The sequence below is a fragment of the Spea bombifrons genome, chromosome 4, assembly GCF_027358695.1.
Source record: "Spea bombifrons isolate aSpeBom1 chromosome 4, aSpeBom1.2.pri, whole genome shotgun sequence".
NCBI classification, from domain to species: Eukaryota; Metazoa; Chordata; class Amphibia; order Anura; family Pelobatidae; genus Spea; species Spea bombifrons.
In genome coordinates, this window is record NC_071090.1 from 74,752,237 (window position 1) to 74,824,325 (window position 72,089).

Sequence of the window (72,089 nt, forward strand, 5' to 3'; positions counted from 1 at the left end):
CCACAGTTGTGATGGATCGGCGCCTGACACAACATAACCAACTAAGAGGGCGGTGCGTAATACAAAAAAAATATACCTGCTTTTTATATTAAAGCTAAATATATACAGTACAGCAAATCAAACACTTTTAACATGGATTTAAAAAACACCTGTTCATTCAAACCTCGGGGAGCCAACGTATTTAATGTAGCAATCCCAGAAGTTTCTCTACTTTAGCGCGATTCCCACCTCTATTTAAAGGAGGTATGTGATCAAGAGAAATAAAATTAAACACTGGCAACTGATGTGCAGCTAAAACATGTTTCTGCCCGTGTGTGGAAGGCACCATATGTGAAGAAGTCACACATCCCAGACACCTCCAACAGCCTTTTTGTGCATTTGTAACTCATTCCTTCTCAGGACTATAACAATGTATCGGATGTGAAAACATTATCTGTCACATTAATTAGCACCTCTCCAATAACAAAACAACAGTTGTTCACAAAAAATAGAAGGAAGAGTCTTATCATTTGAAATAAACTTAATCTATGACATCATCTGGACTTTGACTTTTGGTGTGAACGTTGTCTTCTCTTCTGGATCATCCCTTGGTACTGTACTACAGACCAAGGCCGATTGAATCAGCGGACAAAGTGGGCATTTGCCCAGGGCCCACTAACCTTCGGGGGCCCACTGGCAGTCATACTGCCGGTTTGGGGCTAGGGTGACCACATGTCCCGGATTGCCCGGGGCAGTCCTGCAATGGGACTTTAAGTCCCAGGCAGCCTCAATCCGGGACAATGCCTTGAGTGAAGTGAATGCCTTGAGTGAAGGAGGTCTCAGCCAATCAGGAGAGACTTCTCAACTCTCCTTCTTGCCTGAGAGTTCAGAAGCCTCTCATGATTTTGTCACTGTGTCACTGTTTGTTTGTCACTGTGTTTGTTTGTGTGACTGTCTGTGTGACTGTGTTTGTCACTGTGTTTGTTTATCACTGTGTTTCTCTGTTTGTGTGACTGTGTGTGTAATGTCTGGTAATAGAGGAGTTAATTCTCTGAATCTACTGCCTGGTATTAGAGGGGTTAACATTCTATATCTACTCATGTCTGTGATGAGTGTATGTATATTGTTAAATCTGAAATCAAGGCTTCTTAATAATTAATATATAATAGTATATGTGAATCAGGGTGTATCTGAGTTATATACATATATATAATATGTAAAATGTATTTTATGGGTATGTGACGGTGTGTATCAGTGTATAAATATATATACCTGTTTGTGTAATGTCATCTGCTTCATAGTGTGTCCCTAAATGGCATAAAAAGTGTGGTCACCCTGTTTGGTGCCCCCTCTGCGCTTTTAATCACCCTTTATCCCCCCCATACAGCACCTATCCCCTCCACTACACTACCTATCCCTCTCCTACAGCACCTGTCCCCCCACAGTGGAGGGGAGGTGGCTGTAGTGGGGGGAATAGAGACTAGTAGTGGGGGGGGCAGTGCTAGTGGGCCCTCCTCTACAAGCCCCCTGCCCCCCCACTACAAGCCCCTGTCTGTCCTGTCCCCCCACCTACAGCCCCTGTACTCCCCACTACAGCACCTGCCCCCCCACTACAGGACAGGAGGGGGGCCCACTATTACATTGTTTGCCCAGGGCCCACCAGCGCCTTGAATCGGCCCTGCTACAGACCCTTTTGCTATCTGCATGTACCCACCTGCTCTACAGAACCTGCTGCTACGAGCCTATTCTTAAACGCTTGTTGTTTTCCTGTTGTGTCTGCAGATGGCGCTAAAGGGAAACCCAAAGGCTAAAGCAGACAGCTGTCTACAACTCGACACAGTAACACCCATTTGCCTCCAGCCGTGTTTTTATGTAACTTAGGTAAAGTATATAGAACTGGACGTTTTAGATTCTGTTTGAATAAAACCTTTTTTGTGCCTTCCGTAATGTAATCCTTCATGACTCCGAGCTCTAATAAGTCAACAATTGTAAATAAATGACCTTAAAGAGTGATTACATTTAAACTGATTGACTTCCCATTGAAAAGAGTTGGGATAAGTATTAGGTACAAATGGCAAAGCTTGTGATAAAACATTCCGATTCATTGAAAATTGGTACTAAGTCCGGTGGTCCAATGGTTTCGCTTTCTGTCCTTGTCTCCAGCTTGATTTTTTTTCGCCTTTGGTGAACACTCCCAAACTGATTTGATGTTCCAGGGCCCGTTGCCTGTATCTGTATGGTTTCTTAATAGGAAAATATTTTCTGCAGTGCCAATTTTCAGATTCTGTAGTACCGTTTATACACCTGATGTTGATTAACATTATTCAAAGCCTTTATAGGTGAAAGGTGTAAGATGTATGCCTTCTGTTTGATCATATGATGCACTTTATGAATAATCGTTGACTTTTATCACCGGACTACCTTCTTCATTTGATGAGTGAGTGGTCCATTTTTAGCCTTGTCTGCTGCTGTCAGAGCAGTGAGTAGGATCATATGTGGTTGTGGTTCTTCCACAACCAGAATCATTATTTATTATTATTTATTATCTTTTATTTATATATCGCCATAACTTTATGCAGCGCTTAATACAATACATATATTCAAGGGGTATGACAGGACGAGAACTGACAGACTATGACAAACCAATATATTAGGTGGAGAGATCATTGATTGAGAACTGAAATCCTCTTTTTACAAAACTCTGGATTATTTTGTCCAAAGAAAGGAATTGAAGGAATTTTTTTTTTTGATGCCTCGCGGTATCCTTTTTGCTCTATAATAATCCTCTATGGAGAGACCGTACAAATCCACACATATGTACTGTATGTGTGTACGTGTTATTCTACCTAATCATTGTTAATATATGCTGTATCAGTACCCATGAATGTCCACCAGAGGGAATGCGGGTTACATTACAGTGAATAAATATAATTAGGCAGTTTTAACATAAAAGTGTATGGTGACAGTGCTGCCGGGATATGGTTCATATATATATATATATATATATATATATATATATATATATATATATATATATATATATATATATATATATATATATATATATATATATATATATACCTCCATGATGACTCCTTTGTGCTGTTCTTCTTTCCCTTTTTATTTTACTCTAAAGTTATTTTTTTTTTAAAAAGATTGCTTTTTAAGAAGTTATCAGGGTATCCAAAGGCATCTGATCATGTGATCTATACATGTATCATTAATATGAAGATGTTTATTATATATATCATTTATTTCTAAATGACCATTTGCAATGGAATCGTATTGCCTGTGAGCATGATGATGCCTTAATTCTGGCAACTCTTGTTTATGCAGTACACACACATCAAGTTTCTTTTGAAATAATAAAACTATCTTAGACCCCTGTCTTTGTCCCCCCCTTGTCCCTGTTTGCCTATTATTGATGGAGCAGGGGGGCCAGGTTAGTACTGTGTTTCCCACGAAAAGTTATTTTATGCTCTGTGCTGAGAATTGTACCCTTTGTAATTCTAAGATCATATGTGTGTAACCTTTAATAAAATTGCAAATTCAAACAAAACCATGAACTCAATAACTAATGTTTTTGATATGTAAACAAATGTTTGCTGGAATGTGGCTTAAAGACCTGAAGACACATTACAGAAAGTCTCCAAGTCTGTACAATTTCTAAGACCCTATGAACTCAAAACTGCTAAAAGAAATCCATAATCACATTAGAGTCTAATCATATTTAATTCTAAACACATGCCTGAGTATTACAGTGTCGAGTATAATTCCGTCTTTTATGGAGGAGGCAATTGACATGAAATTCTCCATTCGGTTTTATTATTATAATTATTCATAATGCAGTGACATGCTATGGGAAGATAAAGCAGGTACTGATTGATCTTAAACTTTTTTCCTGTGACCCAAAGCAGTAATATCACATTCAGTGCCAACCCCGTCACTGTGTTTACAGGGGAGGGTTGGTAACTTTAGGCCCATGGGGCAATCTCAGCCTTGTGGCCGAGCACTTAAAACACTTTTAAATGGCAATCAAATGAATCCGATCCTTACTTGTCTTACACTGATATAAAGGGACATTTGTAGGTGCTCAGGTGTATGTGTTTACATTTGGCAGTTTATATTACTATCATGTTTATTGAAAGTATGAATTTGCAGGTTTGGTTCTTTGTTCTTTGTTTTTACATTTGTCTGAATTACAAATTACCATGTCTTGCAGCCTCACAATAATTTGGGGTGAGAGCAGACTGTATCCCCTTTCCAAATTTTTTGGACATTCTTTTGAAATCATAGTAATATATAAAATACCATAATTATAAGTAATAATATGCAAAACAATCTAAACGTAAAAAACCTCCCCCTCCATTTTTTTTCTTCTTCAGGGTAGGTTCTGCTGCTGAACAGTAGAACAGCTACATTCCCTGATTACAGGAATAGCCCACACACATAGTTTTATTTGAGTTTTAAAGGGCCACTATATCCCTCAAATATTACCCCATACGGCATTTTTAACTTTTGACTTAAGGGTTTTTATTCTAAGATTTTTTTTACATGTAATGATAGGGCTAAAGGTTAATGTAGAAAAATATTTTTTCCTTTTTTTATTTTTTGCAGTATTCCCAGTTTTCTCTCTCTCTCTCTCTCTCTCTCTCTCTCTCATGGGTTGGCAAATCTTTTTTATATGTACAGTATCTTATAATTCACCTTAAAAACTGCAAAAACATATGTTCAAACATTTTTTGTTATCAATGTTTTCACTTATGAATCTATCTATATTCCATTTTTAACTTATTTGTGCTGTCATAGTCAAAGTATGTGACACATAAACAGACTTGGTAGATTTACCTCATGGGTGGTAAAAATGAAAAACACCCAAACCTGATAAAATAGGAGTTAAACAGCCCCCACCCACATTTACAATACTACATACTGTGTTTAAATTCCCTGTGTTTAAATTCCCCCTATTGCCACATTTTGTAAACAAATGTCCCGGTGCTGCTTGCCTGCCATTAGGAGCTCCAGTGATTTCTAGTCTCACATGATCAGCCTGCACAAACATCAAAGTAATGGCCTTTCAAATCCAGACTATATAACAGCAAGACCTGGAAAAGTCACCAAGGAAGCTTACTAATGACTGAAAAGAGGATATACTCTGTATAAAGAAAAAGCCCCCCCCCCCGTCTGATGTTCTGCATTGTTGCATATTTTAGGTCTCCCTTCTATTATCTCCCATCTATTGATTCAAAGCATGGTTCCTTCAATGATGGCAAGTTGTCCGTGTCATGACGCAGCAAAGCATCTCCAAACCATGATACTTCCACTGGCATGATGTTCTTAACATGGAGTACAGTGTTTTGTTTTTGCCAGAGATAACTGAGCCCAAGAAGTTCCACTTTTAACTCATCATGAATGTTTCTCCATGACTAGACAACAGGGTTACCGGGTTCAAGATTACTTTGCTGCTCCCAATTGTATACACTGACGTGCAAAACTTACAGTCACTGAAACACCGTATGCCAACACCCATGCGCACAGTTAGTCAAGCACCATACACTAATACACACACTCTCCAACAACATACACTAATACACGTGCACACTAGCACAATACGCTAACACACACACTTACCTTGTGCTGACTTCAGAGCAGCTGCACACAGTATGTTACAAGGGCACCTGGGTGTGGTGCACCAGCAGCACCCACTTCAGGCCATGCCTGCTAGATGACCATTGGTGCATTTCTTAGGAAGCAGTGGTTCCTTGCTTCCTATTCTGCCACATGACCCACATGTGTCCAGTCTATGGCAGGATTCCCACAATCTGGGGAGATTCAATACTATCCCAAAATGTCTCCATGTAGTCAGTGTGGCTCAGTGGATTTTGTGTAACCCTTTCCAGACTCATGTAAATGAATGGTTTCCCACAGATATTCTAGAATGATTTTTGAATGTGGCGTGATATGGCTTTGGTGCTGCTGAAAATGTCAGTGTGATAGCAAGGGCCAGAACTCGTCGGATTTATACTGGGCAGCACTGACTCATAAGAGGCCAGATTGTCTTAAAAAACATTTTCACATGATATTATATGTTTGATTACCTAACATTAAATATATTATGTTCTGTTCAACTCCCCCCTATATTTTACCACAAGCCAAATCAGACAAGGCAGTGGTACTATTTCACTCACCTGAATGCTGTGGAAATGCCACTTGAGATTAAACATTTAGCTAGCTTGTTCTAAATTAGCCAAAGCGCGACCACATTATCCATCAGCATTTGCTGCCAGACACAATCACTGGCTTCTCACCACTACTAGGAAGATAGTACATCGTTTTTGTAGGTATTTTCTACTGGCCCAAATATAAGACTAACTTCAAAATATATTTATGATAAAACTTTCAAGGACTGACCCATATGGCTATCCCAAGTGAAGCAAATCTTTAAATTACATTTCATAGTACTTAGTCCTCACTTTATTAAGTCTAGTATGTATTAGTATGTATTTATCTACACAATGGTGATGGCCTTTATTTGTGCATTGCGCTGGGTCAACAGACATGGATTTTGCCTTTAAAGTATGCTTATTTAATCTAATTGAATCCACAGGAATAGATGCCAACCTTTATAGAGTCAGTAAAAAATCATACCTTGTTATAAAATATCACACACTCACAAATCAGATCCTGATTAAATTTATTGCAGAATAATTTACAGATTGATTGTATTTAGAGGAGAATACCCTGGCCTCAGTGTCTGATACAGATACCCGCACGCCAGGTGCGTATTATATATTTATATATATAAACCAAAACAAACAGACCCATAAACGTGGGATCTTATTTTTTTGTTCACAAAATATATATATATATACGGTAAGCTAGCACCACACAAAGAGAAACACAAAGGGTTAACAGGCTAAATGAAACCTGAAACAGATTACAATATATATAGTTAAAAAGTCATTTTAACAGCATAAAGTGATATTTAATACCCTTTTCACTGCCAGAGGCCTTGTAATACATTTTCTTGCAGACCTCGTTCATACAGAGGTGGATCTAAAGAATTTCTATATATTCTGAGTAGTAACATATCTTTTATAGGTAAACATAACCTGTATGCAGCAGGAAAGACTGAATAACTAACCCATAGGTTCCTTCTTCAAGCAAAAAAAAAAAAGGTATATTGTGATGCTTTAATATATATATATTTTGATCTTATGTTCAGATAATCTATAGAAAATGATACTTTTATTATTCTGCTCCATGTAGGAGCGGTATGAATTGCGGAATTTGATTGTATTGCTTCATTGTGGAATGGACCTAAACAGACTCGAAAACATTAAGAGGTAACTTTGGGTCTAAATAGCAGTCTGTCAACCTATTAATTATAGCTATTAACGTGGGACTGACACTAACCTACCAAACAAAGAAAATAACACCTAAGATATATTTATGATATATATTATTACAAGTTTTGCATACGGTGCACCAGCAATCACGGTATGTCTTACATCCATACATTTATCCCACTCCAATTCACTTGGTAACTTTGTCACCAGGACTATTCTGCTCTCCTGCATCAAGCAGCAGCTCTTATATAGATTGTGGTCTATATGATTTATATATATATATGCCGTTGCCATGCAATGTATTAAGAGCAGCTATTTCCTACCAAATTTTCCAGTTTTTAGCAGAACGTAGTAACACTAGATAGACTTAAATATGCATATTTTCCATTTAAACCCTTTAAATGGTGTTGACCCTTTCTTCCTGCTCTGTTACGCTGGTACTGTTACGGTGACAGAGGTTTGACAAAACCACTCAATGTGCACTTGTGTGTCGCTGACCTTTTAAACATTTTTTAGGACTCTTATATTGCCATTTACTCATAAGCGCCCTATGCTAGTTAACGTCCCATATTGTGGAGTTCCATCAAATACCAATGAGCAGTGCCTATTAGTGAAATCTACGTTAATTTCCATCGCTCTGAAGCAAGAGAGACTTCTTAAATCATTGCAAAGTTCAACAGGGACAACATGTTTGAAGTGGAGTATACATTTTAAAAAGATACATAGTGCCACTAAAAAGGTAGACAAAACACTGAAAAAACACATTATAGATAAAACGCAAGACAAAAGTTAAATAAAACAACAAAGCTGATTTGAACATGCAGATGTATTTTCAATAGTTAAAAGACAGTGGAAATTTATTGCTTCAACATTCAGGTATCTATGGCTGGATAACCGTAATTATTATTTCTTATATGTATATATATGGTTTTTTTTATCATTAAGATACAAAATGTTTTGAGATGCAGGGGGAACATGGAACCAAAAGCAAGAAAATACCTGGGGCTACAGTCAGCTCGCAGGCCTTGAGGGGGGGTCTGATACCCGTCGCTCAGCATTAAATACACTGCAGTTAAAGAAGGCTGCAGCCCACTGTCCATCTGGTGCAAGAGGCCTCATCAATGTGAAATACCGTAACACAATGTGAAGTATAAGCATGTAAAGGTGCACACAGCACCAAGGTATCAGTATAAAAGTATAAGGAACAAGGGAGCAGATGGAGAATTATTAGTTATAATATTGTGGTAAGAATTATTTATAGAATTAACTAATATGTTTGTTACAGGAGGGAACTGGAAAGAATGGGTTATGTGTTCATGTTAAAGAGGTTGAATCCTAGCAAGTGAGCATCAGAAAGTAAGACAAGTGAGCTAAGTGTTAGCATTAAGGAATGGGTCAGTGATAACCGGGCGATGGTGTACTTGGAAAATGGTTTGAAGTAGACCTTGTCATCTACAGAATGTATATTTTCATTAAATTAATTTAACTGATGTAGCAACAATTTACAATCTGTACTGTGTTGCTCTTTTAACAAGTTTGAACATTATGAAAGGGCATACGAGGTTGGCATAGTTTACCTCTCAATGCTTCAAATGGCCAAAAGGGACACTTTTGTGGGGGAAGCCCTACTGAGCCAATGGTAATTGGGTCCCAGGGGGGTACTGTCAATCCTAAACAGGGACACTCGGGAGGTTTGATATAAGACAAACTGTTTATAATCGCATGAAAGAAACAAATTATGCAAATACTGAATTAAACAGATACGGCCACTCTCGTAAGTCATACAGACATGGGGGATTTGTAATTACACGTATTAGATATTTTAATCTTTAGACACCATTCATTAGGTTTAGTGCGTGGGCTGAACTCTCCAGATTAAAAGTAAACCATGAAGGCCCTTTTTACCATCGATAAAGGTTTGTGGAAACCCCATGTTTTGTGTAAAGCAGTTTCTAAATTGTAGGTGCTATATAAAAAAAATAATAAAATGTAGGGCGTGAGAAGGTGAAAGGTCCTAAAAGAATTATATAGAAGCATTTTTCTTCTGTTCTTCCAAGATGATGTTTAACATGTATGGGCCGGTGTTATGTTCCAGTTCCTCCACTATAGGTCAGGGGTCCCTCATGCAACAAACACAGAGGACAGTACTCACTGCAGAGGCAGCCATATAATCCCAAATTTCCAAATAATTTAGTTAAATAAACTATGTACTATTATCATGACTGTACTGGAGAAATACCTATTTAATATCAGTGAACAACGTCTTTCATCTTGTAGCATGCTGGGAGTCATAGCCTATGGTGGCTGAAAGTGCTACCTCCATGATCACTCTCTGGGTAAATATTTCTGCCAGGAAGAAACTTTTCAATGGTTTTTTTAACCATCTTATATTATGATTTACTTCCTTGGGGAAGAAAAAAAAAAGCGATGACCAAGTTATTGGATTATTTGGCTGCCCCTTCTAAACCGCCTTACGAGATGGATGTGTAATTCCCTGAGGGAGCAAGGTATATTTATATATTTAACACATTCTATTTACATATTGCACATTAGAAAGGGTATGGGGGAGTGCAAACCATAATGAGAATTAATAAACCGTTACAGAAAGCGTCTCGGAATGTTCTAATGCAATTACAGCCAGTTTACAAAATGACCAAGAATGCAAAATAAACATGCTGCAATCCCCAGGACTACAGAGTACACAACGTACTACACTTTTAGTGCCACTAGTGCATGTAGCATGCAGCGCTAGCTGGGGGTGTGAATACTTTTAGCATCATGTGAAAATATCTTTTTTTTGTTTATTTTTTTCATTGGCTCTTGGGTACAGGTGTAATGGATGTACTCTGTAACACTATATACTGCAGCATATTGATTAAGGCATCCTAACCTCAGACAATACATTATCACTAGTTCAGAACACAACAAAATGACATTTCTGCTATGGCACAAATAAGAAAATTAAACACTTATATTATTTGTTGTTTTTTTTTGGAGTTTTTCTTTTTTTACCAGAGACAAATTTCAGCAAAATACAAAGGTTTCCTTTGAATGTTTTTTTTTTCTCTTTAGAAAATGTTTACAATAGTCATTTAGATCGTATTTTTTTTTTTTCACATTACAAAAATCTTTTTATCATTACTTCCGCTAAACAAATCACATTTTTTTTATTGCAGGAATATTTCAAGTGCTGTTAAATATTTATACAAGGGTTAAAAAAATAGACTTTTTTCATTATTTTATTTTCTAAAGTGGTCCAGGCTTTGTATTAAATATTGTCATTTTCTCCCTTCCCCACTTTAATTATATGCAGCTTAACACTTAAAGCACTCAGAAACATACACACACGCAATGTCTATTTGGATGTAGACCATGCAAAGGAACAACCGTGAGTTCTGGGTCACGAAGACCCCACTCAATGTCATTGTGCCACCAAGTCCTACACAAAAGTTTATGACTACTGAATACTGTTATAATACCTCATGTGGGAGACATCTCTTGTGCTAAGAAATTACGTGATGGTGAGGTTATACACTGGGCACATTCATTGTATTACCTTACACAATCTGGCAAAAAGGAGAGAAAAGGGAGCCGCCATTTTGTTTAATTTGGCGTACCAATACAGAGGCAGTGTAGCATTTATGATGATATCGTAAATGACAGGAAGGTCTAACGTTTTTTTTATGATTATTAAAACCATTATATACTATTTAGTAGGGTGTTTCAATGCCATGGTAATTTCATTAATTTTCAATTGTCTATATATTGTGGGGTCAATGGGGTGCCCACAGGAGTAAAAAGTACAATGGCTGATTGCACCATGTAGACTATGTAAAGCATAATCAATGACTTGAATACATATTCACAATAGCAGATTTACTTAGAGGCTAATGAAGGAAATATAATGAAGTTAATAGTGGCATACTGGAAGGTAAGTAGTGAGACCCGTGCATGTACAGGAGAAATTCACTTTGGCAGAAACTGCAAAACATGGGCAGAACTAGCCAAGGTGGACACAGGGCTGTTCAGTTTGGCACTCATAGTGCTTCTGGCTACTGTACAGTTGGTTTATCTATTTATGTTTAAGGATATAGTTTTAAAGTAATCTGCCGATTAGTTTCACCATTGTTAGAAGCACTTTTTGAGGTTGGACAGTAAAGTCTTGGACAGACAGAGGTAGAACATAATTCTGGTCGCTACCTTGGGCACCGTCGTGGATGGCACCGAACTGGCATAGACAACCAATGTGATTCTTACAGACATTTCCATTTTTAGTTAATAGAAATGCAGTTAGCACACAGTAAGATACATTCAATACTTTTTTATAATTGATAAGAACATCTTTTTTTTCTTCTGTTTTGTTTTTGCTTAAGTGTGGATCAGAAAAAGGGAGGTATGTATAATGATCTATAATGGAATGTGGTTTTCTTGCAATTTGAGTTTTGATAGGGCCAATTTTTGTTCCGTTTGAAATGTTGGTAAGATTGATATGGAACACAATGTATCTTGTGAAGGAAACCGGCTGTAAGTACGCAACTATACTTTGATTGGAAAAATCTTAATAAAAAGATTTAGGAAAAACTAAAAATTGTAGTAGGTAGTGACTTAACACGGGGATATTGAAATTAATTTAGCTAATGGTTAATAGACTGTTTTTATTTGATGCATAAGGCTAATATGGTGCCTTAGATCAGAAGTCTCAAGCAGTTATTTTGGTCCACAAAATGTGGTTTAATAAATTGTATTATCCCCTTTCCTCTTCCTTTAAAACTGGTTTCCCTTACTGAGTATATTTTCTGTGAAGAAAAGCAGGCATTATGCAATTCTAAAATACTGAACTTAGAGCCAAAACTATGCATAAATGTAGGGTCTGTAGGAGACCCCAAATGTTCTGAAAGGATATCAAATATCTGGCAATATATCCAATGCATGAGAGTTGACTGTTGAAAAAAAATAGATGCACTTTTAAAAATATATAAATTTTGTTTCCTGAAGTGGTTCAAGATTAATTTTCATGAAACATTATCACCTTGTTCCCTCCCCACTCAACTAGCTCAACAAAAAAAAGCCCAAGTCCACACAAAACACGCCTGGGCAGAGACTGTTGCAGCTAGGAATGGAATCATTGGGTGGAGGCAGGTACCCCTTTTTTCCCCTTCAATGTATATATATATGTTACGTGTGTAATCCCGACTATTATGTCTGTGTGCCTGCACAGCTTGTATATCCAGAGTGAGCGCTTATACGAATATGAGATTCACTACATTCTGTGATGTCTCCCTCAAATGTAGTGTGGGTATTTTGTCTATTTCGGGTTTAATATTACTATTTCACTTTTTACTGGGACGCTTCATGAAAATCCATAAGCAGGGCTACAAAAGTCATTCCTACTCATACTTTACAGAGAAGGTATTAACTAAATGGATCAACCTTCCATTAAATGCGGTAGAGGGAAGTGAGGCAATTTAAACATGCATTGGATAGGCATAAGGGTATCCTGAATCTACGACAAGACCAAGGACTGAGTAAGGTCTGATCCCCTGTATCAGGAAGAATTGGCAGACTACATGGGCCCGAATGGCTCTTATCGGCAGTTCTTTATTTCGGTTGTGAAGTATACCATGTATGCTGGTGGTACTTGTGTATAAACCTGAAAACTATATACTAAATTTCTAATCTTTATCTCCCAACACAAAGAAGCAGTAAAACAAACACAATAAGGACATGACAACTGACATAGACCGGTTGTTCCTTTGAGCATCCAAACATCTAGCTGGTCATGAAGCCCAAGACTGTGGTTAAGGGGCGAGTCTAAACCCCCCTTCAGCACACACACACAGAGGGATAGTAAACAATTCACCAGAACCAGCCATACCTGCTTCCCCAACAAACAAACAAAACACTCATGAAACAGCAGCAATTACCCCTCCAACACCTTTGTTGAAATATCTATTGCTTTTGCACTATATCTCAATGCGTGATGTGCGCACAAGAACTACGAATAAAAAAACAAAAACCACAAACCACTAAACAAAGAGAAAACAGCGGCAGGGAAAAAAAGGTGCAAAATGAAACAAAAAAGTGCCATATTGAATCAGACCGACGAAATCTACATCCGGTCCCTACACTTTATATGCTATCTCTTTAGCCACATAAATGTTCATGCCCATGTACCCTGTAATACATATATTTATATATAAATAATATTTTGCTTGTATTGCTAGAGACTTCTGTAGTCTCACGGTTAAAAATGCAGGTGTGGTTCTACCTTACCAGCCTGCCCATCGATTGGTCCATAAGCTCTCTCCTTAACCTCTTGTAAACAATAACCCTGGGGAGTGAGAGGTTAAGGACAAAAGTCTGATCATGTCACCCCTCGCCCTCTCCTCTGGCATCCAGGTTTGCGTAAAGTGTCTTGGTTCCTCTTCTCTATGTTCACACTTATGTGTGCAGTAGATTCTGAATATTCTCTCCTGAAGCAGTGGGTGTTCCAGCCGTCATCAGAAGTTTCTCCTATCCCTCGAGTTGCATGGCTGGCTCATATTCAGAGGTAAAAAGTTCCTTATAGAGGGGTGGAAAGTGATGTCTGACAATGTCCGGATATATTGCTTTGAACGCCATGAGTTTCTCTGCGTGACGTCCACACAACGCACGCAGGGTTGAGACTTTGCATATTAACTGAAAAAAAAAGATTTTTTTTTTTAATTATCATTAGAAAAATGGCATTCTCTTGTGAAAAAAACACCATATTCTACCATTACAAAAGTTGCAGTGTGTTTTAAAGTTGTGTAATATGCACATCCCTTTTGGCACATGACCTTCTTGTGTATTACCTCCTTTAACAGCTAATGACTCAAGTATGAGGCAACTCCTGTTACATTTGGGGCAAATACTTTTAAAACTTTCTTATACTGACCTTAAAACAATTAACTGAAGGAAATATAATTTTACAACTTGTCTACAGGGATGCAAACATTTGCACGTTAGAGTGTATGTGCACAATCCTTGACTACTACGGGATAGATATGCATATGAATGGCACATGACTATAATAAACATATGGTTTAAACATGCTGAGCATCTATACATACACAAACATTTACATTCTATAACTGGATGAGCTTCAGTTGAACAATTAGTTTGACCTGGTGCTTCAAGAGTAGAATAAGAACCAGAGCAAAGCAGGGTCAAACATCCCCTCTTGCTTTGTATTTTGGACCTCTTGGGTGTCCATACAGACACTTATGTGGAGAGGAGTGCAGCTCAACATGCTGAGCTCAGGGTCATGCTAGCCCAGCAGGCCACCTCACTTACTACAAGTACATTCTGACATATAAGATGTAATTCTTCTGTAAATTTGTACCCTGATAGTCAAAAGAAAGAATATACTGTTTTGTTACTAGTAAAATGTTCAATAACATCCCAAAGGAAAAACTGGTGATTGCCCTTCCAAATGGTTTAATTGTGGAAAATGTTTCTTCCAGAAAAGATAAACAGTTTGAGGAGTAAATCAAATACAGCCTCTGCTAACCTTATAGCTGATAAGGGTGAAATATCCCTATATGTTGCTGCTCTTGGTGAAAAGTGACTCCAGCTACATTGTTGTCTAGTGTGGTTTAGCCTGGTATACAGTTTGTTCTTCCTCATTTTAGGACAGACTTAGACCTAATAGATATATTTCACTGCACCATTTTACCTTGGTTAGGATCCCATCCTCACGGTGGTTTTTCTGAAGAACATGTTGGAGCGTGAGTTGGATCCTCTGTTGGAGCTTCTCAATCTTCAGCTTTTCCTGAAGCCAAGATCGATCTGAAAATAAGTAATGCCTTTTAATAAAAAGTGGTAATTGTTTTTACCTACTAAACAGTAGCAATAGCAGTAGTAGCACTAGGAACTGAGTCTATTCAATAATTAGTGACAAATTCATCAGAATAATGTGCAGAATTATATGACATGCATGAACTCACTAATTGCCAGCTGATATAACAAATCAACCCGCATATGATTTTGATTAACATAATGCTGAATATTGCAAAACGTAATTTGTGTTCAGTATGTTGGAGGACACTGGGTTTTTATCTGCAGGCAAACAGCATATTAGCAATGGAATCTGTGGAGCTATATAGCTGTAATTCGGAATTCTCCAATCTTGCATGATGGAATGAGGCTCTTCCTTACCTCCTGACATTAACACAAAGGCAGAGAACAGCGCAATCTCATCCTCTGTCAGGTGCAGGGAGCACAAACTCTTCCCAAACTCAAATACAAAGCTTATGAAGTCTTCACACCCTACAGATGAAAGGCAAATGTGATACTGTGAAATGCGACATCAATGGAAGGTATAACAAGAATGAACAGGTGAACATAATGAGCAAGTGTGTGTTTTTAGCTATTCCTAGAAGACAAAGTGGTTGCACACTATCATCATGTAGCAGTTCCAATTAATTGGAATTCAAACTTATTGCTTAATTGATTACCAGGTCCAAATTAACATAAATGTGATAGATATCTATCACACAAACATAGATTTTGACTACAGTCCAAAACATATTACCTGATTTAGTCAGGACTTTTAACAGAATGTTAATGGTATAGCAGCAATAAAGAACAATTGGTTATATGTTAAAATAGACACAATAACTTGTAATTTGGTGTGTCAGAGCAATCACAAGGAAAACAAAGTGTTCTCTATTTATTTTGGGCAATTCACAATGGTACCTGGCCATTCCAGATAAATTCTACAGGCAAATTCCTGATTGTTGCAAATATTGCCCTACTGTGATCCTGCTACAGGTTTATGTTGTGTCTCTATCACAGCTTAGTAAATCTGAACAACACTGAAATCTAGAACAAACTATTCGTATATGGAGTTTTACTAGTGTTGTGTTAATCTGTTTTATTATATGTGAACTATACAAAGTGGTTGGGGGTAGTACGAGAATTAACACTAACACTTACCTAGGGATTTAAACACTTCTATGCCAGCATATTTGCCATCAAAATAGACTGTGTTGTTCTGTGAATCGAAGGCACGACACATTCGGATAAATACGACTTCTAAAGAGCCTGCAAAAACACAAAAGATGACAGTTCACATAGTGTGGCCTTTTGTTGTGTAGCCAACCTGAGGAGCCATCAGATCACTGGCTTTCTGTATAGATGTGACTGTTTACTGCCCATCCTACATCACCATCTCTGGGTCCATACATACAGTCACACATTACTATGCTGCTACATACAGATCAACATTTTCCAGAGCCATAAACAGAATATTCTACATGGGCCATACATCAGTAAGTGTAAGGGAGTTCTCATGACTGTTGTCAAAATGCTTGACAGGAACAGAGCTGTTTTTTCTAACACGGATATGGATGCAGGCAAATATACATGAAAATGACACGTTTAATTGTCTTTTTACTGCTCTGTGGGAAGCACAATAAAACCTGCTAGGCACTTTCAATGTGTTAATGCTTGGATTCTTTCTGTAAAGAGCCTTTGTCAGTGGTACAAACAAGGCAACTTTGGGTTTATTTCTGAGAGTTGGTCCATGGACAAAATCACTTGAAAGCGTGTACAGAACCCACACTGTGTAAATGATAATGTGAAATGCACATTAGCTGATACTAATGAACAAGCAGATTCTTGTACTAATGATGTCCCAATTTACTAATGACCAAGCAGCATTTTGTATTAAAAAGCCGCTCTACTCAAAAACGTTTCCGAATTAAAAGAAAAAGTTATGACTGTCCTTTAACCCCTTAATGACAAAGCCCGTACATGTACGGGCTCAAAATGCATTGTTTTCAATGGGTTTAGGGACCGCCCATTGTCCTTAACGGTTAATATGGTAAGCAAGAATCCCGCCATTTACATATATTTCCTAAACCATCACAGCTCCCATATTTCATCACTCACAACAAGTATTTTTGTTTGCGTACCTGCTTTCAGCAGCACTATCTGGTCATTCTGACAGAGCTCCATAAATCCATCAATGCGTTTGGCAAACTCCACCACGTACTGTATGGCCTCTGTGATCTTTACTGCACATAGCTGCCACATCACCTCTCGTTGCTGTATAGAAGAAAGCAGGCATGATTAAGGATATATCTGTACACACATCACATGATCGGTTTACGAATCTTATCTATGCATATACTCTATATGTGCATCTCAACAGCACTGGTTAAAAACAAGGTACTGTTGCATTACTGCAATCAAACAGCCATTTCAATTCACCATCCACAACAACCCACATACAATTATTATAAGTTATATAACCCATGGCTATGGTAAAAAATCTCCCTAATATATCATAACTGCATTTAAAGGACTATTTAAAATGATTCCATATACCCTGATAGGGGCACAATGAAACCTAATAATAATAGATCTATGTTTAACAGAGCCTTGAGAGAATGTTAAGATTTCTTGTGCATGTGAAGCATCTTCAGGCTATTTGCAATCCCCCTCTCATCCACTGCTTCCTCTCCTAATAGGACCATTGTTTTCAGAGCAGGCTCTTGGTCACTAGTAAATCACTCTAAAAGGGCCACAAGTGGATGTTGCCGACATTACGTAATATCACATAAACCCAATGTAAACTCCTAACATGTCATCCTATCAAAACACTGCCTCTAAAAATTTGATGTCATTTCCAGGTGCTTATTAGAAAAAAAAATGGTGACCAAAGAGGTAGGTACTAGGGTGCTGTCCTGGTCAAGCCAACATAAATACATAAGAGTAGACTCCTATGATACCTTGCTCTGATAGCTTTCAATCTCTTCCTGGAGGAAAGTTTGCCATGTTATCTGCTGCAGCTCCTCCCGTAAATACTGGCAGGTTTCCATGTGGGACTTGGAGATGTTCTGAGCAAGATGTTCTGCGAACAAGTAGAAAAGTTCAAAGTGAAAAAAGGGGTTGCATCTTCATTTGTAAAATAATAAACAGACCACCCACCTCCTCAGTCTAGGGTCCATCCCACAACTATTCTGGTCATACACACCAGCAGACATATGAAATATCTCCACCTGGTCATCTCTACTAATACTCCATTTCCACTGCCCACCAGCCAATGGCTGTTGACATAACCCATAGCAATCTGTGTCCTTATAGAACCCAAACATATTTTCCCCTCTGAGTCTTTGTTCAATCCCGTAACTGATTTTAACCTTCCCTCACCACTTCTCGTATCCCGTTAGAAACACAAATCTCTTACTTTGTTATTATGAATTATGTATGTAATTTGATAAACAGAATACTAGAGCTGTAAGCAAAATGTCTTGAACTGATGCTACAATGAAATTACTGCTAAAAAAAATTGGTGCTCTGGGAGCCAACATATCAAAGATTACTGTTAATCCATGAAGTTATATGAATGGTAAAGTCTAGGAGCAGCCAACGTAACTCACCAAGTTCTGCCATTGAAACTGTTGGAGAGGTCTCTCCATTGGTGAATGAGCAGTATGGGAAGAAGGAAGAGGCTGGTGTGTAGTCGCATAGCGGCTCAGGTTTGATGCCGTTGACGTCCAAACCAGACTGGTCAGGAGATGGCTGAATGTCAAGGTAGAAGCTGCTCACAGCAGATTCCGTTTTTCCCTCCTCTGGTGTGTGCCCTTCTATGTAACTACCCATGTCATCACGCAGCTCTGTGAGCCCATTGGGAGTTAGACTGTACCCTGAAGGAGTTAGTGGTTCTGCCTCTCCTGGCTGCTGCTGGTGGTCTCTCTGTTGCTGCATGCGATGTTTCTGTACCTCGGCATACAGACTGTCCCTCTGTTTCTTGGACATGCGGCCAAATTTTACAGCTGGAAAGGTATAGAGAAGGGTTCAACCAGTGGTGACCACTGAATTTTAGGAGAATACATTTTCCCAATTATGATGGATATAACATGGCCAGCAACACTCACCGTCACGTGACATGCCCACTGCAAGGCATTTCTGCAATCGGCAGTGCTGGCATCGGTTTCGACTTGTCCTGTCTATCAAACAGTTCTTCTGGCGTGGACATGAATATGTGGCGTTACTCTGCTGGCTCCGTCGGAAGAATCCCTAAGAAGAAGGAAAAAAAGACTCCTGTTACCAAAAAAAGTATATGGACCAAAGTTGAGGCGGTATTTAATCCACTATATTGGCATCCACTCAAAGGCTGCAGTATTCATCTACATATTTTTTTGTTAAATACTATTCATCTTATGTCTAGTTAAAATGTCTTTCTATCCACCTTTGACATCATTTTTTTTTGCTTTTGCCACCTCTCTCCAAAGCAAAGAACACAGACTGAAAATAGTCTACAAGTCTGTTTCCAGTAGTAACTACTCGTCCCTTATTAATATATTTATAATATATAAAAGGTCCATTTACATATTATTTAATAATAAACAATGAGAAATATTATCCAGCCCAGTATCAGAAAGTCTTCTTTCTCTTTCTCCATTACCGTTACTGTACTCTGTGTTTGAAGCCTTTACTTACCCTGTATCTACAACTACCTGAGCAGCCCAATCTACATGAAATTACAAGACACAGGTAGTGGCTAAAGCTACTCTCTCCACTATCTTTTGACAATTCCCACCTTATAAATGGATTCCTACAGTTCATTACCACTTCCACTCCTGTATACACATATGTCTTAATTAGCTGCTCATTGGCTGTTTAATTACAAGGAAGCAGCTGCCAGCTGCCAGGCCTCTCTGTACCGGCGGCCACGCTGAGAAGTCTCCGCTCCAGCAGGTGACAAGGAGACTCTCTGAAAGCTATGTGATTTATGGCTGGCTGCGGCAGGATCCTCTGGCTCATTAATCTCTCAAATAAGGCCTGCAATTAAAATGTAGGTTTGTTTTTGACATGTTTCTTTACCTCTTACAGCTATGAAGACGAAACCTATATATTCTGTATGGTTACAGATGCAGATATAGATCCGTATGAGGGACTCTTGCTTATATATTAACCCCGTCAGTGTATGTGTTATGTAATATGTACATCTCTCTGGGCAAGGGGTAGTGTAAGAGTCAGGGGGTTTACATATGTTTTGGGAGACGGGCGCATAGGAGATGGAAGTCTTTCCCTCATAGAACTGGGAGACATGCAAATTAATCAATTACGTGAAAAGAATTATACATTGCAAATACATGCTATCCAGTAACTGAAACATACTGAAAAATATTATATATTACATGCCGTTTACATTTTAATTGTATTACGCTGTGCACAATAAAATCTTTTTAATCGGTACAAAATCAACCAAGGGTATGTTTTGATTTTCTATTTATCTGTCTTTTTACAGCTATTCCAAAAATGATAGATAATCTTCAAATTTTAATCATTACTATAAGATTTGATCTTATCGTTTGTTACTGGAAACATAAACTACTTCTTTAAGTCTTTAAGTGTCTAAAACAGACTCTATCTGTACCTGTATGTCTTTTGTTTAATGTATCATTAATTCTGTATATTGTCAAGTTATTGTTCATTTTAACATGAATGTAATCTACTGGTGCGCCATAAAAAATGTAATAATAATGTAATTATCTCTGAACAGCAAAATGAAATATGATCACTCCGTAAAGGCGATAGCTAACAAGCAGCTGTTGTCAAACTATACATCCCATGATACATTAACTGGCTGTTCATCAATAGTGTATTATGGAAGCTGTGGGTCTGTGACAGCTGGAAAACTACCACTTTTTTATTCAAACATGTCAGACGGCCATAGTGGACACCAGGTCCCCTTTTTCTTTGGGGGACGTACTCCCCAAAGGAAAAAGGAGGAGAGCCGGGTGTTTGTGCTCCTTCCCCGCAAAGAGAAGGACCACTGACGTCTTCGATGGAGGGCTACCTAGTTCCTCCCTCACCAAGAAAACTGTGTCAAAATGCAAAAATCTATACGCTGTGCTGTGTCTAGATTCCTTTTTCAGTAGATAAAAAAAGCATAAAAAACAAATAAGCATGTGCACAGTGCAAAAACTATGTACAAAGGTGCTCCATAATGAAGCCCCAGCCATTTAGGCTGGTGTGACAAAAAGACATGCACTGAATACCAGCCTAAAAGCCAGGAAAGGGTTAAAGCACTGTCCTGCTAGGTTCCCTGTGGCAAAGGCAATCTTTTGGCAATTATTTGATAGGGAACCGGTTAGTCCCTGCTCTACTTGTTATAGAAAGCCTTGGATGGGGTGTAGGGTGGAGTAATGATAATAGTTATTACGAGGAACAGTAAAGTTGGGGGGGGTGAAAGAAAATTCCATATGTAGGCGCGTTTCTCACAGGTAATAATTTAATTACTGCTCAGCAATCCTATTTGCCAAATTAAATATCAGGTAAGATGGGAAGAAAATTCCATTTGGCGTCATTTAAATAAAACAAGGTCCTTATAATCTAGTCTACTGGATTGTGTACTACTCAAAAGTAGCGAAACAGAAGAATCTCCCTAAGTGTGTTTCTAATGAGGTCACGGTCTTCAAGGAACACTACTACTATGAAAACCTTTTTGATTTAATAATTGGGTAAAATATTTAAAATCATATTTTAAAACCGAGATGCGAGACATGAAAAGAGATGGGTGGTTTTCAAATGCGATCCACTCATTAACACAAATTCATGAAACTGAAAATACAAGATAACTAAAGGAAATTTATTTTTTTTATTGATTTTTTTTTTGTTTTTTAAAAAGGTTATAGGTCTGCGGAGATGAGATCCCTTTTGAAGGCTGCTCTCTGACTGTCCTGTGTTTGAGATTCTAGAAACCATCACACCATTATTGCATAGAAGGTTTAGATGAGTGGAATGCAGTTGTGGTAGTCTGTTACATAAAATGTCCAACATGAACCCATACATGAAGCACAGAAATAGTCTCTGAGCCCCCTTCTTGTTCTACACATCTAGCTGCTCTGGCTTACTCCCATTCGAGATGGGCTGTACAATTACGTTCTACATCTTACAGATCTGTTTGTCTGTGGAAACAAATACACAAGAAACTTGTGTCGATGGGGGGGGGTGTTTTTGTTTTATGAATTCCAATAGATGTGATTAACCAGCCTTTTTGGCTCACAAAGAAGCGATAAAAAAACCTGGGCACTGTGTCAAACATGATATGGTTCCGGGGGGCACTTTCCTGCAATGCTATGCCCTAGCACATGGTGTTTTTCCAAACTACTCATAAGAAGAAGCTAGGTGATTTGTGACCAGGCAGCTAAAAAGACAAGAGGACTGAACATTAAGTTTGAAAACAGATTGTATACTTATAGGAGGAGGAATTAAATGCCCCATACATCTGCATTAAAGAACAATGTATATATATCTATCCCTTAACATTCTTTACTTACAAGGGGTGAAACAAATACAAGACTTACCATCTCCCTCTGTGCTTAGCTACTTAAAGCAGCCAATCACTATCACTACATTCCTACTGAAATCAATATGAGCGCCTTTTTTATAAATGTGTCCAGGGAGTCTTGTTAGACCACCTGTGCAACTGCAAAGAGTGGATTCTAACACGGAACATGTCTGTCTCGAAGAACCTCAGATGACATTAAAAAGTAACAAGCTAGGTTAATTTCATTAATAAAAGGGCTAAAATCCAACTGCTTTTCTGCTTTCTCTAGCTACAGTTGCAAGCAGTTTTTTTGTGATCTTTTGAATGTATTTAGCAGTTATTAGCTCTGAATCATCCACCAAGGCAAAATGATTAATTATGTATCTAATTGCAATCATATACAAATACGTTTTCCCTGTGTTTCGCTACAAAAATACATTATTTGTCGTAAAGTGAAAAGGATAATCCTCAAATAATACATTTTATATAACTACAGTACAAATAAGTTTTTATAAACAGTCAAACAGTGATGTTGGAACTGGAACTGAAATCAACCCATGGTCAAATAGCGGCATTGGAACTGAATCTGGAATCAATTGGGGTTCAGTTATAATGTGTGGATCCCAATCTGCTGGTTTGGCCTCATTTATAGGTGACAAATATTTAGCTGCACTAGTGCATTACCGCTTTTTTGCAAATATTTTATATAAGTTATTCTTTAATGAATCACTACTGCCTCATATATATCTGAGCTCTCCTCTGCCTTCGTAACCAGCTCTGGCCAGACATACTAAACTGCTTACATCACAATCTTTATCACCTTCCCTTCAAATCCTATCAACTACTGGGATCTGTCCCTGCCAGCATTCCCCATCATCAAGACTATGATCTTGCCAGACTTCTTATACACTGACCACTGGCTGTTCTTACAACCACCTGGCTACCTCTACTACGATACTATGAAGCCTCATGTATTCTGACCACCAAATCTCCGGTGCATGAAATATAGAACCAATAATTATAATAATAAAATCCTCAATCCTCAGGATCAGATCGAAGGGTGGGAGGGAAGGAGTTTATTTTATTTGTAGATTGGAGGGTGGGAAGGGGTTAATGAGGGGACCGGGGCGTTAATGATGGGATAAGAGAGAGAAACTGGGGAGCTGCTCTAACTGAAGGGTGCAAGGGAAGACGTTAAATACATACCTTATAGCAGCCTGCAGTCTGGCACTCTGAAGTAGCATCTGCCTGATGTAAGTTGAACTTTAACTCTAAAACTATAGTGCGTGCTCTACCCAGACCAACTAGTTGATAACTATTTTCGATATCGATAGCCGATTAGGTGCTTCAATCCTAAACGTATCTCCAAATATAATTGAAAGCTCAGAAAAGAAAGGTAGTTTATACCCACATCGCATGAAGAGCTTTGTAGTATTAACAATCTAACCATATCTACTTATATAAACATAATGATCCCTACAAGAAAAAAGTATGGTAACAACTGAATACATTGTCTAAAAATATTAATTGGTAATTGTGTTGCAAAATCAGAATGCCTTTACTCTAAGGCTAAGGTGGTTAGAAGAGTGTGCCAGGCAATAGTTTAAAACTTGCTGGTCTAGTCATGCTAATTCAGACAAAGCTTTAGAAACACCCCTCCAAGTCATATCACATGCTCAATAACATGATAAAAGTGCTATCATGTGGTTTTCCTTTAATACATTTAGTGATGTGCAGCCTATACGTGCAGCATGGCAAACACGGACAACATAAGTGAGAACTTAATGTTTTTACTACAAGTTCCGGTTGAAAGAGCAGATCTTTGGTCACATATTATGTATATATATATATATACATATATATATATATATATATGTTTTTTTATAGGTCTGAAGATTGCCCACACCTCTCCCCACCCTGCATGCAGTGTAGGGCAATAAAACTTTGGGTCATATAGAGCCCACCTACACATCTTTCTACCTAACCACCCTGTGCTCACGGGGTGTTATTTAAAAGCACCCTGTAATGTGAAACAGAAAACAGAAGGACCCTACTTAACTGAAGCATATGAAATTAAACTAATACTTCCAAAAAACACATTTTTTGGCACACTAAAATCAAATGTTTACTATGAGATTCTGGAACAATTTTCTTATAACTGTGAGTTTTGTAAGCTCGTGAGCAGGGCCTTCTTTACCTAATTCGGATTGCCTTAGTTTGTAAGTATTAGTTTTGTATACCCTTGGATATACCATGAAAATACGTGTGAAAAATAAAGTAGACACTCTTTGAATGCTATGGTTTACCATATCAGAACATGACAATCATCTGTTCCTTAGCAGGTCTAGGACCTGGGGACCTTGCAGTCAGTGAGTTGACCATGAGCTCCTCTGTATACCTAAGTATTCTAGAGTCAAATGTGAGGCCATCTGTCCAACAGCTAAAACTTGGCCACAGTTGGGTCATGCAACATGACAATGATTCCAAGCACACCAGAAATACCACAACATAATGGCTGCAAAAGGAAAGAATCAAGGTGTTGCAATGGCCCAGTCAAAGTCCAGAACTCAACCCGATTTAAATGCTGTGGCGAGACCTTAACAGAGCTGTGCATAAACAATTCCCCGCAAACCTCAATGAACTGAAGCAACTTTGTAAAGAAGAATGGGCCAAAATTCCTCCACAACGATGTGAGAGATTGATAAAGTCATACAGAAAATGATTACTTCAATTATAACTGCTAAAGGTGGTTCTACAAGCTATCGAATCATAAGGTGTACTTCGTTTTTCACACATGGCTTTTCTTTTTTGTTGAATAAATCATGACACGGTGTATGTCATCTGTTGTTGTTCATCTAAGGTTGTATTTACTTAATATTTAGACCTACTAAGGAACGTATACTTGTTATGTCATGATATTTAATACCATAGAATTCATAGACGGTGTACTTTCTTTGTCAAACGACTGCAAACAGTCTTTATTTAAGGTTCTGTTCTTATGTTATTAAGAATATGTTTTACAACATCTCCCTCCATCTCCGAAAATCTCTGTGGTCTTAGTTGTTTTTTTTCCTGAACAAACATACAACGTATGAACTTTACAACTTATCAATAAAGCTATCACTACATTATATTATAAAACTTAATATTTTAGGTAAAGGAGAAAACACGTGACGTTACAGCAACATTGCAGCTATGACATAAAACATAACACAGAATAACACAGATAACACACAAATTACCTTTAAAAACCCACCTGACTATCCCTTATTTCTAAAAATGGTCATGTTTTGTTGTTTTTGTTTTTTTAAAATACTGTACTTTGAGGATAGGCTGACTTGTCTGGATTACTATATAAACCGAACGTCAAATCCTCACATATGCAATCTATATATTAAAATCCTGCCAGTATGCATTGGAGAAAAACATTTTTACTAATTCTCTTACATTAAGTTATTTACCACATAAGTTGATTTGGATCTGGAATAAGAGGATAATTGTATAATTACTGTACTTTTTAGGTAGGGAGGGCTAACTTAGTAAAGTAAATTCACATTTTGTTTTTTAAATTACAATACTCAGAGATGTTTTACATACTTTAAAAGTCTGAATAATACCATCAGAAGCACACAGTACCCATGTATGCCATCTCACCTCTGAGTAACAGAACAGAAAGGACATGTTTCACTGAAGAGCATTAAAAAGTTATGGTACAGGTTTTAGGGCATACAAATCTAGCCCAATAACCATGGAGTATATAATTGCATTTTTCTGCCTAGGGCACGTGGCATAATGATTTGCCAAAGGTCATTGCAAGCGACATGAAGCTATTGCGGGGTCCCCTATTTCTGATTCAATGTCACAGTGCAAGCAGTTACCAATTAAGCTATTCCTGCTTTAAGGCACATATGGACCATCCCTTAATTGTCTGTCATTAGGAAATACCCATCCTGTTGTCAATGTTACTAATAGTCTACCTTGTGTTTACACATACATGCATTAGTGTAGCATTAGTGTAGCATTTCTCTTAGGAACCAGCCTTTTCTTTGAAAGGAGTTTAACATAAAAAAACAGTGATTATTTTCTGTAATATACTGTACCTTGCAGCCTTCGCACGTGATGACCCCGTAATGGATCCCTGATGATTTGTCCCCACAGATTTTGCACGGAATTATTTCGATTTGAGCTGGAGAACAAGAGGAAAGAGCAGAGTTAATTATGTTCCATATTAAGAAATGGTTGAGGTGAACCCGTACAAAATATTCAGGCAGGGATGCTATCCCACTTCCCTTAGGGCGCGCATCTAAAATTGTAGCTGTTCATTATCTGAAGAATTTTGGGTAATTCAAATAGGTCATATAAAGTGTTACGACATGTGTGTTTGTGTCTTCTTGTCACACGCATTATTTACATAAATGCCGGAAAGCAATATAAACAAACATATGCACAGAGTCTCATACATAAATGATTAAAATACATGTGTGTGCGCAAAGTTTATTAAAGGGGGTTCTTTCTATAACAATTTAAAAGGGATACTAAAATGACTCCACAACTGTACAGCTACAGGGATATATGGAAGGTTGACTTGTCTGGAAAACTACTGCAGAGGACAGCGATATGATGCAGAGCAGGGATGAGTTCAAGCCTCTGATCCCTAGCAGACCATTTACCCAGAGGTACACATATTATAAAGAGGATTTATTTAGGATAGCAAAGGGCAGCAGAGAGTGCAAGGCACATAACGAAACAGATCTGTATCTGGAAAGTCATCACAAACATGTGAATTGAGTTTGTTATGATTTGGAGTGTCTGGAAATGCATAATAAGCACATTGTTCTCTACTCTGTTTCAGATCATCGTGCAGATACTGAAATGTGTGCTACCCATAATGAACATTTCCGTATCTACAAAATAATAATAAACATATGTTTCATAATTCTGCACATAATTAAAAGCAATGATACGTTTCATGCTGCCTTCCGTATTGATCATTGTATGATCTTACATATAAGCAAATTTCCTTATTCATATCCAGGAGTATATTTTATACACATACATGAAATTAAGTAGACAAAGTTTTCCTGAAACTTTAGTTCGAAATAAAGCTTTACCCAGTTTTACTGTGAATAGACCCAGAATGAATGCAATGTATACGTGAATCATATCTTCAACACTTTTCCACTGGAACTTCTTGCATCATTCTCTTCCACAAATGCACACAACCAACACCAATAAATTGTTATCTGTTTATATACTTTATTACAGATACATTTAAAGTGTGGTGATTAATATAAAGCACAGTTTCAAAACCTATATGAGAATACACATTTTAACCAATGTGACAAACATGGCAGAGGTAGCGTCTCCCACTGGCTGTGTGCTGCATGTCATTCGAACTCTTGCTAACTTTTTCCTTTTATAGGAGACACACCATCTAGGGCAGTTAAAGTTGTTTGCGCTCGCACAGCAAGGTCTAGCAAGTAAGCGAGTTGAAGGACTGCATTTATTTATCATGAGGATCTTGGTCTTGCCTTTGTTGCCGTTCAGACCAACCTTTAATGATGTGGCAGTCAATACGCTGGTTTTCTCTACTGTTTGCTGTGCAAAAGCAGTGCAAGGTCATCAGCAAACTCAAGGCCATTGAGCTGGGTCCACAATGTCCATGTGATTCAGTTTGGAATCCAATGATGGATGGACAGCAAGCATCCTTGTCTGACTCACTCCGTCATGGGACTTCTTGACCAGCTTAGCTGGGATACCATAGTGTCGAAGGAGCTTCCAAAAGGTCTCTCAATCCACACTGTCAAACGCCTGCTCATAGCCGACAGAGTTCTTGTACAATGAGAAGCTTCACTTCAAGGACTGCCCAGAAATGCAGTCATGCTATCTGGTTCCGTGCATTATCTTTTCTGCTGGAAGTCTGCCTGCTCATCTCGTAGCTGTGGATCGAAGGCGTCCTCCATTCTCTCTAGGAGGACCTGGAAGACCTTCCCTGACACTGACAGGAGTATTATTCCTCTGTAGTTGGTAAAGTTGTTAAGGGTCCACTTCCTTGGGGATCTTGATGAGGTATTCCTCCTTCCAGCCTGCTGGAATCTACTCTTCTTCAATGAAGCATCTTGGTCTGGCGGGATGTTGTCAGATCCAGCAATCCTTTGTTGATCTCATCTCTGGTTGGCTTGTAGCAGTTGATCGGGAGGTAGTTGCTGGCTGGGTATGGCAGGTAGATGTCTGGCTGATCTGGTGGTGATGGCCTGTTCAGGAGTTCCTCAAAGTTCTCCACCCAGACAATTTGGCAAATATTCCACATTTATTTACACTATAGGTTCTCTTTAACGTTACCAGGTCTTCAAGTACACAGTCTAAGAAGACATTTGAAAAGAGTAATTATGGTAACTTTTATAGATAAGGATACAGGTGTTAAGCTCTATTATGTGCATGCTTTTCATATACATTTAAAATAAAGTGTCAGATTTCTCATACTTAATCATTTGAAAATTCCCTCAAAATAAGTCCTTTAGGTATATGCTATAGTGGTCTATTTTCTTGCCAAAGGTTCCTATTTGCCAATACATGTTTAACTAATCCCTATGCTATGTCTCTGCTCCTTTCTGCCATATGTGTTTCTTATATGGATCACATAGATTATCTGGCCGCACCCTCATATGATGACACCAAGCTGATATTAATCTAAGTCTTCCAGATACCTAGTCTAACAAGATTCCCAAGCATTCTATTCAGTAAGGATAAGGTCCAGAATGATGATGTAATTCCAGTCTCTCTGTCGGACTTGACTGGCAAGAAAATTATTCTGGCAATGATTTACATTTGTTACATAGGACTGAGCCAACCTGATAATTTTGCCCTTGATATTGCTGCGCAGAGACTGATCATGAAATTTTGGAATACTTCTGCAAGGAAGAACATGTGATAAGAGGATAAGAGAGCTGCTTTGAGATCCCTTTACCAGTGTCCTATAGATATTATTTTTCTCAAATCGTCTTGGCAATTGACAGCTTTTCATTTCTTATCCAAGTTGTTTATTGTTTAACTATCTGGGGCCTGACATTTACAAAGTTTTGGCATCAAAAATACATTGATTAAAGCCTATAATTTGTTCAATAAGTGGAATGGTTCTAGACATATCTGGTTTAATAGTTAAGGCGTGAAAGCTTGGCAAGGCTGAGATCTGCTTAATTGATGACATTCATGTCTTCTGCTTTGCCGTACACCAAACACAAGAAGTAGATATTAAGGGGACACCACACCACCAACAAATAACGCAGATTCAAGTACTTTGACTTTGTAAGTACCCGCAACATGCATACTTAAGATGAAAAAAGGACAAACACTTTTAAAAGAATCTGCAACACACCATTGTTGATGCATTCATGAGGCTAGTGGAAATTGTGAATGCACTGGCAAACAGAGGTGTTCAGCCAAATGCATCTCCTGCCAGCCAAGGTATGAGGAAAATGCATGAGATTTTTAATCATGGTGATCACCATCGTGGAAACTGACCATGTGTGCATGCACTATTCGCCAGGACAGGAAAGTACTTACGAGTGTAACCAGGTGAAAATGACCCCAGTGTACATATGTAAAGTCTTCCTATTGAAGACAGCATGGCTATGACTTCTGTGTCAGGCAAGTGTTTTTTTTTTTTTTTTTTTTTTTAAGAAGAAAGCATATTAAAGTATTCACAGAATATGTTCATTTCTATTATTGTATAGTAGTATAATATGCCTTTATGAATGAATAGTGTGTTTTATGTACATATCCTTCTTATGACTTAAGGACAAAAATGGATTTACACTTAAATCAAGCTGGTAAGATGGCTCAGAACCATGTCTCACAGTGGAACAATGGGTTCCAAATGTATGTAGAATTGAGGAACATTGCTGATTTCTGCATCTGTATGTGTTGTAGCTCTGTTGTTTAGTAGAGTAGGCCAAGATAAACGCCCTGACTTTTCATACTGCCTTATGATAAACAAGGAAATGGCTCACAGAGCAGGAGTCTACAGAAGAACGGACTTCACTAGCATTGCCATAAAGAATCAGCTGAGTGTGGTGTTTGAGGAGAGAAACTCTCCCAAATATTACATAACTGATAATAATGGCAACCTCCAGGTCTGCATACAAAGAAAGTTTATTGGAACAAAATGAGATAAGTGAACTGAAATGGCTACATAAGTAACTGATAACATCAGACGTAGATTACCGAAATAGAAACAGAGAGGTCTACAGTGATATTAAGAACCAAAGAGGGAAACAACAGCAATATACATTGAGATAGAGGAAAAATAGCAAGTGAGAGACAGAGAAAATTAGCAAATTAGAGGGAAGACTTGAGTGAGAGTGTGTCTCTTTTCATCGCTGGACAGAGAGAATCTGGTGTGTATAAGAACACAGGGTGTGTATGTACTGTACACATAATTATACGTGTACTATACAGACCCAGCTTACCGAAGCAGATAGAAGTACATTACATAATTCTACTGTTCTTGCCAATTTAGCTTCAGACGCAGTTTTACTGAGAGATTAATATCTGGGTGTTAGATATGCAAGAAATTCCATTGTGCAGGATTTGTATTTATAAATGTCAAAAATAATGTTTCAAAAAGCTTTGTAGACTTATGTGAGATGGGTAAGGAACAGAAAAACTGACGCCCATTATACCGCACGGACTGCAAACTTATACGGGGCAGCAAGGGCACATACATAGATTCCCTCCGTAGACCACCTCCTTCATAGATCATTATAGAACTACAGACGTTGTGGTCTATTCACAAGTTTAGAGTTGGCAGGGCCATTTGCAGGGGAGCTGAGGTTCTAATTCCCTCATCCGCCTATTCATTAAGAAGACACTGGCAAGTTTCTTCCGCTAGAATGGTTGAGCTGGCCCAGCTTAATTCAATGTGTAAGCAACAAATCTTGCTGATTTAACTATGTATATTACACCGGGTCAGCTGAGCTCTTCCTGCAGCAAAAGCTCACCAGGGTTGGCACTTCAAAATGTATAGTGAAGTGAACGAGCAGAAACCACAGCACTTCTTTTTACAAAGCTCCCTTTAGTGAATAAAGTTTGTTTCCTTATGTTCCTGCAATCAACACATCAGAATGTACCCTAAGAATGTTCCTAGGTTGCCAATTTGTTAACTTTACTTTGTTAAAAAGTGGTAACTCTAAGGTTCTTTACAGACATGCTGAATCGTGCTAAGCCATGCTATGAAAAGCATAGTTCTCCTCAGTTCTACCTCACAGGTTCAGTAGCTCTGTGGAAATGGTACAAACAGCCTGATCACTTCTCTGAATGTGCCTTGTGTTTGCCAGGCCTCGTAAATTGTGGTCACTGGTTGCCAGCCTCTTTGTTATGATATAATACTTTTATGAAGTGCGTATTAAACATGCTTGTAATTATTTCAAGGTATCACTATTAAATGATTTAGGAAAACAGATGTAAATGAAGCTAAGTCACACTAAAGCAGAGGTCTTCAAACTGGCCCTCCAGCTGTTGCAGGAGTACATCTCTCATAATGCTAAGAGGGTGGCAGAAAGATATGGGAGATGTAGTCCTGCAACAGCTGGAGGGTCACAGTTTGGGGACCCCCTGCACTAAAGGGTGCCCCAGGTGGATTAAAGCTCCATCTATGAAGGAAATGAAAAGCCCAACAGACGCACCTTTATGGACCCAGAGCTGTGGCATGTTTAATTTTAAAGATTCAATCACAATTCACATGGGATGGCATATTATAAATTAAACTTCATCTCACAATTCTGTAATTGACAATATTTTGAGTGAAACTATTACTTTCTGGAAAGTAACTCCTATATTTGAGGGTTTCACAACCCTTACACCTAAAATACACCACTGTAGGAAGATTGCATGCCCTCAAAGAAAGGATTCTACCACCAAATAACAGACATATTGTGAAATGACATTGAAAAGTGTGGACATGAAATCTACCTCATTCAGATGTTATTATCTTTCTAAAGACAGCAGGGATTTTGTTTCGGTGACAGCTTTACACGGCTTAAGATATGAAAGGTACCAATTCAAGTGTTAAGTTGTTGCCAGTTTTGGTGCAAAACTGTAATGCCACTGTTACCTTACACGTCACATTTTCTATTTTGTTTATTATTACCTAACACATAACATATTGGTTTTAAGCCTTTCTTGTGCCAAGCTGGTGTGTTGCTCATTACTTTGGCATCAAGCTTAGATGTACACTTGTGATGACGCACACTGTTTCCCTGGGTCTTACAACAGCTTCTGCGTTGTTCTTGCTGTAGATGAAGGCTGTGTGCTGGCAGACTCTAGAATACACCTATACTGACTCTCAGGAGATGACAAGAAAATGGCGTTTTATTTTTGGTAACCTTTGTTTGCAGAGTTAAAGGGGTATAAAAGTGCTATAATATGCACCATAATTCATATGATAGTTGAGTTTCACCTTTGAATTAATATTTTCCCACTGCAAAAGCATGAAGGGAATTGTTGTTGTAAAAAAGGTCATGCGTGCTCCTTATGTGACTTTCATTTTCTACGTTAACCTCTAATTTTAGATGTGGTATCTCTATACTGAGCCCATCCTCATGTTTCAATAAGACAAAAGCATCTGCACTGAGATTCATTTCTGCCATAGAACTGCAATGTGTCCCACCCAAGGGCTGAAAAAGGAAAACCAGGTAATATTAATTATGCTTTTAACTAGGGCAGGACTGACAACACTCAGGCCAAGGGCAAATCTAGTGAAGCGGTCCAATAATGAAGTGATCCAAAACACTCTGGCACACAACAAGGTTTTACGCTAGCAAGTTATGTCCAAAATACATTTACAGGAAAAGAATGTGTAGAAAACCTGATTTATTAATCACAGAAATGCAATCTAAAGCCCTTCTTACTTTCTATATCTCGGTGAATATACTTGTAACACCTAAAAAAAACACCTAGAAAAGAATTAAGCAGTGGCCCAAACTCTTTAACTCATACTATCCTAAAGGGCCACTACCCTCCTTGCCAGTCCTCATCTGCTTTTAACACATTGTTTCTGTTTCCGAATGACTGTCAGTGTCGTTATGCGATAAAAAATGTATTATCAATATCATTTATATTTATACCCAAACGAGCAAGATTATGCACTAAGGTTTAGATTCATACGACTTATTAGCTGAATTGTCAAACGCAGTGTTCTTGGAACTGACCCCTACATGTGATTGAGTTTGCAAGTCTATTTCCGCCCCTTCTACCACAAACCTCACTGCTACACTACAAAAACAGCAAGCAAAATACCTAATTGTTTAATAGGTAAACAAATCTCTCAAATGCAAAGAAGACAAAATGACAATTGTTTAAAGGTCCTATGTATTTTGGCTCTGGTGTTTTTGCACTGTAAGTAACGCACCCTTTCATGGAAAGCTACTGGGGAAGTTTTTAGAGTAGTGGGAATAGTATTGCTAACATTTTCATTAGTCTTGCAGTTGATCTAATTTAACCCTTAAAAGTATGTGGGTAACAAAACTTTCTAGTACATCTCTAATGCATTGTGCTAACCCATCAACCATTTCATTCATTTAACTGCTGTTTGCTTATCCAAGTAACAATTTCATTCTTATTCAGTCCTTTGGACATAGGAAACTAAAAATAAATAAATAAATCAAAGTTGCAGAAAACAAATGGAAAAAACAGATTTCATATAATTGGGTTTTTTTCCCCCCGGCAAAATTAAGAAAAACCTAATTCACTCTTTATCTTCCAGACTTGGTTATAATATATAACTATACAAGCCCTCACTAATCCTATATATTATAAATATAATTATTATATTTATGCTGATAAAACATTGGTAGAGAGGCCCCTGGATTATATAACCTTTAACTAATAGCTGGGTATAAATGTAATACATACATATACATACATTATATATATATATATACACACACACACATTATATATATATATATATATATATATATATATATATATATATATATATATATATATATATATATATATATATAAAACCACTTGCGTGCATTAGCAAATACTGAATTTAAAAGGGTTTATATCTAGAATATATAAGTTAAAAAAAGCATCAAACCACAAAACCAAACTTTCTAAATTAACTTTAACATAGCCAGCTAGGTAAGTGCCATCTTTAGTAACAGAAACACTCTATTATATGAAGCATCACATTTTACTGAAGCATCACATTTTACTGTACTGTTTTTAACCAACTGTATGTTTTGTACAATTTTTACAAGATTTCTACAATAATAGTAATAATAGTAAATACAGCAAATTCTTAACTAATTAATTTGAAAATACAGAAAGATACTTCGACCGCAGGAAGACTATCAACATACCACTTGTTTTCATCTGGATTTCACCAGTGCTGCACCCGTCCTGTGGAATTCCCTTCCCCGTTCCGTCAGACTTTCTCCCCCGTACGCAACTTTCAAAAGCTCTCTGAAAACCCATCTTTTTCGAGAAGCGTACAACCTTTCCTCCTAACACTCTTAGCCATCATCCTACTCAAGCCATCTGAAGGACCAACAACCTCTACAGCTCATCCCTGCCCAAGCAGTCCCCTCAACCACCAACTAGATTGTAAGCTCACAAGAGCAAGGCCCTCTTCTACTTTCGTGCCATTTTGTTATTATGTGTGACTTTAAATTATTGCACTGATAGTAACAGCGCTACGGAATCTGCTGGTGCCATATAAATAAATATAATGTAATGTATATCACAGGCAGTTAGAGCATCGCAATCAACATCAACATGAAACCCAATCAGACATCAGAAAAGGAGATGAAAATGTGCAGTAAGTTAATGATATACCTTATTCAGCATTTAGCTGTATTTAGTTAAATGCAAATAAGTAACCTATGTGTTTTCTGCACAAGGCATCTCATCATACTTCCAGAGACACGCTGGTGACACAAAATCCATCTCAGCGATTAACTGAACACAGAATAATAAAAATACGTTATAGCAGCTATTATTTAGTAAACTGGGATTATTTTGTTTTTAAATACATTTTAGAAATGGATAGCTATTATACTAAAGACTTTACAGTATGTATATTTAAAATTACAGAAACAAAACCCACTTTTTAGTGTTTGCATTATTTCTGCCACATAAAAAAATCAGGCTACCTAGTGTTTCCTATACAGAAGTTTTTTTCCCCAAATTTTTCAATAAAAATGTCCTACTTTGAAAAAATAAAATAATATATATATATATATACACATAAATATATACACACACACACATGCATGCCAACATAGTCTTCCAATAAATGTCTTTAAGTCTGGCTGACCTGTGTGCATTACATAATAAAAATCCAATCATATGGGCATGCCAGAAGGAAAGCATCTATACAAATATAAAAAATCACTTGCCACTAGTAAAATTAGAGGAGCCCTGGTTACCTGAGATCTACCCAGCACTGAAGGAATATATGTTTAGATAATGTAGTTAATTTTATATACAAATAGCACATAACATCACAGTGCAATTAGGAACAAGGAACAAGGAAAGGACAACAAAAAAAGATATCTTAACGTTGACTACTTATTTGTACAATACAAACAGGCTTATGCTATGAGAAGTGGTAAATGCTCCAAAGATGTTCAAGCCCTTTAAGTCCTAAATGTATATTTAAGATGAGTTCATATGCATCCCCCAAACACTAGCATAAAGATCATTAGGGCAGGGGACCCCAACATTTGGATAAAACTTTCCGCTCGTGCGGATAAAACTTTTGCTCATATATGTGTGAGTGTGGTGGCATTACTCCTTTTGCAGAATTTTGTTCTTTCTTATCCTCCTGACTGCTGTCCACACAAGAAGATTACACATGCGACTAATGCTATTGCTGCCTTTTACCCTAAATCTCAACAAAAGCTGGTTTGAACGCTACCTTGTGAATCCTGACGGTACTATGATGCGGGACAGTACAGGTGAAATGACATTATGATATTTCTTTAGAACTTGCCGAGTTTGGTTATACTCTGATGCTGGTCACTTGTCTCTCTCCCACCTTAAACATTAAAGTTGAAATTTCGTTTCAGCTCCAATACATGTAAAATGATGACAGTGGGTGCTGTGCTGTGTACACCGGAGTTACACATATGTAAATTCACGTATCTTCTACCATTTGCTTATTTTCATTAAACTACATTCACTAATTACCTTTCACACTAGTTGGAATATAGATATATTATATATATATATATATATATATATATATATATATAATATATAGATATTATTATATATAGTGTAAAGAAGTAAACCTTTCCCTTTTTTTACTTTGTAACTTTACATGTTCTATTATACGCTTAGAATGTATGTATATGAGACATTATATATATATATATATAGTGTATAAGACTATATTACACAGGTCACACCTGTGTATACCTAACACAACAGCGATATGTAAAATGAAGAACATGCGTGGGGCAGATAGACCCGAAGGTTGAAAGTTTTGTTAAGGGATGTAAGCTGCATACAAAGCAACCCGGTTTGAATATTATGAAATACATAATAAGCATGTGTGTTCATAACAATGATTTGTGTATAGACACAAACCACAGCTCTCTTGTAGCTATACACGCACAAGCCGGCAGCTGGTAACATAGATAACGTAGGTCCTGTGCGGCATGTCCTACACCAGACAGACGTGCTGTAGTTGGATTTGACTTTTCTATGTTACTTTTCTGCGGGATCACTGAATACATGCGGCTTCTGTTTATCTATATGAGTCACCTTAACATTCTCCTGGGGCTTCGAAGCCAGGCGCAACTGCGATTAGCAAAAGACAATACATTATAAGGGCCAGAAGACAATCCAGAGCAGACGGACACAAATCTCTGCACGACTATTACCTACATATAACGCGGAGACGTATGAAGACATTAACGTTAAAATATAGAGAATGCATAGGCGTAAGAAACTTGAAGTTTAACGCGAGATCTCCATGAGAGGAGAGCCATTAGTGCTGATTGTATTGAATAGTTACAAAGAGCAACATTTTAGTCAACAAGGCCACTATTATGAGTCATTTCGTTTTCATCCTTCAATAAAGTATATAGAACACAGCCTTTTATATTCAACATGCTGTTACAGATTAATAGGTAAACAAACAAATAACCCAGGACAGATCACACACAGTGTGCAGCCCGGGCACTGTGTGCTAACATTGTTGCGATAACGTTAATCAACACAATGAAACAATATTGAGTCCACTAACAACAGCTAAAGGAACGGTAGGTACGAGCCGGAGCGGTCACCCTACTTCGGGGGGTATTCTGTTAGATGGTTACTGCCCGTGGGAAGTGCTCCGGGCGTCCCTGCTCCTCATGCGATGCCCCGCTTACGGTCGCCGCTTTGGCACATTGTCCTTGACTTCTTGAACCCCTACTGCCTCGGCGTCTCTCTCTGTAACACAGTTGCCCGTCTGCCATATTAAATGCCCTAGACTCCCTCTGCCGTCCCCCGCATGCCTTAGTATCCCTTTGCCCCTCAGTCACACCGTTTCTTCTTCCATGCTGGCCTTATCTCAGTCTGCTCCAAGCTCCAGAGATAGGCAGGTTCTGCCACTCTCTAGTGCCCAACAGTTTGCTCCTCACCTACCCAGAAGCATGACACACGTTGCATTGGCATTCACCTGCCCGGCCTTTTCTCAATCCAGCAACTGAATTGCCCGCTTTAATCCGCTGCCCTGCTAGCGCTTGTGCCCCTCAGAGCACCCTTCAGCCCCTGCCAAGGTAATGGCACCTACTTGCCCCACAGGGTCTCCCCTGAGCTCTTACCTTTCATGGCCGCGATCACATAATACATGGTAACCCCGCTGTGCCCCCAGCACACAGCACCCGCATCAGCAGCCAGCTCCGCTCTGCCGCATCCCCCGCCCGGAGCTGCCATATGAGAGTCCATGTGACCGAACCAAAACACACCCCCAAATCTGACAGCGGGAACGCCCCGCGCCACCAGACCCTCCAATGACCTTCAGCCGATTGAGAGACGAGTCCCTCCCACCCGACTCCAGCCCCACCTTACACGTGGCTTACGTGTGACAGCAAGAGAAACGGAGACAGAGACCGACCACAACGTGTATAGGTGTTAGAGAGGGCAGGGGCAGAGGAGAAAGGCGATGTACAGGGAGGAGACGGCAGGCTGCTTCTAAACCCGTTGCTCCTTCTCATCTAGTTAGCAGAAATGTACAGGTACTTATTCTTTCACTTGTAACAAATAAGAGGCTGTGATACCCAGTCCCACATTTCAACAAGCTATGTAACACGGCTCGCGGATGAAACTAAGCTATCTATATATATGGGAGCAGCATACCGGGGAACATTCATGGTGACCCTAAGACTCTTCAAATATTAACCCTTCAAAATCCTATGGTGCCACCAAATGTGTTAACCAAAGAACCTTGATTTGCCTTTACTTAAAGATACGTCTAATTACGTGTATAGGATACCAGTAGCAAAAGCACCATTTGGGAGACTTCATATTTTTGATCACAAGTTTGCTAATGATTAAGATGTGTTATAGTGATATAAATTTAACAGGGATCTGTGCCTCATCCCTCCCATGCCCTCCCATTGCCCCCTTTTGACAATTAAGGGCCATAAACAGCTGCTAAGTCTGCTTACATGGCAGTGCAGTCACTCAGAACATTGTATCCAGGGCTGGACATGAGATGAAAAGGCCTGCGGCCACTAAGTGACGTACATGCAGGCGCCTGTTACGTTTTTGATTAATAGTAAGAGAAAACTGAAAAATGCAACATATAAGGATAAATAGATTTTTTTATATTTTAATTTATTATGAAATCACTTTTGGTTTGAGAAAAGGATGATGGGCAGGGAAAACAGATGTGAAACACACGCGAGGATCTATGCTAGTAGGACAAACAGGTTTTCATGGGAATTTTACTCCACCCTACAAACGCAAATACGGAAGAATTTTGCTTTGCATTTCTAAGCTTCAAGAGTTCCGACAGGGTGATCATTTAAACATCCCCAAATTTAGCATATCTAGGTGGATAAGGAGGCGTCCTGTCATCAAGATGAACAGTCCAGTCCGTAAAGTAGTATATTTGAGACTTGTGCACATGGACAGAAAATAATTTGGAAATTTTTTGGACATTTTTTGTTTAGTTTTCAGACCACAGATTTAGTTTTCTGCCCTTTATGGTTCAGATAAAATTCAGAGTGCTTTTTTTATTCAGAAATTAACTTAGTTACACTCACTCTTATTCACTCTCATTCTCTCTCTTTCTCAAACTCACAATGTCTTTCTACCTTCCTCATGTCTTCACACCTAAGCTTCTTGTTTTCTGCTTCTTCTCCTCCTTTTTTTCTTGTTCTCTGCTTTTTCATTCTTCTTTCTTCTCTGGTGATCTGCTCCTTTCTGATTGGAGGATGTTCCCATGATGCATGCCATGGCTCCGCCCTGAAGTGGAAGTGCTCAAAAGACCAGACAACCTCTCTCTCATTCCTTCAATCACAGCAGTCTAGACTAGGAAGGAGTCAGTTCCAGATTATGTGACCATGAGCATATGCTCTTTAACCCTAAAACTGGGGTAGAAACCCCGAGACCTATGGCCAAACATTGAGAGTTGTCAGGTGTGCGCTGCAGCCATCTTCATTTTGCATTTGCATCTTTATCGTTATTCTACCCAATTGTTACCGCTCCTTTATTGTTAAATATCTCCAAAGCAATTATTCATTCTAATCCCTTTATAGCCAAAGGCATTCAAAACATTTTTTTTACACCCAGCATAGGTAAGAAAACTACCTCTTTAAAACTAAACCCCACACAAAACAATACATGAAAAACATAAAACAAAAAATGCTAAAGGGAGGATCAACGCAGAACATACACTGATAATGATAACATACTGTGATTTAAATTTACCAGGTTATCCTAATGGATAAAAAATGATACGCAGGGGAGGTATATTAATCCCGTAAACTAAGCCACCTGTAACGCACCCCTAATTTCCCCAGCCTCTAACTAAAAATCCCCCAAAGGTTAAAAATAAACACTCATTCCCTGCCTCAAGATTAAAGCAACAAGAGAGGGAGGTTGAACACTGTGATTTACAATTTTTTTTTAAAAAGGGTTTTTTTTTCGCTTCAATGATGATGTTCCATGTTGTCTTGGTGGATGTAATGTAACTCTAGAATCATAATGGCATGGAACTTGGAGATTGTTCTGAAGAGGTTGAAAAATATAAAATACATAGTTTTAGAAATGTAGATATGCTAAAAGCCTTGAAGGTGCCATTTGTGATTTAATGGCGCCCTGTTAAGAATAGGAATTAATTAAGGGCTAATGGCTTTGGACCTATATAATCTGGTTGATTTTTGATTTTATTTACAGTGGACATTTTATATCATTTATCGTTTACTTGTTTATAGTGTATGTCTTGATCAAGTAATTGAAAGCATCGACTCCTGCGCCTACTAACAGCGGGGGGCTGTGTATAATTATGTTTCATTCAATATTAAGAAGACTATTAAGGCTTGCAAAGAAAATATCTTAGTGGGCCCTATTGTACCATCATCTAAACCTATAAGACTATTTATATTTTATTCTATGTACATTGCCAGTGACCCTGTGACCCTGACACTGTGCAACAGCGCTAGTGCATAATGCTTGATGCAAGGCACACCCATTGCTATAACATTTATTTTATGAATAGTGTTTCTTAATGAAGACTCCTGATTGAATGATAAACTCAGTAGAGTGTTCATTAATGTTAAAAACCTATCAAACATCAGTATTTTAGAACACGGTGAGGTTAATACATAGGCGTATGCTTCTGAGTATCTAGAATCCTTGACTTTTTATGGACAGAGGTAAGGGAGATCATGAATCTGATTGATGATTGTATCCTGGCTTGATCAACAATCTGATATTCAATATTGATCACAGGGATCTTATGTGATACAGTGTAAGAGGCTAGACATTGATGATGGGCATGCTTATACATTTGAGGCTCATGCATACAACACATTGGGCATCGAAAAAATTATTAGAAAATCATCAGAAAGCTACTTGTGAGCACAAAAACTCCATTAGGAACACGAAAACCTATATATATAGTGGGGAAACATTAAATATCTGCTTGCCATGATGTTCTTGACTGAGTAGTTACTCCCTGAAACACTGCATGTGTATTGACATGATGTACATGAAGTAAATGGACATGGGAACTCTGGGCCAAAACATTTTCTTCCATTTTCAGAATACAAGAAAATGTTTTCTTCCACCTCTGTAAAAATCCACCAACAAACGGCAGTTTATCGTAGAAGGCTATTAAGTGGGAGAACAAAACTGGTGAAGGATCAGGTTGCCTGGGAATATTCTAATATCATTAACAAATATAGCATAGGAATTTATAGATGGAGCAACACAATAGTATGTAATCAAAAAAAGCTATTTTAGGTAAGTTGAAATAACAATTAACTTACAGCATATTGAAATTATATCAAAATATGAGGAAACACCTACAGTTTATAATCACAGAATCATCACAAATAAAATGAAACTGGAAGTGTTTTAGATATGAGCTTCTTGGCAGTAAAAGAGTCAACTGTGGATGGAGATTGTTTACAATGTGTAACTGTTTACAGCAAATCTTTATCATTTCAACGGCCAGAACACAGGAATTAATAGCCTTACAGGGTGTTCTTTAACCAAGAACTAAATGCCATAGTCCCCCACTTCTGAGAGGGGCACAGACAATCGGAATTAAATCCCCCAACTATTCTATTTTTACTTTATCTGAATGACTCTGTCAGGGAAGAATAATCTTGAAATTTGGTATAATTCATTTTATAATTCTTGGTCATGTATTTAAATATTTTAAATATTCTTTTCTTCTGAGACCTACCTGAATGTTCACTAATGTAATGTAGCTGGGAACTCTCTGCGCTTGGCATGGAGCCTCTTGGTGAAGCCCACACCAACCACTGGTGTAACAGAGGCCTCCTGTCCAGGGGTCCCCCAAAGCCAGCACAACCCACCCAATGCATACTGCTGCTCCACAAAGTCATGCTCCCCCAGTTTCAGCACGCTGATGACTCTGATGTAACTTCCTGGCTCTCAGGCTTAGGCAGTGTTTGAGTACCGCAAGGGAGCACAGGGGCTCTCACCAAGAAAAAATAGAAGAAATCGAGATGGAACAAATACTTTCTGACAGCACTGTATGTTAGTGAGTGTGTTTAAGTAAGTATGTTAGTGTATGAGTTTAATTGAGTATGTTAGAGTATGTGTGTGTTTAAGGATGCAAGTGTGTGTTAGTGTGTGTAAATATGCTACTGTGTGTGTCTGTTAGTATATTACTGAGTGAAACTATGTTAGTGTGTGTGTATAAGTGTGTTAGCATGGGTGTAGGTATATTACTGTGTGTAAGCATATGTTAATGTATGTGTTGTGACAGTGTAAACCCGAGCGAGATGCTTATTTTGGCATTTCCCTGGGGGTTTACACTGTCACAGTGTGTACGTATGTTGTGTGTCTTAGTATGTGTAATATGTTACTGTAAGTGTTAGTATGTATGTTAATATGGTACTGTGTGTGTATAAATATGTTAATGTGTGTAAGAATGTTAGCATGTGTAAATATGTTACAATGTGTTAGTGTTTGTGAGTAACCTGGTATTTTTTTGTTACACCACTACCACAACTAAAGGCTTGAGCCACCCCTTCATGAAGCCAATTTCTCAGAAGAGGGAGAACTCTTGGCAGCTTAGACTGGGAAGTTCCCAGGTACGATAATCACAGATATTCCTGTTTACGCAAGGTTACATCCAAAGCCACCTTTTGGGATGTTTTATCTTAGGTCTTTTTAAACAGTATTTTGTAACTGAATCTCAAGTTAGGCACTTGTTCAATGAGTTGAGAGGTTTGGATTTGGTGTGCCCCTGAGACATTTAGTGTTCAGAGGAGTCACTGATGCTCCTGGCATAAGGTCTCATAAAAGGGTTGAATCTCCATCACCAAGTTTCACCACTTACTAGCACCACCACCCAAGGGTTCATCTAGCCAACCTCTGGACACACATGTTCTTTGGGGGGAATAAAAAATTCCATCATTTGTACTACTCTACTATGCTAAGGAATTCCATTTTATTCTAGATACAAAGGTTTACCTATGAGGCTTGGTTAGTAAAATTATACCATAACATCTATCAGAGAAGGATACTGGGGACCTGTCTTCTACTAAGAAAAATACAATAGCTGATTATGGGATGCAGCAAACTTACTCAACCAGTATTCACTGACTACAAATAAAACTCCATCAATGCTTTCAAATAAAGCTCTGAATATGTGTATTTTTAATACCTGTACTGTATTTTTAAGGTGTGTTCAGGCAGAGGGAACCTATTATAGTTTTTCTGCAACACTTTATATTTACATACGTGTATAAACGAGATGCTTCCTATGGCCTTTATTTTGTCTAAGGCCCATAGACTGTAGAATGCAGTTTACTTAAAATACCTATGGTTCCTAAACAGGAAAAGTTTGGGAAGGCATTTTCAAGAAAAAATCAAAAGACTAACTTCATACCCCTTCATAGCTCATACCGGCATTTCTCGGTATCCATGTGTGACCTTTGCTGCTTAAGAAAAAACAAACATTCAGTGGGACATCTCTTTTTTGATTGTCCTACACTATCCATATGATGTTTAAAAGACTATGTGGACATTTGGGTCTGTCACCTTCCATTTTGCAGACGTGATTAACCTAAAGGACAAAGCTTGGGTTGGCAGAAAGCTATCCCTGCAGACTCACTCAGAATACACCTTAGAGCTGCCTGAGTGCTTTTCCCAAGGTCACCTTTTCCCCCTCTATCTTTAAAGATATTAATCCTCTTTTCAGCATGCATCTCCATCGCACATATTCACTGACATGTGTCATCAAGGTGTAAGAGAGGATGGCACATTTAGAGATCTTGCCTAAAGGCAGCGAAAGTGTTACAATTGGTTTCTCGCAATAACTAATAAATAACCATCATGATGTTGAAATGCAGCAGGAAGCGAGTTTGATTAGGTCAGCTGATTCTGTTTATCTGCTTAACAGCTTCAGAAATGATGTAGAAATTAAAACAAGAGTAACAGTACAACTGGGATTGGATACATAGCCGTGAATGGCAACTAATAAAGCAGACGCATTCGATGCACGAAAACACAAGAAACATGTTTTAGTAAGATGGCTACAAGTGGCAAAAAGTAATAAAAACATATAAATTGAAAGGTTACATTCTAAGGATGTTAATCATAAACAGATTTCAGTAATGTAAATAGTAGTTCCTGCACTTACATATAATATATGATTATGAATGACCAAGTCAACAATTACTAGTACCTTTAAAAGATGAGAATTTTTTTGCATTGCATTGTAGATTCAGTGGTGCTGTTAATAGAAATCTACCAATAACATTAAAGTTGAAAATATACGATTCGACTATAAAATTAACGCATGTTCACATATACTGATACAGCAATACATCATATATAGGTGTCATTACGACAACAATGAGAGCACAGGGGCCATAGCATCAATACATCAGTGATAACTGCACAGATCATATAGTGGTCTATAAGACATCAGTTCTAGATATAGTGCTGGCCCACTATGTGGCAGTGTCCACCCCTAGATCAATGGGACTTGTCATTACTATACCAATATTGGCCACAAATGAAGTGTGTGTATACTTTTGCGAACACGCCACAAGGACACTGAGGAGAGGAGCACCTGCCAACTGTGGAGGGTCATTTAGATTGGGCCTGAGTAGTTGTATCATGATCCCTATAGGAGGTAAATGTGACGACTTGCTAAACATACTCCAGTAAAGTAATTTTATCTCTTAGTTTTATTTCAGCAGCATTAGCATTAAGAAATAAATTACAGATATGTAATATCTATCAGAGTGCCAAAATAATTTGCTAAGAAGTGAACTAAGTATGTTATGTCAATCACAATACATAGAGAGAATACCCAAACAAATTAAGAAAGGATTCAAAGATTCTGTAGAGCTGTAGATGTGTGTAAGACGAGATGACACCACCACGGTTTGTTCTAAACCGACTAATTATTAAAGAGTTGGTAACATACTGCATCTGTTTAATGCCCCATAACTACAACCATTACGTATTCCACACTGGTAGCCTGTATTTGTTTCAAGTAATGGACAATCAATATCTTTACAGCTAACCATGTAGCTTACTAATTGATGATAATTAGTGGATAAAATGCCACCTCTGTGTCATGCAGGGTGGGACATTATGGTAAAACTAAAAAAAAAAGGTCATGAATATGGATACTTCCCTTGTGAACTCACAATTTTAGTGAAACATACTCTGTGAAATATTCTTAAGTACATTCTTAAGTGGAATAACCCCTCTGGCTCCTAAGAAAAGAGGGACTTTAGCGGCTAATTTTTACCAAAGATATATATTTTTCATTTTAGTGCTAACCCGTGGGGCTACAAAGATTTTTAAGATTGTTATTTAAACAGAAAATGAATGAAGGGGAGGGTTTTCCATGGTTTCAGTGTAGCATTTTCTGTGTGGTCAGACGTATGTATGTTCTATGAGGTTTAGTCAGGCAATTGAACTGCTTATTTTTTTTTGTTGAGGCCAAATAAGGTTCAGTCAATTCACTGAATCTCCCCTTTGATTTCCTGCTTAGCAGAACTACTCAAGCTCACGTTTAATCTGTGTCCTCATATTGTGGAGTAGTGCTTTCATCGTGGTAAATCTCTTTTTGAAACAGTCATCCTCCTTGTTGAACAGGTAAGTATTTGTCCTAAAAGATCTGATATTTTCAGGCTTCACGATCAGGTAAGGAATTTGACTTAACTTTGTTTGTTAAGAAACCATGAACTATTCCATGAAGTTGTTTCTTGGGTTTCTTGGGTTTCTTGGAAGACACTATCCAGACTGAAATAGACTGGACTTTGCTATGTGTTGTCCTTTTTTGTCTCTATATAACTGGAGCTGTGGATCTAAGTGTCCAACTCATCAGTTTCAAAGAGTCTTTGAGATCTGCAGGGAGAGCGACTTTATTTTGGTTGGTACTTCAGTACTAGTGTCACATTCTGTCACATTTCCCTTATATCTCTAAAACAGAAATTATTTGAAAGACTTTTTTCAAGAACGAGAAAATGTAAGGAGAAAATGCAACCTATTACGTTACATTAAAAACTCACTGTATGTGTATTCCATAGAAGCAACAATCTCAAAGGTTCACTTTAAACAAGAAACTGATGGGAAATTGTGCACATATTATGATATAAGCCATATTATTGTAACCATAGAGGGTATTAATTTCTAGTGAAGAAGCTGAGTTCTTATCTCCTAGAGTTCTGTGAACTGAGCTTCAAAGACACACCACACCCAGCCACACACGCAATGAGCTTACCTCTCTCATGTGCATACCACATAGCCACACAATCCAGACTCGTCGCACACACAAACGCAAACAGCTTACGGTTTCTAAAATGCCTCGCTCCAGGTCCCTCTCACAATGTGTGTGGAGTCACATTACGTGTGCGGTCACATTACGTAGCCCCAGGGAACCCCCATCTCCCAGAGCAGTCATCTGCCCAGCTAGTCTCATTTTGCTGGACTGCTCCCTGGGCCACATCAAAAAGGTGACAGCCTCCAGAGCAGGCCCAGGGCATGAGCCCTACCAGCAAATACAATGGTATCTCGGTAGGCCAGTTCAGCCCTGCACCACTGTAATCATTGATAAACCCCTCTGGCAAAAAAAGGATTTCCATTAAGCATTAACCTGCTTTTTCACATCCTCGGGGGAGGAGAATGACTATATAAACCTTTACCAATTTTCTTCTGACAGGTACATTGTTACTGTAGTGTGATAACAAAAGGAGAGTTGAGGACATTATCTCCTAAAACCAAGTGGATCTTCATAATGCAACCTTGAACTTTGTATAAATGGTTCTGTGTGTATGTATATAGTTCAAGAATTATTTAGAGAGCAGAATCCAATCACCCAATGACAGATCAATACTCAGAAAAGGTCCATTGGCATGTTATGTGTAACAATTCTCCTTGCCTTCTGGCAGTCACCTACATCCAGTTAACCATCACTCTGACATGCGGTGAAAGTTGTTCTCCAGTACTAACAGGGACACACTGAGGACACGGAGGCAGCCCTGGCACTTTAGTACCTTTTATGCCCACGTAGAATGCTGCCATATCCAGCAGGTCCTCTAATATTAGAGTACTAATATCCCCCATTTACAGGGCATTAGGGGAAGAGTCTGTGCTTACATGAAAGTAGACAGGAGGGAATACATTTGTTTCCCCAGTGCCATTTTAGCACTGGTTTATTATATTTTCATTGTTGGGAAACAGACTGGGTTGTTTTGCCAAGGTGGGGTTGGAGGGATGGCTTGTTGGTTAGTTGTAAAGAGCAGCTTGGTCCATGGTTTCCAGCTACTTGCTGATTAGTTGACTGTTCATCTCTCCTCTTGTGTTACAGGCATGTGCCAGGTTCAGATACCCACGCAGCATCTCCTGATTACTAAAATGCATAGTAAATGACAAAGGATGTCCCATGCTTCTGTGTACCTTTAGTGAAGCGCATTACCTGATGTCCCATTAACCTCCATCAATGCTTTACACACAACTGTTACATTCCACAAGTGTGCTGAGAGATGCAGGCTATTCAGCAAAGCCTTTCTGTGCTACTCGCGTTCTAATTATAGTACCTATTTTTCTGTATTACAAACCTCTTCAAGTTGTGGTCATTACTGACCTATTCAAAAAGGTATACCTCCCCATCTTCTATTGACACTGACAATAAGGTGGAAATATCTAATTAGGATACACTCCACTTAAATATAGGCACTCACGGCCAGCACAATTTGGTAAACATGGCCAAAAATAAAATAGGTGACATCTTTGCGCTGCATCAAACAAGCACAATATTTCTAATTACTCAGACCCGGCACAGAGTACATTAGTCTTCAGCCCAAGTGCAGGAGCAGTATAATTTAGTGAAAGTAGCAGCTCATTATTCCAGGATAAGAAAGGCAGAGCCGACCTTTCTGAGCGAGAACAGAATCCCCCATGGGGGATCTGTGGGATCAGGTAGAGCCATGTGTACGGAAGACCTCCCACAGAGAATGATCGATGAGGGGATGTCCGGCCATTTCATCTTGTGTAATTCACAATTTCCATTTAGAGCATCTCTGCACGGCAGTGGACCTAGTATATTCGTGACAAAATATTGGTGTTTTATACGCTAATCTGTATATGGTATTAAAATTGATTTTTAGAACACCATGTATGAAATGGATCAAAATCAAGTTTCATGTAATGTGTCATGATGATTGTGTGTTACAATGCATTAATCTCGCACATTATTTTCCACAGAAAAGGTCAATTACGGGAGTGATGTATTTTTTTCATAATTATCCTGGGAAACAGTACAATGGTTATTATTATGAACTGTGTGAACATGAATACATATACATAATATACATTACAGCACTGAAGGCAGTGGATGGCTGGGCCAATTCAGCATGGGGGGGCAAGTCCAGCTGAGTGGCCTAGTAATGTAGTCTCTCAAACAATGTTAGGCAAACAACATGCTTAATGGGCACTATTCTACACGCATTCACTTTAAAGGACTATACAGAAACCACCTGCATGAATCACAGATAGGATCCAGTCAGGGTATAAATGCTGCCTTTAATCCTTAGACAAACATTAACATTAGACAAACTGCTGTGTGGAATTTAAGGAAATACTTAAGGCAGTGTCTCAAATCAGATTTTAAATCAGAGTAGCCCATGCAGTAACTGCCCTCTTGCCAATGCTTGACTGATTGACGGATTAAGGGAAGAATCTGCATAAAATACAATTCCCAAATTGTATACTAAATTTACTGCCCCAATGTAAAGCATACATTATTCATAGATTCCTCCTTTATTACTTGAACATTGATACATAGAAGTTTACCTTTCAATGATGTAAAAACTCAAACCTCTGGCCGTTACTGTACATTGAATGCATGTTTAGATTCCCTCACTGTATCAATCTTTACAACTTGTGTGCTTTTGTGTATAGTTCAGCACCAGAGTCTCTGGATCGATCTCTGGAGACGCTGGCTGCTCATGGGTTGGTTGTCTTCTGGGCTTTTGAAATGTCCAAAGAGGGGCATTATTTTATTTAAGTGCTGTGGTTAGAAGTGTAGCTAGAGGACGGTACTTTACAAAGAGATTTTACTTACACATTTTCATATTTAATGTATTAACCAATTACACACAATCTTGACTTTTAAGGCTGGAGAACATTGTGATGCGCTCATACCAGGCAAAAACTCTAAACTACTAAACTAAACAGATAGGGACAGACGAATTTGAGTCTAAAACAGATACAGGTATATGGCTGGCCAGCCTGACCCTGGGTGGAAGAATTGGGAAGCGAACCCAGAATTCAACTACTACCCTGTGAAAAATTAAGAGTAACTCTTATAAGGCAAGTATCACACTGTTGAAGTCATAGTGGAGTTAGATGGAGGTATCTAATAAGAACGGTGAATTTAGGTCAGTCTTAGAAATGCCTAGGAGATGATTCCCCTGGGTGCTTAAAAGGGGGCGTTGAAGTAGTTAGTGTAAAAGGTGAGGAGTTACATAATTAGAAGGAGGAAAAAGGTGTAGTCTTATATGGGGATCTCCTGCTCTGGATCACAGTTACCCCCCAGGTGGCACCTGATGATTATCAGATAATGAAGGTCTACAGCCTCACAGACTATTATAATATGTGATATATAAAATTGTGAATAGGTTTATGATACATTTTCATATATTATGCTAATTACAAACATTTATATACATATCTCCTCCAAAGCCAAATATATGTTGTATATTTCTAATAAGTATATGTTTCATTGAAATAACCATTTTGAACCTCGGTTGGTAAAGTCGGTCACCAATACTTTGGTTATAGAGAATATATCTGAACATCCCATATGTACACTGAGATAATGAGTTCATGGGTGAGTGTCTGTCTGGTGAGTCTGTCTGAATCACTGCTGTGGCATGGATCCAGGAATGGATAGGAATGAAGACTGGGTGTAGCAGCGCAAAGAGGAGGCGGTAGAGATCTTATGTAAGGAACTCTTTAGAATAGCTGGCAACTAAACACAAGAATACACAGGCAGCTTGGCAACCTGCACACGATATCTGCGTGGACATATTCTTCATATCACTGCACAGGACAGGAAAGGAAGTGGCATTGTTCTAGACAATCAGTCAATGCTGGTGTAAGGAACCATTAAGCAAATATAGGGTCTGTGTTTTATTAATTAAACATTAAATCTCGCACAAGACACACAGCACAGTCTGGCACTAAAATGATATGTGTTATATCATTGCTTCATGCAGCTGACTTAGAAACTATACAATTAACCAGTCTATATATACTACTACTACTAATAATAATAATATTAATAATACAAATCTTTTTACAATACAGTGACAATTCATAAAATAAAATTATGTTTAATAGAAGAATAAGAAAAACTTATTCCTGGTTATACCTCTCATTACTGGGACTTCAACAATGTCCCAGTTTAGGAAGGACACCCCCTTGGTAAGGCCTAAATCTCTCCTTCCCGCTTTTCTCCCCTGATGTCTTTCTCTTATAATGTTTGGTGGTTATGAGTGCTAACACAGTTTCTTTTAAGCCTAAGTGTGCAAAAAATCTATACAAATGTTATTTTTGGTAAATTAAAATGTGAAAAAAATGCATACTAAAAAAATCAGTAGGTCGCAAAGTCACATAAGTAAAGCCCTGCCCTGTAGTCACAGATCTAGCCAAATCCACGAAAAGTGTTCTTCGTTGGCTACTTAAAGTGTTGAAAAGTAAGCCAAGACAAGAAGGACGTACAGAAAGTAAGTTTTACAATATTCACATAAAATGAACACGTGATGTTTTGAAAGAAAGGGATCATGCCCTAGAAAACCGAGGATAATGAAGAAATTAAATATGGGTTATTATTAGCTTTGTAAGAATGCAACTTATTAATGAGTACTTTCAGAACAGAAAACAAAGTGGCTGGAAGACGCCCTGTTTAGGGAAGGGTGCAAAGTTTCATACATACATACACATTATTATACCAGCCATATCACTTCTTGGAAATATATGGAGATGCAATAATTGAATGTATTTCAGGATACATTTCAGGATAAATTTCAGGATGCTCATGTGGAATGCCAGCTGTGCACCAGGCTTTAAAAAACATAAGACTAAGACCATTAAAATGGACTTTTCCCTCACAAAAGATTAGTATGAGTAAATATACATTGTCCCATCAAATGCTTAGCAAATGTATAAATGACAACTTATAGTTATTGGAAAGCTACTGATGCCCACAAAACCACCAAAAAAGAAAGGTGGTCTTATGAGGATATCTAATTCAAGAAATCACATGACAAGTTGGAAAGATGATTCTTCTCTTTGGCATGCAAGTTACGGAGATTTCTAATCCATTCATATTAGTTATTAGAACTTGCCACATCACAAAACCACGTGAGGCTGGAAAATGGAGCACCTCAGTTAAAGCAGCAAAAACAGGAGCACTGTGCTGTCACTCTGATTCTGGGGACTAGGCCAGAATCGTTTGGATTAAAACCCATATTTAACATATGGTAGCAACCAGTGAAATGAGGGATACTTTAAAAATGGTAATCCACACTAGGTAGCAACCAATATAGAAACAATGGCACTAAATCACAGCAACATATATATCTGGAATATGCAAAAGGGATCTGATATATACACTACCTGGCTCATGGGATTTATGTATTTTGCATGTGTTTTGCACAGAGGCTGCAGGTGATCTCAGTCATGTATGTGGTAAACAGACACACACATCCAGTCCCATTCCACGTGGAGTATGATACAATGATTAATGAAGATAAACTATGAAACATATACATAAATGTACACGTTTATTTTTAATACAAATAATGTTAAATTAGAGTGACCACATCAAATTCCTATCATGAAAACAGTACATCAACATTTAAGAGTGAACATTAAGGGATGGTGCACTTTGAAAGACAGATTGTCTATCTTCACCTCTAACGAACCATAAACATGCTGTGATGGAGGGGCCAAGATTAAACAATCTTATTGCGATTATTACGAGTTTGTCCACATGCCTTCAGCAGACAGAACACTTTATATTACATTTAAATAAATATATACCTATATATGCATGAATATATCTGCAAACAATGTAGAGATACAACTTCTATCTCTATAAATATCACAAATCTATTTTTTTGCAAGTGTACTTTAACTCTCCATAGATCCTTTGGTCTATAGAGATGATGTTCCCCAGCCACAACTGCCAAATAATTTTTTCCCTTACCTAAAAGATTTAGTTTGGGCCCCAGGCATAACCACCTGGCAACAGGAAACTACTGGAAAGGAAACAGTGAAGCTATTAAAATGATATATTCACAAACATACCGTCTGTATCCCAAACCCAGTTTGAATTGAGTGTATTGTTCCAGAGGTGGAATCGGGGCGGTTAGAAAACCTAAAGTTGGAGGGTTCATAAAGATGTAATATAGTTATAGGTAATTGTTGCCATTTGAAAGGTATATTTCAGTGTGTTGTTATCCCGGTAGAACGGAATACCCCAAATAAAGAAACTGTAACTGGCCATAATTTGACAGATTTGACAGATTTCAAGCGACCTATGTCCACAATCAGTGCTGTCTCCATTAAACAAACTGATCTAGACTGGCCTCAGGTATCCAAAAATGTTTTTTTCTGTAAAGTGAGCAGAATAAATTAGGCAACCTCATTCATTATAATTTATGTTATCTAAATGAAAAAGACAAAGCAACAATGACCACAATATGTACCTGGTATTGGTATCTCATAGGGCACATCTATGTTGCACAATTTGGCATGATCAGTTATGATAATACCCTTTAGCTAATATGACATGGTATCCCACCAAGTATCCATGAATGAGCTCACCACAGGGCACACCATGGGGGCCATTGCTCATTTTCCTGCAGGATAACTGTAAGCCCACAGGTACATTTACATTAAAGTAGTTTACAGACAAGAACACAAAAATAGTTATTTTATAATAATTCAACTACTTGGTTGCAATTGTAACACAAGATGGAGGAATTTTATTAGACATTTTTCTCAAAGTACTAAAAAAATCTCACATTCCAAAATACACAGTACCTTATTATGCATGCATACTCAAGGAGAATCTTGTGTTTAATTTTACTATATTCCATTAGCACTGATATAACATTATATGAAAGCTCCATGGAAAAAAAATATTTTTCTAATTGAGCATAAAATGCAGTTCTGTATATACTTCTGTATATCTGAAGGTTAGCAAATTTAGGGCTGGCAGGGGGAAATATGCAATGGTGTGGGGGCATTAATTCACAAGGGGGCTGGCTGGGGGCATCACATAAATCAATACTAAAGGGAGGGCTGTATGTGGGATAAATATACAATGTGGGGCTAATTTGTGGGGCAAAGCTGATAATTTTGTATGGCCCACAAATGATGTTATACATATCCAAATGGCCCTTGGCAGAAAACAGGTTCCCCATCCCTGGGCTAAGGTAACACAACTAGATTACATGACTAATATGCTGCTGTCATATAAAACATTATATTATACAAAAACTAGAAAAAATGTAAACAAACCCTTTTAATGACAAATCTGTTTCAGCTCCATGTTGAGCAGTTACTGTACACTTTTGGTCATGCAAGATTGATCCTTCCCTAAATATTTGCACATCAAATGCAGGAAAATATGCCTAGGTACACAGTGGGTGAAGGGAATAGTGGGCAAATATTTTGCCCCTTTCCGTTATAAACAGTACCCTGAATCTAGGTACCCCAATCTGATTTCCTGAAAAATGACCATGATATTATGATGTGATAAGAAAAAGGAATAGAGAAGTTACAGGAGGTGTGAAAACATGTTAAGCAATGCTCCTCTGTGCGCTATGTTTTATAGTTTAATTAATCTGTTACATAATGTTCTCTTCAAACCGGTCTAACCAGATGCAATTAATATGTTTATTGTTACTTTACCAAGTTCACCTACCTACTCCTTTGTTATTTTATTTAGAAAGCTCAAAATTAAAGGCTTTCAACCCTTCTCTTGATTTCTAAATAGAATGACATTGGCTGTACTGGTTAATATAAAAGTAGGGGTTTGGTACTTTGTGCCACCTAATTTAGCTTGTGTAAAAGACACTTTAGTGCATTTCACATAGTTCCTTCTCGGTAAGATAAAATGTGTCTTCTTAGCCCACTCTAGCCTGCTCCTTTCTGAGGAAGCCCTGACACCTTATCTATTCCCTGCTATTCCTATGTTTAGGTTAACATTATTTATATATTATTTATATAGGTGGATTCTTGCTTGAAGATATAGGGTTAGAAAACAACCCATAGTTTACCTTGCCTCTAGAGGGCAAAAAAGACAGGTCACATTTGTGATTTCGACTAGCTCCTTCTTTCTGAGGTACTAGTCTACATATGGAAAAGAAGGTGTACTATGGTAATAGTAGATGTCATAGAGCACCACTGAGTAGCCGTATGGTATGATTAAATAATGAGAATGGAGATAATTAACTTTGCAGCTAAAGATGAAAATCTGTGTTTAAATGGGCTGCCATGGATAAGTAAATTACTTCATTTTAACATTCTCTCTCTGGTGTAGGGTCAACTTTAACATTGGATGAAATGGGTGGCTGCTTTGGGCCAAGTCTTATCTTAAGACCCATAGTCTGTAGCCCTGAGACATGGCATCATAGATGACCAGAGTGGTCATCTGAGGAACCTGGCAAATGCTCCAGTGGCAGATCAGATCCTGCAGGGTGAGGCCACTGGCTGGATACGTATGGCCACATATTGTATGAGTATTGAGTATAACGTGCGGTTGCACATATCCACCTGGCGGGCACACGTAGGCCATTTGGTGGCTGCTGGCCTTAAAGTGTCAGGCCCGCTTAGTCATCCTCAATCTGGCCCTGGCCCAGCACCTGGCAGGAGGCGGCACACATTGTAAAAGTGTTTTTGGAAAGGTTTGTGCTGGCAGCTGTATAGACTTAAACCTCACCATTAAGTATGGAAGGGACTCATGGGGAAAGCTTTACCTAGGCCTCATTAGATATTAAGACAACCCTGCTCTTGTATTTCCATTTGTGAAATAACATAAAACTGAGTAAATACATTATAGTCATGTAGCATGATGAGATACTCTATATCTGTAACACCTCTGGCCTTCTAGTAGTCTAGTGGGGGCCCTAAGATAAATTAAGACCTCCAGTATGCAGCTGCTTAATTTGCTTACACGTTAGTGCAAATCATGCTTGTTGTTTATCATGGCTACACAGAATTGATATGATCAATACAGATATCACATGTACAGCAGAGAAAAAACTTATAGGTGTAAGCATTCAGGGGTGGTGGCTGGCACACAAGTGGCTTTTATTTAATTGTCTGCCAAAGAGGAAACTTTGGAAATTGGCTGACATGAATAAATATTTAGTAACACAAATTACTTATGTTTCAGGGGTTCTCAATTTAATTACAAAAACTGTTGCATTCCTTGTCCCTTGGGTCTTTGTTTGCTTCTCCATAAATCAGGGCTATTGGAGCACTTGTGCAAATAGGCAGAGACTCCTGGCACATCCTCTCCCCCCATTGGAGGAAAGGGGAGAGGCTTTTTCCCATGACTCCGCCCTTTTATGGAAGTACTCTGAGGGGCCAGAATAATGGAAGCAGCTTTCCAGAGAAAGAGAGGTGCAGAAATGCTTCTCTTTCTCCCCAAATCTATCTGCAATGTTCTGGCTCCTTGGAGTACTTCTACTGAAGGTTGGAACCACAAAGTGCACCACAGGGACATCCTCTCTCCTGTTCCTCCAATCAAAGACAAGGGAGTCCATGGAGACTCCGCTTTTTGTGTTAAAGTAGTGGATAATAGAACTGATACCAGGGAGAAGTGGACTAAAAAAGAAGACAGAAGAACAAGAAAAAAAAACAAGAGAACTGTCATTATCTGCACTAGAATTGAGTTAGAGGCTGTCTCTTGATACATGGATGGTAGCATTTGTTTGAAAGTTCCAGTCCTTTACAAAGATTTTATCTTTGATTGGTGCACAACTAGGTATTCCATGAAGTATATTTCTCACTGCCATATGGATTCATTTTCATATTGTAACTATTGCACCCATAATGCGCAATAATATAACCACAACCATCCATACAGAGAGCAGTTCTTCTGCAAGTGGTATTGTTCACATTGACATCTATGAAGAAGAGTCTTAAGCCAGTGACATGTGTTTTACTAAATCACTGTCATTTTAAACATTAAGAAGTATTGGCCAAGAACATGGTGAACTAAAAATGATTATGGTTTACGTAGATGTGTATATATGGTTTGTTTTTAACTGCCTCCAGTAGCACATATTAAGCAGAAAGATCGGGCAATTGCTCTATCCTTCCCTTTATTGGGAGGCATGTGGATGGTTGCTTAAAGCATTTGAAGGTGGAATGGCTCCCTTTTCGAAACTGAGTTGAATGTAGCCATGAGATGCTATAACAAGGTCTTGTAATACCACAGAGTGAGGCCTTTTGTGGTTGCAAACATTTGAGGGCAAAAGAGACCTCCAGCTTAATGTACCTCTTGGTAAGTGTGTATTTCTCACAACTGCCTAAAATCACTGGACCTAGGGAACCTTTGATGTATGAAAAAGATCTATAGTACAGTGCCACTCATCATGGGTCAGCTATGCATTATAGTGCACATGATGGCTGAATCCTTTTATTATACTCAATCATACATCTTTTGTTTTATCATTGTAACATTAAACCTTTTGCTACAGCCTGTATATTGCTATATCAGGATATCATTGTCGGGTTGGCTCTGTTCCATGTGATCTGCATTGCAAAATGACCAAACATTTTTTCATTTGTGTTGCTCATGTTCATTATATAGGCACATGTCAAATGCAAATCATAGTCATTTTTTTCTATTTTTATTTCAGCCCACACTATGTTACTTGGTATAGATGAATAACAAAATCTGCAATTAAGACCAAAGCTGGATACTTTTCAGCAGCTTCCTCCAGGTGTAAATAAACTGTAAGTTTAAACAAGATTAAGAAACTGGTTTAATTAAGACTCTCCATTCAAACCAAACAAAGCCTATGAATAATGTTTGTCCTTATATCCACTTGCCATGCCCTCACCTTTATATGCTGGATATCTCCATACAGTAATTTCTGCCTTACATTGCTATGACTACATGTGAGAGATCAACACATAACACAGGACATTATTCCTACAAAACCCACAATGCAATCTGTCATGCAAAATGTGGTTGCTACGGCTATACTAGAATAGCTTAGTATAGCATTAAGACACACACTTACACAGTCACTCCAACACACACTGATACACATTCATACACACATACATACTTACTCTGATATATCCATGCTCACACTAAACACTCACTCTATCACTTCACATCTCACTCACCTCACACCATTACCTTGACCGCTCACGCGTTGTGTGAGTGTCGTGCTATTACCATGGGTCACGTAACAACCTCACTGAACTTCCCCCTCTGTGTGTGCGACATAGGCATTGTTTGCCACATTTAGGCAATATAAAACACACTTAATGTGCAGAACAAGGGAGATCCTGATTCATACATTACCCGAACCAATCTAAAAAAAAATATTTTTTTAGCATAAAAGAAACAGTAACAGCACTAAACAACGAATCATTGTAGAGACCAGAATGAATACATAGGAGTATATGTCACATTTGTGGTTCTTTCTCCATCATCTGAGTGAGGCAGCCTTCTCAACCAGACACTTTGAGACTATACTAACATACTCCCTGCCTGTTATTTCGGCTCACATGGAGTGGGGCTAATAGACAGCAGAAATAATCAGATTCCTCCAGAGTATATTCTGAAGCTTAGCTTCGTTTCTCCATCCCCCTCCCTGAGGCCCAGGAAAAATAGCAGTGGAGGTCCCAACAGTATTGCTTCATAAATGTCTTAACTGGGCAGCCTTGGGATCCCTCGTGGAGCTTTTTCCAACTGCCAAATTACTTTTCCTTTCTCTCTGCGGCTTTAAAAAGGCTTATTAAAAATGATTCTATAATAAAGCTGTGAGTTCTCCCTTGGTTGTCCTTGAGAAGGAAGTGTGGAATCTTAAAAGTGGCTGTGCCAATATTAAGGACATTGTTAATTCTTCTGGCAACACAGAGGTTAAATTGTAATGCATTTGCTTTAAGCAATTGGGAGGATATCAATTCTAGTGTATTGTTCGGCTAAATTAGAAACTATGTACTGAAGGCTAATGATACAAGGATAGCATCATAAAGCCACAAAGGAATAAAGGATTCTGCTATGTCCGGTGTGGATGACAGAGAGGAAAGTATAATCAAAATGTCTATTTCTTACATATTAATCATCAATAGGAGTAATATGTCTTTCTCACAAGCCTCATCGGTGGCATTACCGTAATATGTGCTTCTGAAAATGAACAGCTTCTCATGCAGAATTGAAAAACAAATATATAATTAAAAAAACTATCTAGGATACATATGTAACACTGAAGATAAAATAGAAAATGTCTCCCAAAAAGAAATCCAGCTACCAAAAAAACCCAGTTATTTTTTTAATATTCTGCTACCCAGCACTCCTTCACAGGGATCCTTCAATGAAAGGAGGTGGGTCTAAGAAGGCTGAATTCCCTGTTTATCATAGAAAGCTTCAAAGCTCAGAAATCAATTCTTATAGTGTAATACGATTTTAGCAGTCAAAAGATAACACCTATAAGGCTGTGTTTATGGAAAGCTTAATTTTAACTCACTGCATGTTTGTTTGTGGAGGGTAGTGGAGCGTATAGTGGAGTGTAGGAAGTATATAATGCTTGTGTGAGCTGCGTGTGTATATGTATTTATATAAAATATAGACATATATAATGTTTGAGTGATATACCTCACTGACCTAGCCTATGGTTGATGAGATAGTACTAAGATTTCTTCTAACACCAGACATGGGTTGGGTCCTGGTATGGAACAATACCTTCTTCACATGTTCACAGACTTTTTTTTTCCAATTTTGTTTGTACTTGATATTATTTTCATATGGAATCATTTTTTTTGCACTGTAAAAACACAGTGGACCTATGTCTCTGATGGGACCTAGAAGATTTGATTGTCCCTTAGGCTCCAGCCAGGGAGGGGAGAAGGAAGGGGCTGGTGTGCAGCCTCAGAAGAGGAAGGTTGGGATCCAGTTTCCACTTTGGCCCAAACATTTTGAAGGATGAGTTCCCTTACAATAATCATAAAATGTTTTCTGTTAAAGCCAATCAGTTCATAAAGACACACGAAATGTAAGCACAGGCTCTCATTTGCAAAGAAACAAAGGTCCGTCTCACCAGTCGTTGGCTTTACTATCCAGTAAGTAGTAGTAAAATGAGTAATGTTTCTATAAAAAATGTAAAAGTGGATGGTTTCCAATGGCTTCTTAAAGGTCTTGAGGCTTCTACTTTGGTCTACAACTGTCGTGTACATTCTCACTGGGTGCAAAGTCCTAGCCCAGTCTACCTTTCTCTTGCACAATAGTTGTGGGGAGAAGGCGACATGTCTCAGGATACTGTTTGTGGCCACTTCCTGTAATTCTTCAACTGTCACTAAAGCCAAGATAAAAGAACCCATCTCAAGCTCACCAGTCGCTGGGCCTACTAATGAAAAACATTCAAGTGTGGTTTAGAAAAGGTGTGGTGTACCTTGTCTGTTGTCAGCTGTAGATGTATTTAAGAGATAATGCTGCTTTTTATTGTTTGATGTCATTAAACACTTAGGATGTGCATATATTATAAGCAACAGCCTATTAACCAGAGCAGTGTTCTTTGTTGTTTGCTTATGTTTTTTAATGGATTAACATATTAACATAATAAGATAGATATCTCAAGATCTAATCTAATGTGTTATGTGACTCTACATATATGATGTCAAATGACAAAAGTATCACAAACCACTGAAATCTCAGACAAATCTGTCTTAATGGGAATTAATGGGAACTGCCTAGCTACTACAGTGGTCATATTTTTCATTTAATAGGTAACCGCCATTTGCCTCCCACCAGGAAATCGTTCTTCTGAGCCTACAAAGGTAGGCAGTGTTGGCGATTCTACAACATAAAAACGTATGCCAAAATGAGATGTTATTTGTTACTGGAGGTCTGATCTGCTTGTTGGATATCATTGTACCTGCTGTAAGCTTATTTAATAAATATCAACTCTCGTGACTATGACTGTCATATTTTCTATTTGCTTAGTGATATGCTCTTCTATATTGTGTAAAACAGTTTAGGACCCATATCACTCCTTTGGAAATGAAATAGTTAATCTTCAATAATCTATGTTCTTCAAGGACAATACCACTTACACTTAGTCTTTACTTGATTTCTTTCCATAGGAAAACTATATCTTGATATAAGATTTGGAAGTCTGCGGTGCTCAAGAAAATATTTTTGTAGTAGCGATATTTACGGAAACCTTCCTATTGTAATAATCCAAATCATTAACCCTTTCAGAACTGGGGTTTTTCATACCCTAAAAATTACTATTTTGTACTATTTATGTTATTATTTTTTAGTTTTGTTTTTTTAACATATGTCATAAATCATGATTTCTCTTTTTAATGTTTGATGTACCCTCTCAGATTATACATAGTTTTGTTCAGGACAACATAAAACATAATTACTAGCAATGACATATTCTGGCTTAAGATGACTTGGGCGTGGGCTCAGTGGGCCGGTTACAGGGGAGATCTTTGATATGCATTTTTTTTACAATATTTCCTGCTTTGGGTGTCTAATTAAGTGACAAAACATCTTGCCCTGTAAACATGTTGGCCACTAACAGATATCACTAAAGGATGTTTATTCCTGAGCAGGTTTTCACTTCCCTGTCACATCTGAGCAACCACACATCTTACAGATCTGCCACCACACAGTAATATATCCTGACTGATTTTCTCTTCTTGCTTCCAGCTGACACCACACATCACTGCAGCCTTGGTTTGCCTTTGACACCAGTGTGTGCTTCTCTTTTAAAGCCAGAAAACTTTAGTCAAGTAGGGATGTGTAACTAACAAAGAGTCTCTTTTACTAATTATAATATTTTTTAACATTAAAAGACACAAGTGTGCAATACTGAATACATGCAAACCATTATATTGAATCTATTTTGTAGCAAAACAGCCAATTACAATTCAAGCCAACATTATGGCCGATAGCCGATAATCATAGGATTTCTGATGTATTATGTTTAGTGGATACCCATTAACAATTTTTTTTACCAATACATCCGATCTGCCCATCAACCATTTGCATAAAATATTCATTTTTACCACCTAATAAGCCCCAGGCCCACTCATGAGCTATGGGCAAAGTACAAATAGTATGCACCTTAAAATAATGGCATTATGTGTTCTGCTCTCCTGGTATTTCATTTGTCTCCATTTTAATAGTTTATTCAGCTGCAGCTTTGTTTGCGTTCTATCCCATTATCTCCTCAGCCCTCACCAACCTAAGTTATAATTTCATCAAAATTCAGAGGCAAAAACAATTTACATGGAGCATCCATTTTCTGATAAAATTGATTTTGAAGTAATATGTTTTATACTATACATACATGTTTATTAAATCACATGATTTGTACATAACTTGAAAATTTACATTTATCTTTTTTGAACACAGTGAAAAAGTCAGAGATTTTATTCTTTAGATTGGATAATAACATTGATCCTTGTAACTGTGCTTTTTAAAGGCTAGCTATGGAAAAAAGAACATTCCAAAAATTCTACTGCCATTAATATCCTCACCAAAACTGTGCGGTGGGAGCTTTATGGAATGGGTTTTTATTGCCGAGCAGTTGCATACATGCCTCGCATCAATAAATACAATGCCAAGCGCCGGATCGAGTGGTGTAAGGGAAGCCGCCACTGGACTCTTGAGCAATTGAAATGTGTTTTTGGAGTTAGGAATCACACTTCTCTGTTTTTGCATTGTGCCTACTGTAAAGTTTGGTGGAGAAGGGAGAATGGTATGAGGCTGTTTTTCAGGGGTTGGGCACCTTACTTCCAGCGAAGGGAAATCAGAATGCTATGCTTCAAACTTTGCAGGAAAAGTCTGGGGAAGGCCTTTTTCTATTTCAGCATGACTGTGCCCCAGTGCACAAAGCAAGCTCCATAAAGACACGGTTGGATGAGTTTGGTGTGGAAGAACTGGAGAGAACTGGAGAGCCCTGACCTCAACCCCGTCGAACACCTTTGGGATGAAATGGAATGATCTACTAGATGAATGTGCAGAAATCCCCACAGAAACACTCCAAAATCTTGTAGAAATATGTTTTAATAGACTGCTTCATTTTGAGCCATCTAAAGGTGATGAAGTTCTTTTTCTGGGAGGTATAGGTACAGTACATTGCAGTGATGCAGGCAAAAAATGCATGGATTAGGGTGGGAGTATCCTCTGGTGGGATTAGGTATACCTTTAACCAGCTAGTTTCCATCCATTGTAGGAGATATCCTAAGTATCTGTTAAGTGCAGATGTTGGATCATATTTCCTGGTGCAAAGGAAAGATGAAGTTGCACATCATCCGCATAGCATGTGTATGGCAGATAGAGCAGGAGGTAAATTACTGTAGATCCTGTGGTACTCCACATGTTAGTGGTGTGGGAGCTAAAGACTACATTCCTGATTATACTCTCTGTGATCTGCTTGTGAAGAATCATTTAAACCAAGCGCTCGGTTAGAATCTAATGATCAATGGTGTCAAATGCAGCTACAGATCTAGAAGAATTAGGACTGAATAATCACCCTTGTCTCTTACCAACAAGAGATAAATAAGAATATGAACCAGGGCTGTTTCGATGCCTCTTCTAATAAAGGTCCAGATGGAGGCTACCTTATCAGAGAAGACAGCTGCAAAAACTTCACATTTGGACTGTTTATACAGTATGCAAGCAAGATGACACTGCTTTGTGCAAGGCTAATTTCACGACACAGGAATGTAGATTTCTTAGTTATTGTGGGTTGGTAATCAGTGATTTGCTCCATTAAGCTAGGTTTTTCATGTAAATGATGTGTTTTACGCCATCTTATTTAAAGCTTGCAGCCTTTTTTCTTTAACATTCTGTTAGGAGGTGACAGTTGGTCTTAAACCGAGAGTGCCCATCAAGCAGAATAGGCAATGGCCATGTTGTGAAAGGGTGTTTCCAGGCATTGACGTCAACCAGAATTAGCCATCTTTGGTGCTCCAGGTCACCAGACCTCTATGAAAACTTTGACTGTGGAAATAATGTCAGTTATGCATTTCAAATATCTTGGTATATTAATTTAAAAATGATTTGATGCAGATTGCTACTCCTCCCTTGTGGTTGGGTCTAGAACAGTGGTGCACTGAATAAATGCTTGGAACAGCTACTTCCAAGATGGTGCCTGCATTTTTATAGCCACGCTTAAGTAATACAAACAAGATCTACTGATCTAATAAGGTCGGCAATTAAAAGTTTTGTTCCTTATTGATCTTGCATTGTTTAGAACATTTCTGATAGGGCTGTCTGGAGAGTTCTGACTTTCATAGGGCTTTGATTTGGTTTGGGATGGGAATTATGCAGTGGCTTCCTTTTGGTCTGACTTTTTGCTCTTGCTGTTTCCTACTCTGACCCATTGTAATTGGGTAAGTCTCTCTCAGTGAATGCTGGCCCACAGGTGAATGATTAATTGTGAGACTATATGTAAGCCTTAATTTTGCATCCCAGTGGCATCTTCTGACAGTTCTCCCAAGTGAGTTAAGGCAGGTATGTAGGTATGAATTTATCCTTGCAGTCTGTGGAGGACAACAACAGTTGTTAATTATTAGCAGAGCAGGGCACTGAGGGGGTTAATGTTTTGGAGATCAGATTCTGGGGTGTAGTTGATTGCACATGCATAACACTGGGATCCAGGGTTGGCTAGGTGTTCCTTGCTCTGTTGTGCCTAAACAGATACCAACCGTACCCCACTGATGAGACCAACAAAGGCAAAAACGTACGTCTGGGGTTGTTAGTTCCCTCGTGCACAGGACATTTGCCTCTCACTTCGGTTCTGGACTCCCCATTTGGGTGGGAGAAGACTGATATGTAGATGGAGATTTTTCCTCTGTAATGGCACAAGAGAGCTAAAATTTGAGATGCTGAAAGCGTGGAAGCACCGTAGGGCAAGCTATGAAGCAGCTGTTCTTGGTTAGCATCTCATAATCTTTTTGTATGGCATTTCACCCTTCGGAGACCTCTTGGGGTCCATCCCAAGTGTAAAGATGAGTGCAGACATTGACCTGCTTGCTCTCTTGTGCTTAAAGGGATACCAACCATACGCCACTGACAAGGGCAACAAAAGCTAGAATGTATGTCTGGGTTTGTTAGTTTCCTTGTGCAGATGGCATTTTCCACTCACTTCGGTTCTGGACTGCCCTTTTGGGTGGGATAAGACTGATATGTAGATGGAGATTTTTCCTCTGTAATGGCACAAGAGAGCTAAAATTTAAGATGTTCCCAAGCGTAGAAGCACCGTAGGGCAGGCTATGAAGCAGCTGTCTGTCCATATTCTTTCTGTATGGCGTTTCACCCTTTGGAGATCTCTTGGGCTTCGCCCCAAGTGTAAAGGGATGCACTGGTAAGTCGGAGAGGGGGGTTAAGAGTGGTACGGGGAGTTCAATGGTTTTCTGGAGGCAGAGTGGCATATAGGAGGTTAAAAGGCATATCAGGGAAGGCAGAGTGGCAGATAGGGGATATAAGGCATACCTGGGGGGGGATTGGCAAATATGGGTTAAAATGCATGTCAGAGGCTGAGTGGCATATATGGGTGTATAAGGCATATCCGGGAGACAGAGTGGCATATAAGGCATATCTGGGGGGTAGATGTGCATAACTGGGGGCAGGTTGGCAAATAAAAGGAAATAAAAACAAAATATTTTTTTTTTCAATCATAGTTTTTATTAAATATGAAAAAATAGTTTACATGTGAATTCATCTTTACTATTAAAAGTTTTTTCCTATAGGGTAGTCTTATATTCAGGATTTTTTTCACATTTTGCGGTGTCATCTTATAATCAGGTATACAGTATATTTATAATTAATATGTGTGTGGGGTGATACTGCAAAAGAAATTGCCAAAAAGGGAGGGAAAAAAAGATCACAAGAGGTCCAAAGCAGATAAGAATGTTAAAAAAAAGAGCTTGCTAAGTGCTGGAACTCTAGACATGGACTGCTTCCTGTATAATTGCTCAAGGGCCTAAAACTCTTTAATCTGGCCTTGCATAAGTGGATTGCTCCAAAAATATTTCTCGCTTACCCTCTTACAGTAGGGTGACCACATTTTATTTCTGCCATTCAGAGACACAGTATGAAGCAGATGAGATTACACACATCGGCGTATATTATCTATCACACTGATTCACAAACACACAAAAGACAAATTATTGGGAAGTCAGATTTAATAATATATTTATATTTTAATGTACAGACAATCATTACCAGACAGGAGCAGTTTCGGATTATTAACCTCTCTCTCTTACCAGACATGAACAAATTCAGGGAATTAACTCCTAGATAACCAGCCATTACACTCAGTCACACAGACAAACACAGTCATACATATACCTGGTGCTGGCTGCATCTGACACTGAGCTTGGTGTGAAGATGGGACTTAGCCTATCAGGGGAGGCTTCTAAACTCTCAGCCAATCAGGAGAGTTGAGAAACCTCTCCTGATTGCCTGAGACCTCCTTCACTCAGAATTCTCATTCCAGGAGAATACATTGTCCCGGATTCAGGCTGCCCGGGACCTTAAAGTATGATTGCGATACTGTCCCAGCCAATCTGGGACATGTGGTCACCCAATCTTACAGGAGACTAAACCATAATTTCCATATTTATGTCACAAGCACTTTTGTTAAGATCATATTACATATTCTGAATGTTCATACAATTCCCTGGCAAGAGAGATATGTGCCACACTTAAATTTTCAACTCTAGTGTTACTTTTGGACAGAAAATAAAATGTTACTCACATGTATGTGTCTTCTTGGTAATGGAGAGACCTAGAAAGAGCATAGGCAAAGATGTCAAATGTTGTATACTATCCGGGATGGGCACAAACAAGTTTCATGGCGGACATCAAACCAACTTGATCAGTGGAGGACACAATACAGTTTCCCTTGATGAAAAATGTATTAATTAACCATGTGTTTATAATAGAATCACTGTATTCACTATATAAAGGCCCAAAACCAAAATATTAACATGATTTAAAAATGTTTGGAAACCCACCTTTTGGGAGTTTTTAAACATGAGTATTAAATGTGAATATAACATTTTGTCACATCTCGAAAAATGAAATAAATCAGTAAAATAAAATGCTGTTCAGGATTACTTAAAGCTTGCATGTACCGTATTACTGTAAGCCATTAAATGATTAGCGTAGCATAAAAAAATATATATTCATCCCTTCAGGGCCTTTATCAAGGCCAGTCAAGCCCCAGTTTTCCACCTTGCATTGACACATTAACTCAAATGCACAAAGTCAGTGACACTAACAACCAGACACTCAACACTAACACACATGCACATAGAAACAGACTCTAACATACCCACATACACACTACCACTCACACTCAAACACTCACATGCTCATCCAGTGACTCAACACTAACATGCACATAGACAACATAACCAGACACATTAACACACACACTGACATTAATACAACTGGACACACACTCAGACACTAACACACAGACATCTACACGAATATATTCAGACACATACATGGTACACATCCATACATACAAACTAAAATACCCAGACACACACTAAAATACCAAGGCACACATTAGCAGACACACACTAACATATCCAGACACACACAGTCAACACACTAACATAGCCAAGTCCCACACATTAACATAAGCAGACATACCAATACACAGTCAAACACAACTCGCTTACCATTGTGAAGCCTCAGCCTGCCCATTATGCAGCTACCGTGCTACTACTATGGGGTCATGCAACGTGACCCATACTCAACAACGCCTCCTCTTTGGAATAAGGGGAATAATAATGCTGCTGTATCTCTCAGTGGGGCATATGCCCCATAGCCCCACTCCCATCTGCTCATGCTTGAAAGGGGGCAATATAAGGATCGTTACTGTGTTTTACAAACTCTTTTTTCTAACCTCTTTGTTCTTTGAGTGTCTCTTCTGCCTACTTCCTGCAGTTATCTTTTCCTGGGATCTCTTTTTCTGCCTCTTTGATGGTATGATTTGATTTGCTATATCTATTTTTCTACATCCAACTTCCCACTCCCCCTTTTATTTTGCTGTCCTCTTTTTTTCTGCCTAATTCTCGTATAAGGAATCAAAGAGACAGAAAAAGAGACTGCAGGAAAATGAGACTGCCGGATGCAGCCGAGTTTAGCAAGACTAAAAGGGGGAGAGGGATTTGAAAAACACAGAAAAAAGAGCCACAAATGTCATTAAATGAGATGCAAAAGAAACCGTACAAGAATCAAAGAGACAGAATAAAGGGAGATCAAAGCATGAGAATAAGGCAGAAAAAAAGAGTAAATACAACCACCAATTAATTTGGAACTAAATCCTAACAAGACATAGGTCCTAGAACCCCAAAAGAAAATAAATTGAATTAAACCTTAACTTTAAATAGATCAGCTGGCAACCTAATTGGGCAACCCCAAACCCCAGTTTGGTCAATTGCAGTGTTTTGCACTTCCCACCGCCGCCAGCAGATGTGAAATAATGTGAAATAAGGGATGTGAAATAAGGGTAAGGACAGGGTAGTGAAAATAAACCAGTGGGAAGAATTGACGAACATACGGGAGCAAAGTTCCTATCCACTAGACAGTTCCACAGTCCTTCTAGGTTTGTCTCGGTAAGGTGCATTGAGCCCTCATAGTGGGTTACCCTGTAGAAGTCTGGATATGGCACACCAGACTAGGTTTCCCAGTCACCCTGTGCCCCCCGATATGCACAGGCTGGCATTAGACATAAGAGGGGAATGGGAAGCTGAGGTAGACGCTTCCCATGAATCTGACATGGCCCCACCCAAACTCAAACCTACACCCATATGTCCCCAGTCTCAGGGAGTTACCGTGACAAACATTCCATTGGTTGCTATGGCAACTGCATTACTTTCACCGTTAATGCAGATAATGGTCACAAGCAGACTACACATATTCCTATAAAATACACATCCTATTTTTTAATTTTGGTTCACCATTAATACTTGGTGACATAATTAAAACTAGTGGCACTCAATAAAAACAGAGCACAACTGCTAACAGCTAACAATACAGATTGGTCATGGGAAGGGTATTTCTCATCATCATAACCTTCTGGCCCATTCACCTCCCCATTTCATGTATCAGCCTAAAAATACTACAAATTGTAGTAAATCTACAGGCGATAAAAAAATCATGTGGTAGGCTAACGAGAACCTCCCGTCCACATATTTCTGGATGATGATCTATTTGCTATGCATTTCACCTGTTCAATCTGTACAAAAATGTTGTCCACCATGAAGTGTATATATAGGAGGCTAACATTCAATGCATCAGGTGTGTACAATTATAAATCTTAATCATTATTGGTCTCCCCTTTACAAACATTCAGATCCCTCATTTAAACCTATAATGAAAACTCAGTTGAGAGCAGTCTGACCCATCTAAACTGAATCTCATGAGTTGCCTTGGTGTCTTCATATGAGCATGCGGCTAATATCATCATATACTTTGTCATCTATGTACAGAATATGAGTCACAAGAGATTCACACTTAAATGAAGAGGTAGTGAGATGTCATATCACAAAGTGCAATAGTGAAAGCCCTTGTGGGCATTAAATGTGGTCTAACACTATTTGTGAGTGGGTAAAAAACCTGCACAAATAAATTTAAAGTTGACTCAACAATAACAAATAATCCAGTAAATAATTACCAGGAAATGTTGAAATCAGCTAAACCGTGCAGTTATTAAATAGTTTCAATTTCAAAAGTCCCAGACAACTAAGTTGGTCATCTTAAGAGCAAGGGTCTCATTAATGGCAATTGATTTAGGAGCATGGGCAGGAGCAGACCTGCTGTGAGTGCGTCCTTGTGTAGGACGATGGGACTATTAATGATAATCAGACTCTGTTATTGCAAGTGCTTTGAGTAATTCAAGCGTTTGGTTTCACAAATTGTTAATGGAGCTGTAATGTTCATGAAGAGACATAAATCACAGAGTGGGGCAAGGACAAGAAAAGCTGGACATATCCAAGCTTGTTGGTGTGATTCACTCAGTCCTCTGAGCACTAAAGGTAAAATCACTTAACTGTTTGCCAGCCGGTTGATGAAAGGCGACAAGTGAGAAAAGCAGTGTCTTGCTATATAGTCTGGGGCAAGGGTAAACTGTATACCAAAAGCTTTAGACATACATTAAACCGACTTAAGAAGAACCTGATCAATCTATTTTCTACTGACAGATCAGTATATATTTCAAGAACAAGACAACATAACTACTAAAATTTCTTAAAACCACGAATGTCATTTGAATGGACAAAGATTAGATGTTTGGAAGTCATTTAATGTTTGCTTTACCCCAAACTCTGTGATATCATTCATGTTGACAGCTCTATATATTTGCAGAGATATGGTGTGCAAACTGTTCAGTCTGCCAAATCAGAGTATTACAAGTCCAAGAAAATAAATCCATCCATAGTTCGCCAATGAGTCAATAGAAGTGTGATACCTCATAGAAGCCCAGCATATACATTAAGTGGGGTGTAGCATAACATATGCACATAAACTTTAAGACCTTGAAAACGACAATCTCATTTGTATATGCCCATGTTCAAGGCCACTGAGTTTTATTACTTAAACTGCCTTTTGACGTGGCTTTTCTGAAGCCCCACTAGTGTGCCATTGACATGCTTGAGTCATGACTACTCTTGAACCCTTATACTAAGAGAAAATGCATTGGAGCACATGATTGCTTGTCACATTTTCTGTGTTTGCAATAGTCAAAGTGATGCTTCCTGATGTTTATTCACTAAAGTGAGAGTTGTGTTGTCCACTCAGAGTTCACCATGGCTTTGTCCGATGGATGCAAGAAGAGCAGAGCTAGGCCAGCAAAATGCATTGTTCAATCAGTGAAGAGGCTTTATACAGGGCCATCAATCCATTATGGGAGGAAACCCTGACAACTCCTTCTTCAGTGAATAAGCCCTCTCGACAAACGCGTGGAGGTGCCATTTAGAAAATAAAAACATGACTTCTCAATGAAGCATTACTTTTGACTGAGAGACAGAGATCAAGATTGCTTGAAATAAAACTAGGCATGACTGCCCATTGAATGTGATAATAAGCCTTTATAACACTTAGATTTTATATTCAAGTCAGTCACAATTAGCAATTTGCCCCAGAATTCTAAAAAGAAGATGTTGAAATATAGAAGCTATTTCTCTCAACAAGCAATTTTTTTACCCTTATAGTAGCCTCTATGTTGTAAAATTTATATTTATAAGGGACTTGTACACATTGATGTCCACTCCTCATTCTTGAAATACAGCTTTTCATTCTCACATTGTGAATGTACTGTATGTGTCATTTTATGGCACAAGATACAAGCTTATATAATTAATAGTGAATTATCGTCATACATATATATATTTTCCTATTTCCATCACCCAAAGCCTACACAAAGAGTGGTTTGGAGTGAAGAGCTTAATGTAATGCCTCAGTGGAAAACAATGTGGTTGTTCTGACATTAGCATCGAAATCATGTAATGTTAGCTGCTATATTCAGGTTCAAAGCATTAAAATGTATTTTGGTTCAGAATAATCAAATCAAGTTTGTCTTACATTTTATTGGGCCTACAGTGGACATACCTGTGTTCGAGATATGGTATATGTTTGTATGGAAAAAATTAGGTTGATTTAGACTATAAGCTTTATGCATAGTATACAATAGTGTATACATTGTCAAATGTTCATAAAAGGGAAGTTTATTTCAAAGAATGCTATAAATGTAATGTAATAATGTTTTAGTTTACTGAGAGTGAGGTAGATAAGTGTAACATCCCTCCAGCAAAAGTGGTCGAGGCTACTACATTAAGGGTGTTTACTGAGGGTGTTTTGTGCCCACAGAAACCTGAGACTTTTTGTCAGTGTTTTTAAACTATGTTTTTAAAAAAAAATTATATATATATATTTCACACACGGCTTCTCCATTTTGGCTTTATTTTTGTTGGCGCATCACATT

General features: G+C 38.3%; 1 protein-coding gene across 1 annotated transcript; it reads right to left on the reverse strand.

The window, feature by feature from the left end:
• Positions 1-13,489: 13,489 nt before the first annotated feature.
• Positions 13,490-38,521, reverse strand: RORA (RAR related orphan receptor A). The gene is made up of 10 exons (XM_053464627.1): positions 38,460-38,521; positions 26,736-26,821; positions 19,235-19,376; positions 18,737-19,132; positions 18,086-18,207; positions 17,267-17,399; positions 16,287-16,394; positions 15,507-15,617; positions 15,025-15,137; positions 13,490-14,006 (listed from the first exon to the last, which is right to left on the reverse strand). The coding sequence occupies exons 1-10, from the start codon at positions 38,485-38,487 to the stop codon at positions 13,842-13,844; spliced, it is 1,404 nt and encodes a 467-aa protein (XP_053320602.1). The 5' UTR covers positions 38,488-38,521; the 3' UTR covers positions 13,490-13,841.
• Between the last annotated feature and the right edge of the window lie 33,568 nt (positions 38,522-72,089).

Excerpts from the sequence above, each read along its gene's own strand:
- RORA (XM_053464627.1), bottom strand. The coding sequence starts at position 38,487 with ATGTATTATGTGATCGCGGCCATGAAAG. Across the intron at positions 17,400-18,085 it reads TTGAAAGCTATCAGAGCAAG|CAACGAGAGGTGATGTGGCA; the intron begins GTATCATAGGAG and ends TCTTCTATACAG. Across the intron at positions 15,138-15,506 it reads CTTTGTGTTAATGTCAGGAG|ATCGATCTTGGCTTCAGGAA; the intron begins GTAAGGAAGAGC and ends ACTTATTTTCAG.